General features: G+C 37.2%; 2 protein-coding genes across 3 annotated transcripts; both read left to right on the top strand.

The window, feature by feature from the left end:
- Window positions 1–34,685: 34,685 nt before the first annotated feature.
- Window positions 34,686–49,941, top strand: LOC141607738 (uncharacterized). Of its 2 annotated transcripts, none has more exons than XM_074427094.1 (23): window positions 34,686–34,890; window positions 36,703–36,989; window positions 37,503–37,571; window positions 37,654–37,791; window positions 37,917–38,034; window positions 38,728–38,810; window positions 38,996–39,091; window positions 39,847–40,015; window positions 40,644–40,786; window positions 40,901–40,987; window positions 41,074–41,259; window positions 41,944–42,111; window positions 42,638–42,758; window positions 42,849–42,918; window positions 44,545–44,632; window positions 44,715–44,835; window positions 45,181–45,374; window positions 45,497–45,605; window positions 45,928–46,083; window positions 46,994–47,096; window positions 48,283–48,456; window positions 48,881–49,026; window positions 49,633–49,941. In XM_074427094.1, the coding sequence occupies exons 2-23, from the start codon at window positions 36,747–36,749 to the stop codon at window positions 49,821–49,823; spliced, it is 2,973 nt and encodes a 990-aa protein (XP_074283195.1). In that variant the 5' UTR covers window positions 34,686–34,890; window positions 36,703–36,746; the 3' UTR covers window positions 49,824–49,941. The 2 variants fall into 2 exon arrangements, with proteins under 2 accessions (XP_074283195.1, XP_074283192.1); XM_074427091.1 differs by having other exon boundaries at window positions 34,691–34,890; window positions 36,710–36,989.
- Window positions 49,942–50,761: 820 nt separating this feature from the next.
- Window positions 50,762–51,899, top strand: LOC141607737 (deoxyuridine 5'-triphosphate nucleotidohydrolase-like). Its single transcript, XM_074427088.1, has 3 exons — window positions 50,762–51,115; window positions 51,203–51,294; window positions 51,526–51,899. The coding sequence occupies exons 1-3, from the start codon at window positions 50,826–50,828 to the stop codon at window positions 51,768–51,770; spliced, it is 627 nt and encodes a 208-aa protein (XP_074283189.1). The 5' UTR covers window positions 50,762–50,825; the 3' UTR covers window positions 51,771–51,899.
- The last annotated feature ends 20,190 nt before the right edge of the window (window positions 51,900–72,089 follow it).

The raw sequence follows: 72,089 nt of genomic DNA, 5'->3' as shown, positions 1-72,089 counted from the left end.
TGTCAAGATTGGAGCCGAAAGTACCATTGATGAGGTACAAGCTCATTATCCCGTCTCCTCTACCACTAGTCCAATTGGGAATGAATGCAAGGATAAGTCAAGTGCCTACTCGGGCGATCAAGGAAATAGAGTCAAGAAACGAGTTCAAGAGAGGGTCTTTAACAATGTCCAAACCGTGGGTATCCATGATGGTATGCATTGTGACTATTCCGTCCACTCTAGTCCGAGTTCAATTGAAGATGAGCACGAGATCAACGGCATAGGTGGTATGATCACGACATTCAAGGGAAGTGTCCATCCGAGCAAGCAAAGAGATGGTGCCAAGGGACGGGTTGAACAAGGGTTCCTTCGTCATGTTCAATTCAAAGCAGGCAAGGAAGGGTCCATGAACTCCAAGCAAGGGACTAAATTCAGAATAAGGGATCAAGTTTGGGCCCGTTTATGCAAGTTAGGAGTCCTTGAAAAAGGGGATAAGCTCATGCCAAGAGAAGAAGGTCCGTTCAAGGTCATTGGTCAAGTTGGGTATGACAAGTACAAGGTCGATTTATTGGGGACTCATGCCACATTCCATGTTAGAAAATTAGGTCATTACTATGAAGAGTTTAGTGATGGCAATGTCGAGGACTTGAGGACAAGTCCTTTTCAAGAGGAGGAGTTTGAAGCAAAACGAGTCACATTACGCATGTTTGTACCCGGTTTTGGTCCTTTGGCCGGAATAGGGTCCAATTCGAAATTCCTCTAAGAACATGGGGCAATTTATGGCCAAGAAATATTCTATGATGAGTTGGGAGTACTTTTGTCTAGGAGCTTATGTCTTGGGAAGGTGATAATCATAGAGAAAGGTAAGGAACAAAACCGGTGGCCCTATGGTTACACGGTTTGCAATGGCAAGTACAAGGGTCACTTTCAAGTCCCTTTCAACCTTCCTAATCTAACCAAGACATCCACAAGGCTTCTTTTGTTGCTCTACTACTCTTGCATAAGCATGGCCGGACCATTTGAAGCTTCCAAGGAGTCCAAATAATCATTGTCCTCATTAGTTTACTTTTCTTGTTTTCTTTTAGATTTTCAACTTGTGTAAGAACTTGTGTAAGGCTTGAGGGCCACCTTTTGTACCGGTTTTCTAGGGTCTTTTTGGACCGTTAGATGATAGGTAAGATGGATGGTAAGGATTACTTGGCTTGGCCTATAAAAACAAGGCTTTCCTCATGCATTTGTCAGATTTGATGAATTAAGATTAAGAGTGAAAATTTTGTTTTTCTCCAAACATTCTTTGCTTAGTGCAAGAAGACCCTCTATTGCTTAGTGCTTAGAGTTGAGTGACTCCATTGCTTAGTGCTTGGATCCCTCTTAGGCTTAATTTAGTGTCTTAGTGCTTAGATTAAGTCATATCCCAAGTCACTCAATTCTAATCATTCTTGCAATCCTCCATTCCCTCGTGTTAATTCGTGATTTCGAACAGTCCAGCAGAGTGTTCAAAATCGTGTCTCAAAGTTTCTGTCCAATTTTTAGTCTTTTTATTAAACTTAAACAGTCTGAAACACTGTCCAATTCGAGTCATATTTAATCAAAACCCGAGTCTTGAGCATTTTACTTCAGACTGGCATCGCACTAAGGTTAGATGCTGCTATTCACAATAGCTTAGCATTAACCTTTGCTTTGAGCCAATTCTTTAACCAAACTAAATTCTTTCTTGAACCTCATCCTAATCTTAACTATTAAGATATATACATCCCTCTTAGAGCGCCCACTCACTTCTAAAAAACTTTATGAAGTGAATGTGGTAATTGGTTAATCATGATTTCAAACAACTCATATTACCAATTCGTTCCAACACTTTTACATGCTCAAACAGTTTAAGTATGTGAAAACATTTATCTTATGAGCAATAAGATTGTAGCATCTTTGTTGTAAATAAAATGATATTGCAAAATCAAAAAACTTTTGACTAAGAAAATATCCCGTTTATACTCTTCACAAGAGACCCTTACAACGAACAATATGAGGATCAAAAGAATTGCAAATTTTTGTCATTAGCTATGGTGGTAAAACGGAGAAAAGTTGAATAATCGAAAATTTAAGTTACCGTATACTCTTAGAAAACTATTTTCATGCATAACGGATTATCGATTCTATAGATTGAGGAGCAAATTGAATACTAGCCATTGCGTGATATAAAATAGTAAAAACGGAGTAATTGGGAAATTTAACATTCATCGTAAATAAATACTTGAAAAACAATTTTATCAAGTTTGAATACGCATTTATATAATAATCTCTCACCTAAATTATATAAATGATCTCGAGATCCGTCTCTAAATAAACCTCGGCCCGCTGACGCCAGACATACGAGATCTAAATAAATTCGGTGAGTCAACCCTTTGACTGATTCTACATTTAGAACTCTCGGTCGACAAATTTCTAGTAAATCCATATCCTAGACCCGGAACACAAAACTGGGCCCAGTGACGCCAGACATACCAATCTTGCAATGTCCAACCAACTTTTACGTGTAATAACATTTATTATCCTACTTACCCGACGTAAAAAGGGAACACCACGGTGAGTCGTACCTGCCCCCTAATGAAGAAGGGATTCATAGGTGTTACTAATTGGAAGGGCTAGTCTCAATATTTAAACAATGTGAGAGATCTTGTCAATTTATTATCAATTCCCTTTAAGTGAACAAAAATGGCGAATTCTCGATAATTTTAATTGACAACAGTCGTAAAACGAAAAAAAATGCATGTAATGGCGATTTGGAATGAATGCATATAAAAATGTAAAAACAAATCCTAGTATGGCCTCCTAATCTAGTTAATCTAATTAACTATTACAACTTTGGAAACCAAATCCTTGGTCCCTTGAACTTCATTGGAACGCCTTCCCATCTAGCTTGGTATTTTGGAAACTCCAATCTTCATCGGACATCTTTTCTTAAAGGTACCGTCTTTAGGACCCCGCTGGTATTCGAAATAAATAGTTATAAGTATAAAAAGAATTACATAACAATTCCTATTATACATTTATAAAATAAAAATAAAATAAATCTATTAATATTACAAAATAACGATACGAGATCGCAAATAATTATAAACCAAATCGGTATTCCCTTACATTACGGGAAATACCGATTTCTAACTAAGGCCATACTAGACAAATTACATTAATAAATTACATAAAATTAAATGACATTCATCTAAAATATTCAGAATATAAATTATATTTAAACATGCCCTAAAATGCCAAATCGCCCTAAAAACCATCGGTTTGATATTAAGCTCGTAATTTTGGTTAATTAAGCGATTTTTAACCATTAAAAATCTCAAATTAGTATTTAAATCAAATTTAAGCACAAGATAACATCTCAACCTATTTTGAGACTCAAAAATTAGTCTTCACTAATTTCTTGATGATTTCATAACCTTTTATGAAAAATTGTTAATTAAAACTTATTTAATCATAACTTTTATGAAATAAATCCAAATAAATAAACAAAATTATGAAAATTGTAAAAATAAAAAAAAAATTATACTGGAACATTTCCAGGAACTCAAAATTTCAAAAATTTTGTCTAAAAATTTATTTTGTATCAAATACACAATTTTAAACACGATTTTCGCGACTTTTACGATATAATTATAAATTAAACATAAAAATCGGAACAATTATCAAATGAAAATTTTTAATATTCTGGAACATTTTCCAAAACCTGAAAATGTAGAAAATTTTATCAAAAAATTTCGATTAAAATTTGAGAAAATTATGGTTACATATGATCGATTTTATGGCATAAAAACCAATAAACATGCAAAAATTAATCAAATTAATTTTCTAAGTTTAAATCCAATGTATAATATATGCAAGTAACCTTAGATAAATTTCTCATGCCAAAAATTACATTTTAACAATTTTTAACCAATATAATCACATTTTATCGATATTTAACTATTAAAAAATCAATAATCATGCAAAATTAATCAAATTAATCCATGCATGTGAGAATATATTAAAATTTCCTGGCTAAAAATAACATGTGCAAATGCTTTTAGTTAACTATTAACCAATTTTATGCATATAAAGACGGTCTTAAGACGGAAAAATCTATTAATTAGCAATAAAATTCCATAATTAACCAAATTTGACCAAAACCATTTTTAGGTCAGAATGTATACATGCAACAAAAATTTTCGTGCCAAACAATTTTTTACACAAAAATTACGTTTTTATAAAGTCATATTATAACTCGATAAAATGGTCGAAAATCGACATGCATGCAACGACTGAGCTCTGATACCACTTGAAGGTACTAGACCCCTAATTAGACTTTCTAATTAGTAACTAAATTATATGTTAATTTAGTTTAAACATAATCTAGTTACATGCATGCAATTATAATGGCATAAAAATGAGTAAAAGTAAGAATTTTCCTTACATTGCTTAAAAGAAAATTATGGGCACAACAAAGGACTCTTCCTTTGTTATTCTTGAGCAAAATATGAATGGAAGATCCTCCTTCTTCCTAGTACTCATAGTAGAGCACCTCCTATGGTGGCACCCAAGACTTGTCCCAATACTACTAATATTACTTGACTAGAGAATACTAGTAGAATACCCTTAATAATATTTATGTATTATTACACTACTACAGATACAGGTTATAACAACGGGTAAAAACCGTTGTAAAAACAAAAAGCGGGCGTTGTTCAAGCGGCCGTTGTAAAAGGTATTTACAACGGTTGGGTTATTTACTAAAACCGTTGTGGAAACTATTCACAACGGTTAAAAGCCGTTGTTGTTGCGAGTAAGTCGTTGTGGAAAGTTTGACAAACTTTTAGTGGGAAAGATATAACAACGGTTATAATATAAAAAACCGTTGTTGTATCTTTCCCACCAAAATTGTGAAGACTTTTAACAACGGGTATACGGAAAATAACCGTTGTTGAAATTGTTAGTAACAACGGTTCTTCTTTTAAAACCTGTTGTTGAATATTATGCGCGGGTATTTGTGAAAGGTATTTACAACGGTTCTTCTTTTAAACCTGTTGTTGAATATTATGTGCGGGTATTTGTGAATGGTATTTACAACGGTTTTTGTTTAAGTAACCGTTTTATTACATTTTCCTAATTTTTTTTAAAATTAAATTTGTTTCACGCCATTCAAAATCCTGCATATATCAGAAGCAGCATATATCAGCAGCTGGGTTCATCAAAACTCAATAGATACAATTCATCTTTCAGATTAATTCATACTAACAACAGCAGCATCATACTTACAATTTACAATAACAGCGGCATCATAATTCATACTAACAACAATTTACAAAGATCATTCCCTAACTTCAACAAAAAATTTACTAAACTGATCTGATCTAAGCTCTAAGCTAAGTATCATGCATTTAGTCTTCATTGCAATGATCTAAGACGTATTTTTCCAACATGTCCCTTACCTCGTCTATTTGCTGCTTTTTGAACTCAGGTAATAAATGTTGCGCGTTGATTACATACTGCGGAAAAAAACAAAGACATACAAGACATTATTGTAACAACATACATCATTATGAAAATATCAGCTCTAATTTAAAAAAAGTAATAAACACATTATGAAATTACTAACCTTTTCTGGAATAAGGATATATCTTCGCATGATAACCTCCAACATGAACCGACAAACGTAGTATCCACATTGTATGCTATCCGGCTGGCGAGGGACCTATATTATTACATAAAAAATGAAGAGACGAGAAGGCCCACATCAGAATCTTGCACTTTAGGTATTGTATTTGCGCACGTATTATTATTAAAGACAGATTTTTGCACTTAAGGTATTGTATTTGAGCACGTACCCCTGTTATCGTAATAAAAGTAGGGCCATCATCAGAATCTTTCGTGGGTTGATCCTCGTTAGCTCTTTTCTTCTCAAAGGCCCTTTTTTTATTAAAAAAAAAAAAAAAAAGAGGCAGAAACTCTTATTTTTGGGGCAAAAATGAGCGTTTTGCTATAAATAAAAATTGAAACTTAATGTTATTAAAAATAAATTCGTATTATAAACTTACTTAATAATCAAGCCCTTAAAGGTCTCGCTTGGTTCTTTATGCAAAGAGTCCAACCAAAAAACTTTCTTCTTGCTCGGCATGATAGCTGCTAGCACCCAATGACTCCTACATATATCAAGAGACATCAACATTATTAACAAGTACATATATTAGTTATGAAAATGCAATTGTAGGGGGAAACGTAATGCTAATGATGTATTACCCGATTTCATTATAAGGGGCAAAAACCAGCTTTTTGGTTGGCGCCAATTGCCGAGCAATATAATCTACCCGATCTTCGAACGAAAACAACGTGATATGCATAGATAAAATATAGGGGGCACAGGAATCCGTATTGATCACATGGAATCTTGTTCTCGGGGATCACTCTCAATTTCAATATCCTACATTATTACGGTATTAATTCCGGTATTTAAAACACTATCTAGTCAGAATATTAGAATATGAAATGATTTATAAAGAAACTTACTTCATCCAAACAAATAGGTGTTGGACATCAATCTCGTCAAGGCCAGACCAAATGGCTAGCAGCTCCCAAGACAGAATTGCTTCGCGCTCAACCCCTAAAATATTCTCCTCGAGCGGAATAATTATCAATTGCTCGTTTGCTATGCGATGGCTAGCCTCGGAATACAGTTTCCTCATCATCATCGTTCTTACTTTTAGCATGAATTCTTTCTCAGAAAATTTAGTAGAGTTTATACTCCTAACATCTTTCAGTGCGGGGAAATAATGCTTCTCTCTTTTTGTGCTACTACCACCAGCCTATACATGTAGATAATTAAAATAATAAAAAATCTAAAGGTAACATATCCTAGCTAGCTAGTTGGAGTAATAAAAATAAAAGAGTACTTAACTAAATACCTCATCAACCTGCTCTTTCAATGATGTCCCCTACACAAAATTTCCATACTTTTTAGAAATACAGAAAAAATATAAATAAAGGGAGGTTTTTCCAAAAATGGAGAAGTTAATTAAATACCTCATCAAGTTGTTGTTTCGACGAGGTAGTTGGCATGTCTGGGGACTTAGGCTTATCCGGCTTCTCCATCTTTTTTGTTCCCTACACAAATTTTCCATTCTTTTTAAAAATACAGAAAAAATATAAATAAAGGGAGGTTTTTAAAAAAAATGGAAAAGTTAATTAAATACCTCATCAAGTTGTTGTTTCAACGAGGTAGTTGGCATGTCTGGGGACTTAGGCTTATCCGGCTTATCCGGCTTTTTTGTTCCCTACAAAAAAAAATTACATATAAAACATTTAACATGTAAAAACATTTAACATATAAAAATTTAACATATTAAGGTATTTTTTCTAACCCCAACTACTTTCAGTTGAGGCGGAGACGAACGAGGCAGGAAGATGTGAGATTCAGGCCATTGAATGAAACTTCCAACCGCATCTTCCAGAATGGTAATGTCATCACGAACTGGGACGGGCAGTTGAAAGTTTTCATGGCCTTCAAAGACTTGAGTTATCTCCACTTTTCTATGATTCGGCAAAAGTTTTTCGCCATGAACCAATAAAGTTTCCGCTGATTTGGTGGGCAAGTCTACGAGACCCCGGCCAACACGCACAAGTGGTTTCTCGGAATTAGGGTCAGTAAGAATAAATACCCTCCTGTTTACGGCTTGAAGAATACACATACATTATATATTATATACCAAAATTTAATAGAATTCATATAAATTTAACTAATTAAAGACTTCATGCATACATTGCCGAAAACTGTGAACTGGTTTGAAGGGGATGTATGCTGCTGTTTTCCATCAGTCGTCTTCTCAAGTTGCATCCCCTGATTATTGTCAGCTGGGGCGGATAACTCAAGTTGCATCTCCTTTTCAGACTCATTTACCTAATAAAATTAACCAATGTCACGATGTCAGAAGTTATAGAATAGAGCTAGCAGGGAACACACCCCCTGATCTTACCCAAAAAAAAAAAAGAAAAATAAGGAAGTCATATATTTACCTTATCGGCTTTAGTTGTTACAACTTCAGAAGCATTAGGTACCTGATCTTTCTGAATCTCGTTGACCGATACTTCATTCTCATGTATTGCCAAGGTAGTAGTGTTCTCGGCCTCTTGACCAATCTGTTGTACCTTACCCCCTTTAATGACATCCTCCATCATCTTCAATTCTTCTTCGGAAGGCTTGCCTCCAGAATTCATCTTTAGTATCACGGATGCCAATAACTGAACCTGCGTGCCAAGAATTTAATGTTTCAGCAATTTGTTTAAAACAATAACATGTGAACTTAAATGAAAATAATAGAATAAATGGTACCATGTCAGCCTTAGCCTTCCTTTTCTTCTTTTTCGGGGTAGTTGTCCCATAATATTTCGTGACTCCAACATGTAACGGGACGCCCCTCAATCGACCTGGATGTTCAGGTCGGCCGATCGCTCTAGCAAGAACGTCATCACGACCATTGGGAGTGAATTTCCCTTCTTCTACCTCCTTCAATACCTTCTCCTATAATATATTTAATAAACTTCAAATTATATTTGTGACTAAAATAATAAAAGTTAGTAATGAACTCGTCTTGATAAAATAATGCTTACTATGTTGGCCAACACTTCCTGATCATATTTGTCACACGGTCGGGATGCTTTAGGCGTGTGCTCTTCTTTATAAGTTACGTGCCGATTCAAGTCGGTCACTCCCTTTGCCGCCTACACATTAACATGGTAACAGTTATATACATATAAATGTGTATCAAGTCTAAGTGTGATTAAAAAAATCAAATAAACAGGGGGATAATTAAGTGCTACTTACGAGGTTGTCTTCTATCAATCTGTAACCGCCTCGAGAACCATACCATTTCCCTTTCTTGCATGAAATGTTAGCACGATTTCTTTTGTTAACGGCCTTCAAATTATATAAAAGCGCAAGTACATGAAATAATAAAAAGATTATAGAGAACTCATTAATTAAAAAAATGATAGGTAAATCATTAAAAGGCGAGGATACTTAACCTCAAACTTCTCACTAGCTCTCATCGCTTTGAAAAGATCCCATTGTTCCTGAATGATGGTGGGACACTTGTTTGACGGTGGGCTCTTACGCATCTCCCCCGTCTTCTTGTCCACATACAACCAATCCCTACCAACGTCACACTTCCACTGCCTTAAGGCACCCCCTGCCTTATGTATTAAATACTTATCATAGCATTCGGCAATATCAAAGGCTTCCTTTATACGATCCAACAATAATTGCGCCAATTTTGGATTCAAATTCCTAATTTCATCTAAATGGATAGGCACAAACCGTCTTGTGCAACATCCAATCCAAGTGGATAAATGCCCCGCATTTGGACCAGTAGGGAAACCCTTCGAGTTCCATGTTATTTTAAGCGGTTGTTTAGCCGCTATAGCTGCAAGGGCTGTAGGGCACTTCGTAGCACCCCTCTCACCAGGCTTATTATCCCCATCGGGCTTATTATTCTTTTGACTTCTTTTCCGTTTTTCACCCATGATAATCTTAAAACCCTAAATATGAATGAAATAGGAAATGAACAACGACATGCAGAGTATTATCTAAAACCCTAAAGAGGAATGAAAATTAATTAAAACAACAGTTTGAGCTTCTAAAATCCTAAAACCCTAATAAGAGGAATGAAGTTGATGATGCGGGATGATAAAGATAACAAGAAGATGAAAAACAAACAGATGAAAAACAAAAAAGATGATCTTAAAACCCTAATGACGAAACACAAAAGTGAACATACCTGATGATGATGATGATGATGATGATGATGATGATGATAAAGAGAACGAGCAGGATGATAAGGGAAGGCAACAGAATCTGGGCGTCGGAAACTGGGCGACGGCCGGCAACAAGAATGTAGAAAGCGGGGAAGAGAGAATAAACTCAGGATACCAACGGTTGAACTGATGTTGTATGCTGTATACCTGTATGTGTTTGTAAATTAGTTTTTTATTAAGACAAACTATTGACAACGGGTTCTAAAAATAAATCCGTTGTGATATGTTAACAATAACGGGTCAATAAAAGTCAACCGTTGTCATAACTTTATTACAACGGTTAACATATACCCGTTGTAATATATTTTCACCCAATTTGCGCCAAAATGAAATATTGTTGGAGCTTGTGTCCTCCACAAATTAGTGTGATAACATTTGTAAATCTCTTACAGGTTCACAAGGGTATACTTCGTATTTTATCAGTTGATTAACGATTACCTAATAACGGCTGGCTTGCTAGAAAGTTTGACGTTATTATCATACAGATGGCGGTGATCAACTGGTCCCTAAAGGTCACACCTAAAGGATGTGTTTGAGAGATGTGGTTATGGAAATGTAATCACATTGATGCCTTATATGACTAAACAGTTAGTCAATGTGTTGATGAGACAATTATTTAATGAAGATTAAATAATATTAGTTGAGACGAATTAACTGTCAATTCGTAAATTGAATATAATAAGTTATATTTAATTAATGTATATAATGTTAAGCTTGGACGAATTAATATGTTAATTCGTAATTAAATGTAATCGGTTATATTTAATCAACAAGATGAATGTGTCATAGTGGTAATAGTAAGGGTACTCAAACCAAGAGGTTATGGGATTGATCCTCACTAGATCACAATTTATAAATAATACATTTTATACATTTTGTATACTACCAAAATAAGAAGATTTAATCTCCTTATTTTTGGTAGGTAAATAAAAACCGAAAATAAGAGAAAGAGATCTCTTATTTCGGTTAGGGTAGCCGAAAATAGGAAAAGAAATATCTCCCCCTTATTCTCACTTAATTTCGGATATAATAAGTGAGAAGGAGATCATTTCTAAAACCTAATTTTTCAGCATCTCTCTCATCTATCTTCACACTCAAAAACCCTAAATATTTTACAGAAAATTGGGGATCTCATTCTAGCAATTTGAGGGGTATTTCTCGGAGCATCTTGGGTGCAACTAATAGGTGAATATCATTGCGATATTGTTTTTAGGCCGAATTAGCAAGGACCAAAGGTTGATTTCTTCATTCTCTATTTTTGTTTATGTAATTTAATTTTATGACTAGCATTCATCATCTTATAATTCGTTATAATCCTTAAAATTAAAGGGATGCATACAGATAGATCCCACAAGTGGTATCAGAGCCAAGGCCACGAATTTTAATTTTGATGATTTTCATAAAATTGGATGTAAACAATTTTAGGGTTTCCGAAAAAAAAAATAATCGGCTGAAACATTTTTTTTTTTTTGCCGTGAAGAATTTTTTTTACAGCCGTATGTTGTGTGTTTTTTTTCTTGTTTTTGATGATTAGTTCCATTTAGATTTATTCATATTATTGTTTTAATAGGTTAAGATAATAATATAATGAATTTGTAGATGTTTGATTTAATGAGAATTAAATTGTAATGTAAATGGAATAGTTTTGTTAATGATACAAAAATTTGTTTTTTGCTATACAGTTTTTGTCATATTCGGTTAATCATGTTTTATTAATTCATGTGCTAATCTTGTTAATAGCAACAATAAACGATTATTGTTCATCAATATCATGTTTTAGCAATTAGAGCATCATGCCGAATTGATAAAAAAAATTTTGGGGTTGTTTTAATTTTTTCCAGCCGAGACACAAAAAAAAATTAGGGTTTATGTTTTTTTGTTGTTTCGTTTTTTTCAGCCGAGAAAAAAAAAAATAGTTTCTGTTACTGTTCACAGTAGGCAGAATTTTTTTTTTTTAAAAAAAAAAAGGTTTTGTTTCGGTTTTTACAGAAAAAAACCGTGAAGAAAGAGAAAAAAAAACGCGGGCTGTTTTTTTTTCAGTTTTGCCGACACAAGAAATAAAAAAAGGGTTTTGTTTGGTTTGTTTTGTCCAAGAATGATTATACATTAAATTTACAATGTATGATAAATTATTGTGAAGCGGTTCATAATTAATTGATACCTAATTATTTTAAAGCAGTTTAAAATATTGATGGATTAAATTCATATTACAAGTTTAATATGAATTAAGATTGAAATTAATGTGATTAATTGAGGAATTGTCACTTAATTTGATAATTTAAATAGGTGGTTTAGATAAAATTAATCTACATAATTAAAGAATTATGTCTTGTATGTTTAATTTGTTTTTAGTTGATGCATTTTATTTTTGTTGAATGAATCGTTGAATGAATTTATTTACGTATTTTTTTGCAATCGGTTGTAATTTGTAATACTTAGTGTGGCCTTAGTCAAATTATGTTTTCGTAATGAAGGAAACATAATTTTTATGTAATTATGAGATCTCGAATCTCCTTTTTTTCTTTAGTTTTTGGGTTTTGAAATTAGAATGTAATAAATAGGTTTATTATGTAAATTTATTTATTGTAAATTTATTTATTGTAATTTTCAAAGAAGACTAAAGATGGAGATTGGAGCTCACTCCCACTACATGGATCAAGATGGAACATCAAGACAAGCTTCTCAGGTCCATGGATGGATTCCAAATTTGTATTTAATGTTCATTTTGATAGGATAGGCCACACTAGGACTTTATTATAGTTTTTACGTTTTTCATTCCTATTGCTTTTCATTCACATGCTAGTTTATGCATAATTTTTCCGCCTAAAACCAAACCACCTACTACTAAAATGCATGAAAATTGACACATATAGGTTGTATGTTAGTTTTCATAGACATACAGATATCACATGTTTATTAAGCCATCACCTTTGTTTATTCATTCACGCATGCTAGATATTAGTTCACTTAAAATGAATTAAAATAAAGTTGATGGGAACTTCCTCTAAAACGGAAATTGAGATTAGTCTTTATAAGGGCAAACAACTATGAATCCCTTCTTCGTCGGTAGGCATAATATGACCCCTTCTACGTTGGGTAAGTAGTTTGTGTTGACTTAGTTTATCTCAACATTATAGTCCGAAGAGTTTCTCGTGATTATGATGGACTAAAGATAGAATTTACAGAAATTTATCGACCAAGAATTCTAACGGTAGAATTAGCTAAAAGGTTAGCTTATCAATTTATAGATAATTGAGTCTTGGGATCATTTATATAATTCTTGAGGAAGGTCAATTGTATAAATGTTTTGAGTCTTCGCGTTATGACACCAGTTCATTAGACTTAAAATAAAATCGATGCACATGCTTATTATTTATTCTTCTTTTCGCAGTGTAGAACACGTTTATATTACTATTAGAACAAATGGCTGGAAATAACGAAATCCCAATGCCTAGTGCCACACTTGGACGCGAGTCCTGGCTGAAAGTTTTTATGGACAACATGAATCAGTACACGCGACTGAAGAATGATGGGTCCAACTTTGCGGACTGGGAGGCCGCACTACGGAATGCTGTCATTGCTGACGGTAAGCTCAAGTACTTAACTGAGCCAATACCAGTAAACCCAGGCCCCAATGGAGGAGTTAACGAGTCACTTGGTTATAGTGATTTCGTTATGGAAGAGGGTGCGATAAAGAACGTACTCATCTTTGCAATGGAAACCAATTTGCAGAGACGCTTCATTGCCCAAGGTGCGAACAAGATTTTCACCACGCTCACTAACGAGTTCTCAAAAGCATCGAGGATCGTTACTTATGAGCATACCTATCGCTTCTTTGATGCGAAACTCCAAAAGGGCCAATCAGTTAGCCCACACATTCTTAACATGATTGAGAATGTCGAGAAGTTGGAGGCACTTGATTGCAAAATCAGTGAGAGCATTGTCATTGACCGAATGCTTCATTCTCTTCACGATGGTTTTGCCCTTTTCAGGGCGAACTACTACATGAATGACTTGAAAAAGAGTCTTCATGAGCTACACTCCCTTCTCGTACAGACCGAGAAGGATATGAAATTGAGTGGGAGCATGAAGCAGGATGTTCTCACGATTTCCAACAAGGGTAAAGGTGAGGGCAAAGCTCCAGGCGACCTAGCTGTAGGTAAGCCAAAATTCAAGAAGCCAGGAAACTGTAAGAGTGGGCCCGGTGAGACTAGTGGCTCACAAGGCAAGGCAAAGAGCAAGGGCGGTGACATTGAGTGCCACCATTGTCACAACACTGGACATTGGAGGAGGAACTGTCCCGTCTACCGTGAGGACATCAAAGCAGGCCGCGTCGTTCCTGTTGGTATGTCATCTTATATTCATACGATTGAGATTAACCATGCAAGTTTCGGAACTTGGGTACTTGATACTGGTTGTGGTTCTCATCTGTGTAATCATTTGAAGGGCCTAAGAAACATCACACCTCTCGGAAAGGGTGATCTGGACCTGCGAGTCGGGAATGGAGCTAGAGTTGCTGCTGTCTCGAAGGGAACATATGTAATCCAACTCCCTAGTGGTTTTGAGTTATTTTTAAATAACTGTTACTATGTACCCAGTTTGTCTAAGAACATTATTTCAGTTTCCGTACTTGATAAAGACGGATTTTCATTTTTAATAAAGGATAATAGCTGTATTTTCTCTTTCAATGAAATGATTTGTGGCAACGCGGTTTCCATGAATGGAATTTACATCTTAGATCAAACCACGGAATTATTACACATGAATAATAAGAAATTAAAGGTTGGTGATAAAGATCAAACCTATCTATGGCATTGTCGAATGGGACACATAAATGAGAAACGCGTGAAGAAACTCGTCGATAATGGGACTATTCCCGCATTCGATTTTTCTACATATGGCACGTGTGAATCATGTATCATAGGCAAAATGACTCCAATTTCCTTCAAAGGTGTTGGAATGCGCGCTAGTGACCTATTAGGACTCATACATACTGATGTTTGTGGACCTATGTCAATTACCGCTAGAGATGGCTATAGATATTTTATCACTTTCACGGACGATTTGAGTAGATACGGATATGTCTACTTAATGAAGCATAAAAGTGAGTCCTTTGAGAAATTCAAGGAATACCAGAACAGGGTTGAAAACCAACTGGGTAGAAAGGTTAAAGCACTCCGTTCAGAACGGGGTGGTGAATATCTTTCAAATGAGTTTGATCAACACCTTAAAGACTGTGGAATCGTTTTGCAGTTAACTCCACCTGGAACACCTCAATTAAATGGTGTATCCGAACGGAGAAATCGAACCTTACTTGATATGGTTCGATCCATGATGAGTCACACGGTAGTGCCTGATTCATTATGGGGTTTTGCTCTTTGTCACTGCTCTTATACTTAACCGAAGTCCGACTAAAGCTGTCGACAAGACTCCATATGAAATGTGGAAGGGAACGGTCCCTAACTTGTCCTTTATTCGGGTTTGGGGCTGCGAGGCTTATGTCAAGTGGAGACACGAGGATAAGCTCGGCCCGCGATCGGTCAAGACATACTTTATAGGTTATCCAAAAGGAACGTTTGGTCATTACTTCTATTCGCCTACCAAACATCGAGTTTTTGTTGTGGCTAGTGCGACGTTCTTAGAGAAAGAATTTCTCGAGAACAAGACGAGTAATAGAACCTTCGAGCTGTCGGAGATTCCAGAACCAACAACCGAGGAACAGATGGAGGAAGTTGTTCCTCCAATCGATGACACGATTAATATTCCGAGGAACCTAGGAGGTCGGGTAGAGTCTCTCATCCTCCGGACAGATACATTGGTATGGTCGAGGAGAATGACGTTTTACTCCTAGAGAGTAATGAACCCGCTACCTATAAAGGTGCTATGGCATGTTCTGACTCAAAGCTATGGCTCGAAGCCATGCAATCCGAGATGGACTCCATTTATGAGAATGACGTATGGGATCTAGTTGATTTACCTAATAAGGTAAAACCTCTACGGTGCAAATGGCTTTACAAAATAAAGCGTTCTATAGACGCGCAACCAGATACCTATAAGGCACGACTAGTGGCAAAAGGTTTCACTCAAGTGCACGGATTGCATTATGATGAAATTTTTGCACCTATAGTCATGTTACGTTCCATTCGGATAATCTTAGCGATTGCCGCTTTTCATGATTATGAAATTTGGCAAATGGATGTGAAAACCGCCTTTTTAAACGGTTATTTGGAGAAAGAGTTGTACATGGTGCAACCCGAAGGTTTCATAGATCCTGAACATCCTAAGAAAGTATGCAAGCTTAAGCGTTCCATTTATGGACTTAAGTAAGCTTCTCGGAGTTGGAATCATCGTTTCGACCAGGTGATAAAAGAGTATGGTTTCACACGATCGGTCGGAGAACCATGCTTATATATCAAGTCGAGTGGGAGCAAGATTGTATTCTTGATATTGTATGTCGATGACATACTCCTGACTGGGAATGACATTCCTCTCCTATCTTCGGTTAAGAATGGTTGAAGAACCATTTCCAGATGAAAGATCTGGGTGAGGCACAACACATATTGGGAATCCGTATCTACCGAGATAGATCACGACGGACGTTATCACTTAGTCAGGAGTCTTATTTGGATAAGATTCTTGAGAAGTTCAGCATGACCAACTCCAATAAGGGGAACCTTCCAATGACGTCTGGGATACAGTTGAGCAAGTCTCAGTCACCCACGACGCCTGAAGGGATTGAGTGCATGAGTCGTGTTCCTTATGCATCTGCAATAGAATCAATCATGTATGACATGATATGCACACGTCCAGACGTGGCATATGCATTGAGTATGACGAGTCGGTACCAAAATAATCCATGTACCTACGGAGAACTAAGGATAGGGTATTTACTTATGGAGGCGATACTAAGCTATGCGCAATCGGTTACGCAGATGCTAGCTTCCAAACGGATCGAGATGATTCAAAATCTCAGTCCGGGTTCGTCTTCACTCTTAATGGTGCTGAGGTCAGCTGGAAGAGTTCCAGACAGAGTGTTGTAGCAGATTCTACTACTGAATCGTTGAATTATGATAAGCATGTAGGGCACGCTATTTCCATGGGAATTAAACGTGTTCCTGAGTTGTAGTAGTTGATTATGGATTTGATACATTATCTTTTTCATATACTATTTATAATTTCATCGTTTTATTATAATATTTTGTCTTTCATGTGGATTGTACTGACAACATTGAACGCCACAAAGTGAACTGAATTACATTATATTTGTTTTGGTCCGTAATTGCCTACAAGAGCTGATAACTCTGGCTATTACATTGTGCAGTCGATTGATGGTGGGTTCAACGAGCCATAAGTCAAACGGTTGACTGATCGATCACAGATGCGAGATTATAACGATACCTCGTAGGACAAATTTTTGTGACAACGTAATGGAGTCCTAAATGTTTAAAAACATTCGGTGCCAGGTTGTGGATAGGACATCCATTGTGTTCCTAGAGTCGATTCTTTTGACTATCGTCTGTCTCTTGAGATTAAGGCAGTTTTTGGGTGACTTTGGTTTCTTTCTCACGGTGATCCGCCGAATGGAGGCTAAGTAGATTTTTTCGGGTCATTTCACACGTGCTTACATCTGCAAGATTCGAGTTGAGGAAAATATCCAACCCTTATCGGGTATAGTTATTTCTCAGGGCCACTCGAGGAGTTAGAATCGAAATGCATGGCCATGCTCGAATGATGATTCGTTTATCGGTTAAGTTACTCTCTAGTCGGGGAAACCACTCTTGATACAGATCACTTGTAAAATACGACCTTTGTGAATACGGATTTTGCAAATTATTTTACATTGAGTGGGAGAAATTTTAGGATATGAGAATCGGTTATCGCACATACACTTGTGAGGACAAGTGGGAGTTTGTTGGAGCTTGTGTCCTCCGCAAATTAGTGTGAAAACATTTGTAAATCTCTTACAGGTTCACAAGGGTATACTTCGTATTTTATCAGTTGATTAACGATTACCTAATAACGGTTGGCTTGCTAGAAAGTTTGACGTTATTATCATACAGATGGCGGTGATCAACTGGTCCCTAAAGGTCACACCTAAAGGATGTGTTTGAGAGATGTGGTTATGGAAATGTAATCACATTGATGCCTTATATGACTAAACAGTTAGTCAATGTGTTGATGAGACAATTATTTAATGAAGATTAAATAATATTAGTTGAGACGAATTAACTGTCAATTCGTAAATTTGAATATATAATAAGTTATATTTAATTAATGTATATAATGTTAAGCTTGGACGAATTAATATGTTAATTCGTAATTAAATGTAATCGGTTATATTTAATCAACAAGATGAATGTGTCATAGTGGTAATAGTAAGGGTACTCAAACCAAGAGGTTATGGGATTGATCCTCACTAGATGACAATTTATAAATAATACATTGTATACATTTTGTATACTACCAAAATAAGAAGATTTAATCTCCTTATTTTTGGTAGGTAAATAAAAACCGAAAATAAAAGAAAGAGATCTCTTATTTCGGTTAGGGTAGCCGAAAATAGGAAAAGAAATATCTCCCCCTTATTCTCACTTAAATTCGGATATAATAAGTGAGAAGGAGATCATTTCTAGAACCTAATTTTTCAGCATCTCTCTCATCTATCTTCATACTCAAAATCCCTAAATATTTTTACAGGAAATTGGGGATCTCATTCTAGCAATTTGAGGGATATTTCTCGGAGCATCTTGGGTGCAACTAATAGGCGAATATCATTGCTATATTGTTCTTAGGCCGAATTAGCAAGGACCAAAGATTGATTTCTTCATTCTCTATTTTTGTTTATGTAATTTAATTTTATGACTAGCATTCAAATATGTCTAAAAAAGAAATGACAACGGGTAGAAGTACTACACCCGTTGTTGAAAGTAATAACAACGGGTATAAGTAATACAACCGTTGTCACTTCCTATCTCATTTTTTTTATCTAATACGACCAATAACAACGGTTCCTGTGTTATAACCCGTTGTTGAAAGTAATAACAACGGGTAATGTCAATATAACCGTTGTTATTGTTTAACACTTTTTTTTTTTAAATTACTATAATTTCATTACAGTCCAAACCTGTAACAATACAGCAGCATAACAACTGTAACAGCAGAAGCACTATATACTGCAACTGTAATACTCCGTATTTATAAGTCTTGGGGTACTCTATCGAGTAGCCCTTACTCTGTCGAGTAAGGGTAAGTTGCGAAATAAAATAGTTTCTGACCTGTTGGGTACTCGATCGAGTAGCTGGGGTACTCGATCGAGTAAGGGGGTACTCGATCGAGTACCTTGGGTACTCGATCGAGTGTCCGGTTTTACGGGGAGTTTTCTCGGGTTTTGTTAATTATGCGATTAAGGTATTTAAACATAGTCGTCATTGTTTTAAATCACTTTTACAAAACCTAAAACCCTGTTTAAGAGAGAAAGCAACCAGTTCATCTTCCTAATCGCATTCTTAGCAATTCCCGGAGTTCAGACGGTCGGTTCTTGTCGTTATTCGTGTTGTTGAGTTCCTTGCGTCGAGGGTAAGCTTTTAATATAATTTTTATAATGTTTTGTTAAGTTTGGTTAAACCCTAATTTAGAGATTGGGGGTTTTGTGTGTAGTATGTGATGTGTAGCCTCTATGTGTTATATGATAGGAGGAGGATTCGTAGAAGAGGCTTTTTGACTCAGCTGTTGATACCGTCTGTCTGTTGTGCTTTTCAGGTAGGATTTCCTACTCAGTATTAGTCCCATAATGGGATATTGGTGATGTGCTGTATTTGGTTGTTTGATATGATGATTATACTGTGTTTGTGGTTGTGATTGTTGTTGATGGTTCTCGAGATGCGTTCTCGGCTGAGTGGGGTCACTTGCGGGAGTGACTTCACGCCCTAGTTTCGCCCTTCGTGGAACCCGCCACGGAAGGGGATGTGCACATTAATGGGACAGGGTTATCGCTCGGTATGATGAGCGGGGCTTAGGTGGGAACGGCTGCGGTCCCCCACTGGCAGGGCTGGTCCAGTGGACAGTCAGTATTGAGATGATGGGAATTGGTTGGTGGTGTGTGTGTGACAGTTCAGCTGTCTGTTTATCTTATTATTGTTGTCTATATTGATTGTGTGATTAGTACTGACCCCGGTGTTGTTTTGTAAACCTGCGGTGATCCATTCGGGGATGGTGAGCAGATATTGAGCAGGTATTGAGATGAGTACTGGGATAGCTGGGATGCCACGACATGTTGATAGGAGTCTTCCGCTGTAGCCTTTAGTTTATTTACATTTCAGTTAGACAGTCAGTTTGAATAATGTATCGTACTTTGGTTTGGTTTTGAGGATTGTATTTATTCATTAAACTATTTATAATAAACGTTGTTTCTTTATTGTTGTTTGATTATCATTGCCTCGGGTAACCGAGATGGTAATGTCTTCATACCTGAGTGGTCCTGGTAAGGCACTTGGAGTATGGGGGTGTTACAAATGGTATCAGAGCGACGATCCTGAAACCTGTAACCAATGAACTTAATGAACATAGGGAGTCAATTAAAATGAACCCGGGGTAAAAGTTGTAGGAGCTAGTGCAAAGGCTTGGGAGACGTCCTAAAGTCGCAGGGGTCGCCCTACAACTTTGAACCGGTCACATGGGGGAAGTGTTTGTCGAGTTGTATGTGTGTTTGGGTAACTTGTTTACAAATGTGATGGAATGTGTTGATTGTTGGATGTTCGAAGTTGGAAGTTGAGAAGGTGAAAGAAAAGTGATGATATATAGAAACTGTTGATGAAATGATAACATGTTGAATGTTTTACAACGTGGCAATTAATAGCATGATGAAATGATCTCGTAGATATAGAAAAGATGTGTAGCATGATTGTTATGATATAATATGTGATTTATAAAGTTTAACATGTTAGCATATGACGTAACATGCGGGTAGCTCTTACGAATTAGTGTTACTCGATCGAGTGGGACTGACTCGATCGGGTGGGTTTTTGGCGATTTTGAGTCCAGAATCGAGTTTTGGGGCACTCGATCGAGTAACTAGGGGTACTCGATCGAGTAACTAGGGGTACTCGATCGAGTAGCCTAGATACTCGATCGAGTAGGTAAGAGATCAGAAGGTTTGTTTGGGTCTGAAGTTTGGGTACTCGATCGAGTACGTGGGGCACTCGATCGAGTAGCCCGTTACTCGATCGAGTGGGTTTGGGAACTCGATCGAGTAGGTTCTGGGGGTCGCGTCTTCGTGTTTTGAAGTTTAGTACGTATGTTCATATCTACCCCTTTTCTTATATATGTATAGTTTCAAGATGCCACCCAAGAGAACTGCTTTGTACGCGAGAGCTGAGCTTATGACCGTGGATGACATCGTTAAGATGTTAGAGCACCAGGATGCTCTTACTGAGACCCTAAAGAAAGTGAATGAGGACAAGAATAAGGATAAGGAGAAGGAGGTTGATCATTCAAAAATTAGCCTTTACATTGCGAGGTTTAACCCGAAGGAATACAAGGGGGTTAGGGAGCCTAATCTGCTTGATAGTTGGCTGAGAGAGATGGAGAACATCTTAGACTTGGTTCATTGTCCGGATGAGATGAGAGTGGAACAGTCTGCGTTCTATCCGAGGGAGGAGGCAGGCAAGTGGTGGGATTCGGTGAAGGTGAGTGCTAAGGAGATATACACCAACCAAGGCTTACCTGCTATACCTTGGGAGGAGTTTCGTAGGGGTCGTGAGGAAGGAGTTAACCGGAGCATGTAAGGAGTAAGTTGAAGGAAGAGTTTGATAAGTTTAAGATGACCATTTGAGATGTCGGTGAGCCGAGTACTACTGACAGTTCAATGAGAAGTCCAGGTATCGAGGATATGGGTTTGAGTGAGGAGAACCCGGCATTGAGGTTTGAAAGAGGGTTGACTACCACGATTATGGATAAGTTACCCGTGGGGATCCTTACTGATGTTAAGGAAGCTTATGAGAGGGTGGGAGAGCGGAGAGGTTGGTGGAGATGGCTCGGGAGAGGTCAGGTGGTGAGAAGAGGAAGTCTGAGAGTGAGGGTGGTGGCCAATCGAACCACAAGAAAGGCAACCACAATCAGTCTAAGGGATTTTCGTCTGAGTCTGGGTTTAGTGCTGGGGCTTCCTTTGGGCGTGGCCGTGGGAGTGCGAGTAATAGTTGGGGAGTGACCTGCTTTGGTTGTGGTGGTGTAGGCCACAAGAGACATGAGTGCACGAGTGCACCGGGATCTTTTCAGAGACCTGCACAGAGCTTCGCGAGCAACAAATGACCGGCTGGATCATGGCCAAACCGGGAAGTCGAGTTACCAGAGTGGAGGCAACCGCAACGGCGGTAATTCTTATCGAAAAAACACCGACGAACAACAACAACAATCAAGGGTCGGGTGCTAAGCCGACCGCATCGGCCCGATCTTGTCCGGGAGGTGGGCGGAAGACCGATGGCAAGTTATTCATGATGGAGAAGAAAGCAGCTGAGGAAGATGCGCATGTTATCACCGGTACATTCCTTGTTAATGGTGTTCCTACCTTTGTTTTGTTTCATTCGGGGGCTTCTCAGTCGTTTGTGTCTTCGAGTCATGTTAAACAGTTGGGTTTGAGAGTATATGAGTCTGTTAGTGAGCAAGTTTTCATACCTTCGGGTGAGTCTGTATCGTGTGGGAGGTTGTTTAGGGATGTATCTTTGATAGTTGGGCAAGTTGATTTCCCTGTAGACTTGCTAGAGTTTCCTTTTAACGGTTTTGAGATGATAGTTGGGATGGATTGGTTAGGAAAGTATAAAGCTAAGATAGACTGTCATCAAAAGAAAGTGTCCTTAAGAGGTCCAAAGGGTGTTAGTGTGTCTTACCGTGGGTTTCTAGTCAAACCCAAAGTTAAGTTGATTGCAGCTGTTACCTTGAAGTCTTATCTGAGGAAGGGATGTCCTTTGATCCTGTGCCATGTGAGAGATGACCGGATAGAGATTCCGACAGTTGATGAGATACCGGTGGTGGGAGAGTTTGCGAGATGTTTTTCGAGAGGAGATTAGGGGTTGCCACCGAAGAGGGAGATAGACTTCACCGTTGAGTTGAAGCCGGGGACGGGGCCAATCTCTAAGGCACCGTACCGTATGGGTCCTAAGGAGATGGAGGAGCTTAGGAAGCAGTTGGATGATTTGATAGAGAAGGGATACATTAGACCAAGTGTATCGCATTGGGGAGCACCAGTTCTTTTCGTGAAGAAGAAAGATGGGAGCTTGAGGTTGTGCATAGATTACAGGGAGTTGAACCGTGTGACGATAAAGAACAAGTATCCTTTGCCAAGGATAGATGACCTGTTTGATCAGTTGAGCGGTGCAACAGTCTTTTCTAAGATTGACTTGAGGTCGGGGTACCATCAGGTGAAGATTAGAGAGGTGGACATACCAAAGACGACTTTCACGTCAAGGTATGGTCATTATGAGTATGTGGTGATGCCGTTTGGGTTGTCTAATGCGCCGGCAGTGTTTATGGATTTGATGAACAGAATCTTCAGACAGTTCTTGGACCAGTTTGTAGTAGTGTTTATCGATGATATCTTAGTCTACTCTAAGACTAAGGAGGAGCATGAGGAGCATCTGAGGATCGTGTTGCAGACTTTGAGGGATCATGAGTTGTATGCTAAGCTGTCCAAGTGTGAGTTCTGGTTAGAGAAAGTTGCTTTTCTGGGGCATGTGATCTCTAAAGATGGGGTAGTTGTGGATCCGGCGAAGATCGAGGGTGACAAAGTGGGAAGCAGAAGAATGTTCTTTGAGGTTAGGAGTTTCTTGGGTTTAGTGGATACTACAGACGGTTCGTGAAAGATTTCTCCAAGATAGCTAGACCGATGACAGCGTTGATGAGGAAAGAGAACGGGTTTCGTTGGGATGAGAGTTGTGAGACGGCGTTCCAAACATTAAAGGAGCGTTTGACCACAGCTCCTGTCCTCGCATTACCTGAAGGGAGCGAGAATTTCGAGGTTTATACGGATGCTTCGAAGAATGGGCTGGGATGTGTGTTGATGCAGAATGGTAAAGTGATTGCCTATGCTTCTAGACAGTTGAAGCCTTATGAGGAGAACTACCCTACTCATGATCTGGAGTTGGGTGCAGTGGTGTTTGCTCTCAAGATTTGGAGACATTACCTTTATGGAGCAATCTTTAAGGTATTTTTCTGATCACAAGAGTCTCAAGTACATCTTCACGCAGAAGGAGTTGAACATGAGACAGAGGAGGTGGATGGAGTTGATTGGCGACTACGACATGGAAATCATCTACCATGAAGGGAAGGCCAATGTTTGTTACCGATGCTTTGAGTAGGAAGAGTGTACATTCCTTGTGTACTGCTCTATCTTTGATGAGGTGAGGATGAGGTAGCTAGCTTTGGGATACATATGATGCGAAAGGAGATGCCATGGGTGATATGACAAAGACATCCGGAGTTTTATGATGATATTCGGGATAAGCGGGCTTTGGATCCTAAGATAGTGGAGTGGAGAGCTGGAGTAGAGAAAGGGACAAAGTGTCTCGGTTTTCTATTCATACAGATGGTAGTTTGAGGTTTGATGGTAGGTGGTGTGTTCCTAACGATGAGGAGTTGAAAAAGACGATCATGACAGAGGCGCATTGCACACCATATTCAGTTCATCCAGGTGGAGACAAGTTATACAAGGATTTGAAGAAAACGTTTTGGTGGCCTGGGATGAAGAAAGAGACAGTGAGTTTGTGTCCGTTGTTTGACATGCCGAGAGAGTTAAAGGGGAACAGAGAAGACCACAAGGTAAGATTCGGTCTTTAGAGGTGCCTGAGTGGAAGTGGGAATCCATTTCCATGGATTTCATTGTGGGTTTGCCTAAGAGTCAACAAGGTAACAACATGATTTGGGTGATAGTGGATCGTCGACCAAGTCATCTCACTTTGTTCCAATGAAAGATACATGGACTAAGGCACAATTGGCTATGGCCTATCGAAAGAACGTGCTTAAGTTACATGGAGTCCCTAAGGACATAGTGTCTGACAGAGATGCGAGGTTTATATCGAGGTTTTGGAAAGAGTTGCAGGAATCGTTGGGAACAACTTTGAAGATGAGTACAGCATTTCATCCTGCGACAGACAGGCGGATCGAGAGAACAATCAAGACTCTTGAGGATATGTTGCGAGCTTGTGTGATGGATTTGGTGGTAGCTGGGAGCAGAGGTTGGACTTGATAGAGTTTTCTTACAACAACAGCTATCACACCAGTATTGGTATGGCACCGTTTGAGGCTTTGTATGGGAGGAGATGTAGGAGTCCAATCTGTTGGGACGACAAAGGATCTTTGAGGCGAGTGGTTTTAGGACCAGAGATGGTGCATGAGATGGTGGAACAGATTAAGATGATCAGGGAACGGATGAGAGCAGCCCAGGATCGACAAAAGAGTTATGCAGACCTACATCGTCGGGACATAGAGTTTCAAGTTGGGGACAAGGTTCTTCTGAAAGTGTCTCCGATGCGTGGAGTTATGAGATTTGGGAATAAAGGCAAGCTAAGTCAGAAGTTTATAGGGCCTTATGAGATCTTAGAGCGAGTTGGGGAAGTTGCTTATCGTTTGGCTTTACCAGCTGCGTTGGAGAGAGTGCATAATGTGTTTCATGTGTCGCAGCTGCGGAAGTATGTGAGTGACCCGTCACATGTGTTGGAGGCAGAGAGCTTAGAGCTAGATGAGTCTTTATCATACCTTGAGGTGCCTAAGCAGATTCTAGACCGAAAGGTTAGAAAGACTAGGAGTGGTGAGACAGTTTTGCTTAAGATCCTTTGGTCTAACCACAAGACCGAGGAAGCTACATGGGAGCCAGAGGAAGCTATGAAAGAGCGTTACCCTTTCCTTTTTGATCAGGTATGTATGGTTACGAGGACGTAACCTTGTTTCTTTTAGGGGGGTAGGAGATGATCGCGAGCAGTTTTAAGAGTTTTATACCCCGTTTATATGTTGTGTCGGTATGTTTGTCGGGATGAGTTAGGGTAGTATCATGTTTTATGTTGAATTTTGTTTGACCTTCGAGTCGGTAAGCTTATGGGAGTACCTTTGTTTAGTGGTGGTTTGAACTTCGGGGACGAAGTTCCTTTTAAGGAGGGAAGACTGTAATACTCCGTATTTATAAGTCTTGGGGTACTCTATCGAGTAGCCCTTACTCTGTCGAGTAAGGGTAAGTTGCGAAATAAAATAGTTTCTGACCTGTTGGGTACTCGATCGAGTAGCTGGGGTACTCGATCGAGTGTCCGGTTTTACGGGGAGTTTTCTCGGGTTTTGTTAATTATGCGATTAAGGTATTTAAACATAGTCGTCATTGTTTTAAATCACTTTTACAAAACCTAAAACCCTGTTTAAGAGAGAAAGCAACCAGTTCATCTTCCTAATCGCATTCTTAGCAATTCCCGGAGTTCAGACGGTCGGTTCTTGTCGTTATTCGTGTTGTTGAGTTCCTTGCGTCGAGGGTAAGCTTTTAATATAATTTTTATAATGTTTTGTTAAGTTTGGTTAAACCCTAATTTAGAGATTGGGGGTTTTGTGTGTAGTATGTGATGTGTAGCCTCTATGTGTTATATGATAGGAGGAGGATTCGTAGAAGAGGCTTTTGACTCAAATTTGTTGATACCGTCATGCATTTGTGCTTTTCGGGTAGGATTTCCTACTCGGTATTAGTCCCATAATGGGATATTGGTGATGTTCTGTATTTGGTTGTTTGATATGATGATTATCTTGTGTTTGTGGTTGTGATTGTTGTTGATGGTTCTCGAGATGCGTTCTCGGTTGAGTGGGGTCACTTGCGGGAGTGACTTCACGCCCTAGTTTCGCCCTTCGTGGAACCCGCCACGGAAGGGGATGTGCACATTAATGGGACGGGGTTATCGCTCGGTATGATGAGCGGGGCTTAGGTGGGAACGGCTGCGGTCCCCACTGGTTGGGTGGTCCGGTGGACGATCGATATTGAGATGATGGGAATTGGTTGGTGGTGTGTGTGCGTGTGTGTGATTCAGGTCTGTCTGTTTATCTTATTATTGTTGTCTATATTGATTGTGTGATTAGTATCGACCCGGTGTTGTTTTGTAAACTGCGGTGATCCATTCGGGGATGGTGAGCAGATATTGAGCAGGTATTGAGATGAGTAGTCTTTGGGATATTTGGGATGCCACGACATGTTGATAGGAGTCTTCCATTTGTAGCCTTTAGTTTATTTACATTTTGATTAGACAGTCAGTTTGAATAATGTATCGTACTTTGGTTTGGTTTTGAGGATTGTATTTATTCATTAAACTATTTATAATAAACGTTGTTTCTTTATTGTTGTTTGATTATCATTGCCTCGGGTAACCGAGATGGTAATGTCTTCATACCTGAGTGGTCCTGGTAAGGCACTTGGAGTATGGGGGTGTTACAGCAACATTAATCACCAATTTCAACAACAGCATCCACATCTAATAATAAGATCAAGAAAATAAGACAACACCACCAGAATGCATACTGCATATCTACAGGATTTACCATGCCATGCAAATTTGGGAATCTTTAACAATGACCATTGCTTCTATTGGCTTTTTAAAGCTACCAAAAGTTAAAGACAACATATATACACTTCAGCAACACATCTCAAACTTGCTATAAATTCAAAAAAGAAGCATCCCATTAGCTCCCCACAACTCACAAATAAACCATCAAATTGGGATATTTATAGGCATTCAAATGTAAAAAATTGAATAAAGTAGACAAGCACATGGTTTAAGTATCTTTTGTCAACTAATTGACAAAAATTATAGTGTATAACACTCTACTCAACCGGCCCATGTGACTCTTTTTGTGTCCATTTTGACTTTCGACATTTGTCCCACAAATGCTTATAAGACTTATATTTAATTATCTTATATAATTAAATATTAATTTGATCATTTAACACTTAAATAATACAAATTAGTGAATAATATCCACTTAACTTTTACGTGGCAATATACCCAATTTAGCTAAATTTACAACTTATTGTAAATATAATTAGCTAATCACCTCCGCCTCAAAATACATGTATATACACCATATTAATATATTAAATTAACTATTAATTACTATATTCCTTCTCCCATTTATTAATCAATTATCATATGATTGAATAAAAAATTCCTTTCACCCGAGTTCTTAACTCGTCATCAAAATATAATTCACTTGACTTATAAAAGTCAATACACATAAGGGACTAATTAATTATATCTCATAAATAATTAGTCTATCTATTAGGGTTACGTCCTATAGGTGTGACTGTAAGGGATCAGCTGACCACCGCCGTCATACGACAGTAACGCCAAATCCTAGTTGGCCAATCGTTACCGATGTACGATGATCAGCTGACAAATAAAATATTATTTCCTTGATATTCTTTTTACGAGATTTATTATGTAGACGCACTATTGAGGAGGACACTACTCCAACAATACGAACATATAAATTAAACATAACAAGCTACACTATATCCACTTTATATCTTCACTCCATTTCCATATACTCCGCATCATAATACTTCACCTTTTATAAGCATACATACATTCACTATGCGCACACAAATACATAGACCACACATACACATAACGAACCCCTTGACACACCCCGTAGTGACCGGTTCGAAGTTGTGAGGGTAACATTGTGGTTTTAGGACGTCTCTCAAAGCTTTGCGGTAGCTCCAAACAATCCTACCCGGGTTTATTTTATTAGACGCTCTATGTTCATTTTGTTCATTGGTTTTAGGATCCAAAATCGTCGCTCTGATACCACTTTGTAACACACTATACACCAAGGCGCCTTATCAAGACCACCTTAGCATATCAAGGTGCTACCATCTCGGTTGCCCGAGATAAAATTTATCAAATAGACCATCAAATATAATTTATTAAGAGTACAAAACTGTTTAATCAAAATACAACTCAAAGTTAAACCAAAACTATAACAAATCCAAAACAACCAAAAGAACTAAAGTTCAAGTGACAGTGAAAGCTAGCTAAACGAACGATGATGACACGACACCATCAATGACTCGCAAGCTACATCCACAGCCATTACCTTCTAAACCAACTGTTCATCATCCCCGAATGGATCACCACAGTTTTTTAAACAATAAACGGAGTCAGTCAACTGCATAACCAAAATAAGAAATCATAGATGCACAAACCAATACACAATTCAATTCAAACTGTAGTAACCATCCTCCAAACTCCAATAGTACCAGTAACCGACTACACACCGAAGCGTGTAGCCCTGCCAGGTTCCCATCGCAACGGGAAACCCACATCGCTAGTGGGGGACCGCAGCCTTGCCCACTTAAGGCCCGATCATCGTAACGAGTGAACCCAGATCATTAATATGCACATCCCCCTTATGACGGGAGCCACAAGAGGCGAACATGGGGTTAGAACCATCTCCCGAACATGGTCCCATAACAACAATACAAATCAAAATTTCAACTCAACCAATCTCAATCCAACGCAGCATATTAATCAATCAATCACAAACAATCTCAAATCAATTACGTAATCAACTGGGTAGGGAAACCCTACCTTATCGTAATCCGTTATATCGTAGCCAATCATACAAATGCACAACGAGTAACACATCGTCACCTACAACAACGATAATCAACAACACATACGATGACCAAACACCTTAAACCCCCAAATTAACCCAATCTAGGGTTTGCATAACCCCTAATGACAACCACAAACTGATTAAGAAAACGTTAGATACTTACCAACGGAATCGATACGGAAAACGAGATACAAGGACTCACGATCGATCAACCCTTGCTTGGAGATGATGAAGATGATTAGAGAATGTGTACGTCGTTTAGGTTTAAAGTGAAAAAGTGATTTAGAAAACTGACGAAAGCCTTTTATGCTCTCTAATCATTTTAATCAAGACCGCGGAAAACTAACCCGTCAGATCGGGTACTCGGTACTCGGCTGAGTGCGACCTACTCGGCCGAGTTCCTCACAACTTGGCCGAGTGCACTCAAAACAGTAGCCTAATTAAAAGCACTCGACAACTTACTTGACCGAGTATGGACTACTCGACCAAGTAAGCTAGGACCAGAAAACCGTAGTATCATATAACCTATGATAACCTCTAAGCTATGAGACCCAGACATAAAATATGTGATTCATCTAAAGTGAATCTATCTAAATTATAATTAATTTAACTCGAGACTCATTTTCCATATTAGTTATGGTTCCCAAAAAAAATTATTATTTAAGAATTACATAGTCCTCACAAATGTTAAAAAGTAGGATAATTCCAATGAATCAAAGGTAGTAACATTCGTAAGTGTTAGTGAGTTGGAAAATCATGAAAATGGTGTTATTTGACAAATTAGAATTGTCTGAATTTCGTATGGTAAGGAGTAAAGTTGGTTATTGATACTCACCGAGTGAACTACTTAAAAACAAATATATGTATTCATTTATTTACCCTTTATTATTTATGAGAAGTATTAGTCAAAAGTAAACAAATTATTAAAACTGATAAAATATATACTGTAACTATATAAATAAATAATAAATGAAGGTATAAATTCAACAATTTTAACCAAAACTAAAATTAAAAAAAATCTAAAAAATTAAAAGTTGACGGATAATAATTCATAAATTAAATAAGGGTTTTTCTACATGGTACCCTTGTATTTCTTTGAATTCTACGTGGTAACCCTCACTTTTCAAAAAATCAATGGTACCCCTAAACTTAATGAAAACATCTTAAAATACTCAAAATCCTCTAATCCGCCTCTTTTACTGCTCGTTTGGTTCATATAGAAAATGAAATCCTGTGGTAGTTTGAAACTCACCGGATTTCAATTCTCATATGCAATTCACATGAAATGGCAAAAACGTGCGTATTTGGTTGTCTTGGACAAGTTTTTTTTTCCCATGAATTAAATTCTCATGGTTTGTTTGGTTGAGTAATTCACCTGATTTTAATTTTTTTTTCTTGAAGAAACCTAACTCGAGTTTACACTATATAACTCAAATCAGCTTTGGCAAAGCAAACAATACTCGGCGAAAAATCCTCCGACCAAGACCGCCGACCTATAGTCCATGGATCTAAATGTGCAAGTTCGTGAGCAACTCTATTTAAACTTCTAAGACCAAAAGAAAAACTACAGGACTCAAACAGCACACAAAGCGAATATATATTCTCATAGATAAGATAAATGTCACTTCTTCCTCTCTTGCCATTCTTAATATCCGTCACCACATTTAAGCAATCGCTTTACACTAGCACCCTCTTATTTCCACGTCGAACAACAGCTTCCAATCCGACCAAAATTGCTATTGTTTCCGCTTCCTTTGCCTCCATAGATCGCCTGTCTCGGACAACCTCACACCATTCGATCGCTCCCTCCTCGTTTCGACAAACTGCCCCCTAACTAACACTTATCCCCTCCATAATACCAACGTCAACATTAATATTCCTCACCCCAGACCCAGGCAGAATCCACCACTCATCAGCCACGCAAACGCTAGCATCCTCACTACTCATCCCAACTCTCGCCGTCTCATCCCTCATTTCAGGCATGAGCTTTCTCGTCCGCTTTACTATCCAATCCTCCCTTCACTCTCCATCCTAAAAATCAGCCTTATTACGACGCTCCCAAATCGCCCAACGGCCAATCATGAACTTAGCACACTCCCAAGCACCTATCCTATTAATCATCATCTCCACCCATTCTCTCACCCGTCCTCCACCTCCATACGGCCCCACCGCCACACCCAGTTCATCTCACACACACTCGATCCACCCACAATCCCGCACTACATGAAGACAACTCTCCACATAAGAATGACATTTCAGACAGCCGTCATCAATCTCACGCACTCTTTTTACAATGTTTCTCTTAGTCGTAATTGTTTCATTACAAAATTGTCAAAAAAACACTTTTATTCGTGGAATAAACGGTGTCATCCAGATCTTTTTCCATAAACACTACTCACTACCCATATTCGACTGACCAGCTACATCCTCACTATCGGACATTAACAAATGGTAAGTCGTCCTGACCGTGTATTCTCCATTCTTATCCGGATCCCATCACCATGAATCCCTACGCGGAGAAGAACTTAGTTGTATATTTAGAACCCTCTCACTCTCAAAAGGCAAGAGCACTGACTCCACCAATTCCGTATCCCAAGCATTCTCATTTTTTCTAATAAAATCACTAACTCTCAACTCCTCATTCAAACCCCTTGGTGAAATAATTTGCCGAGTTTGCGTACCAGGAACCCATGGATCGCTCCAAACTCGAGTTTCCTTACCATCCCCAATCCTCTTACAAATGCCCAGGTCTAACACATGTCGAGCTTCCCAAATGCTTCGCCAAGTGAAACTTGGATTCACGCCAATTGCCGACTCAAGAAAGCTTGTATTAGGGAAATACTTACCTTTCAAAAGACGAACCATCCGGCTGTCCGAGTTAGTCAAAAGCCGCCACCCCTCTTTCTCAAGTAAAGCAAGATTAAACTTTTCAAAATCACGGAATCCAAGCCCTCCACGATCCTTCGGTCAGCACAATTTGCTCCACGCCACCTAAGGAATTTTCCGCTTACCATTCTTCACACTCCACCAGAAACTCAACACCAAAGACCGCATCTCATCACAAAAGGTAACTGGCGGAAGCTTAAACACACTCATGGCATATGTGGGAATTGATTGGGCAACAACCTTTATCAATACTTCTTTCCCGCCTTACTAAGTAAAAGCCCCCGCCATCCTTGCAATTTCTTACTTAAGTTATCACGCACTATTGATGTAAGCACCTCTTCGAATGACTCACCACAGTTGGTAGCCCAAGATACTTTTTCTGAACCTCCAGAGCCCGTACTCCTAAGCACCCAAGAACTGATTGTCTAAGAGTTGATCTAGTACCCTTACTGAACGAGACAGTAGTCTTATCAAAATTTATCATCTGACCTGAAGCAAGCTCATATTGTCGCAAAATCTCCTTTATGGTAGTAGCCTCTGCGACATTAGCTTTTACAAAGAACACACTGTCATCAGCAAACAGTAAGTGGGATATGCTTAGAACTGTCGGAGCTACTCTAATTCCGTGCAAAGACCCATTTTCCACCGCGCTTCTCATAAGACTCGAGAGTACCTCCGCACATAATATAAACAAATAAGGGGATAACGGATCACCTTGACGCAAACCTCATTCTGGGACAAACGAATTAGTCGATTTCCCATTTATTAGCACAAAATAGCTAAATATCCCTCTATAATATTATTAACCATTTAACATCTAATTTTTCAAAGGGTAAATGAGTAAATTTGACGGACATAAGATGGAGAACTTTTCAATTACCTAGAGGGGCTAGGTAAATTAAACTCTTAGAGTTGGAAACTCTCAGGAGTTCTGAATTCCCCCATCTTGCAATATTTTGGGTAACCAAATGAGTTTCAAAAAACTCAATTCATGGTATTTTAGAACTCCCATTAATTGAGTTTCATGGTATTTTAGAACTCCCATTAATTGAGTGGGCAACCAAACAAGTTTACTGTTTCAAAAAACTCAATTCATGGTATTTTAGAACTCCCATTAATTGAGTTTCATGGTATTTTAGAACTTCCATTAATTGAGTGGGCAACCAAACAAGTTTACTGTTTGTGTATTTTTGATTGATTTTTTTGCAATAATTTGTTATGCCATATAAATAGCGTTTACTCAATCGTAAACATATTTTCTTTACAAATTTTAATTGTTTAAAAACTTAACTAGTGTAAAACCCGTGCATAAATGCACGGTTTTTTTAGTTCGGTATGTTAGAGAGCTTAACAAATAAAGATGATAAATTTAAAGCGAAATTAAATATTTACACACTATGGATATATAAGAGATATTAAGTTAAAGTGGAAGAATATATATTCATGGTTAAGTTTGGATGTAGTATTAGAAGCTAAAACTCTTTGTGAATATCTTTATAAACAATGCCAATTAAAATTACGTAAAACATTTAGCAGAGAAATATGAATTTTCATATTTATAAAATTTAGATTAAATATATTACAAAACGATCTATACAAAATATTATTAATTACGGAGTAGCGATTTGCTGTACTGCAATCATGTTTCATATGTAGACTAATAAATGATATAATATTAACATCATATAAATCAGATGTAAGACTCAACTTTTAAAATAATAACAAATTGACAATAAATAGAGCCCAACTCCTTACTAAAATAGTTGAGCGGGAAAACTTAGAGTAAGACTTATTCTTTTAGTTCAGGGAGATGAGAAAAAAAATGAACTTGAAAATTAATCAAGAGAATTGAGTGAAATCATGAAATGTGTATTATATTGTTTTAACACAAAATTATTGATTTCAATTTATACATTTTATCAAATAATTTTCTTGAATTTTTTTGTTGTGAAACTAATAATTTTTTTATAATTTTTTTTTATACAGGGTAATTATATGTTAAGTCATCCTCTAATATATAATAATAACATTAATAAAAAATTTAGGAATTTAGAATTTTTAGATTTATAAAAGTTTTGTTTTATTTTAATTAAATGATTATAATTCAGATTTAGAAAAGATTATATAATAATTAAAATATTATATAAAAAGAAAAAAAAGTAATGAAAGAAAGACTTGTTTCCATATTTAGCGAGATTTTCTTGAAGGGAAATTTTTTTGAAAATTTTTATTCTCTTAATATATATAGGAGAACTTTAGTAATTTAAAAAGAACATTTTACTAAATTTAGGGTACAATCAATATTTTTAAAGACCTTTAAAATATCACATAAAATTAGAAAAAACACCGGTAGTTATTAATAAACTAAAACGAATAAAATAATAAAAAATGGGGGACAAAAATGAATTCACTACCAGTGACAACTCCATTGTCCGCTTCAGTTTCTCCTCCTCCATTGTCATCGCACATACTCCATCATCATCATCATCATCAACAACAACAACAACAACAACTTCATAATCTACCATCATCATCATCTTCATATTTCAGGTTTGATTTCTGATTTAGGTATATTTGATTGGATAATATGTCAACCTTTTGAATTTTATCAGGTTGATCTCTTCACAGTTAGTTCGCTTGTTCAATTGAATATGCATTTGAGCTGATTTTGTACTTCATTTGTTCTATAAAATCAGGTTTACAAGTGTTAATTTGATTTTATCTGGCATTATGTTTTGTTTTGGTTAGCTCCACACTCGAGTTTATATCAAAATCTAAGCAAGTCAAGTTCAAATTTTAAGTTAATTGCAAGTTCTTGTCTAAAGCGGTCTTACACAAAATGATCGTAAAATAGGTTAATGTATGAAGTACTCCCTCTGTCATTTGTTTATCTTTGGTTTTGGCATAAAAACCAAGGAGGGTTGCTATTGAGTGACAAGTGGACAAAGGTTATGTGCATGATCAAATTACCCTTAAAATATATTCCCAGTATAGAAAGGTAAACAAATGAATGAGACACCAGTAAATGGAATAGGTAAACAAATGACCGGAACGGAGGGAGTAACTAACTTTCATTTAAATGAGTCCAGATGTTTGTATGAAATGGATCCATTTTGCACAATGATTGTGTGAGGGCGTGGCGCTGTCTTAGGTCACAATTTTTTTTAGTAGTCAAAGTTTTCTCATTGTAAAAAGAGAGACAATTAAAGGGATAAACTAAGTAAATGGTAGTGTTTATGTGAAAACTGCTCGTATTCTTAGTTTAAAAAAGCGCGCCTAAGGTGCGGCTCGGATGAGGCACTAGCCAAAATGCCTGGGTGCATTTTAGGTGCGCCTTTTAGACAAGGCTCACCTAGCAAGGGTTACTAGTACGCACTTTCCATATCTTTTCCCGTTATTTCTCACTTTACTCGTTGATATGTTAGCCAACTTTAAAACTCCTAAAAAGGCTATTGTTGCCCAAGATTTTATAAGGAATTATAAATTTGTTATCAAAAATAGGGCGCCTCGCGTCAAAAAAGCGTGTGCCATGTTGGCGTTAGGGGAGTGTGAAAAGAGTTCCCATTGTGACTTGTAAATGTCTAACATTGATAAAACAATAACAAAGTTTGCTACTTAACCAATTTGGTATGGAGCCTTTGTTGGCCATACGCCATGTTCTTTTAAACTGAAACTCTCGAACCAAACTGAATTTAAGAACTGAAGTAAACTTATATGGCCTGAAGTTAACTGAACTGAACTGAAATTAAGTCCAAAAGAACGGGGCCTGTCTCCTTCTTGTGGGTGTGGCTGAGCTCGTTTGATGTGTAATTTCTCAGCAATTTAGTTTATGAAGCTTTTGGATGTCTGCCTGTATGGGGTTCTTTTCTCTATTTAGTCTGTTATACAGCGTATAAGTTTTATTGTGTCATGAAATCAGAAATTTCAGAATTGCTTATGGGTGGGGTTTGAATAATTTGGGTTCTAGGGCCTATCACATAGTGCAAGAATTAGAATTGTTTGGCATGGAACAAGACAGTTAAAGTAGGATGGTGGGGGATGTTTAGATACTAAGGTGATACATCTGAGTGATCTAGATCATCCATACGATGAACAATCTCTATTATTTATGGAGTACTATAATGTGTGATGCTAGCGGGTGACTTTTAAGGATTGGTTGGCCCTTATTTCACACATTAAGTATTCCTACAGGGCTACAGGCACTTAGCTTTTAGGCTGTTAATCTGTTGCAGAGTAAAAACAGTGGGTGCTGATAGACCACGTCTCTATTGATGGTCTGGTTGAAATTTCTGTTGAATGAAAGGTTAAAGATTATGAGATCATATAGCGGAGATATGCTTGAGTTGAAAAATTTGGTTTTAGTTTTCAGGATCAAGAGCATTAGAAGCAAAAGGCGCGCGCGTAGAATGGCATCCCTTGATTCTATGGGAGTGGGTGAGGATGTCTGTTCAGGGACTATGATTTATGAACCGATCATGGAAGATGGTGTCTATCGATTTGACTGCTCATCTGATGACAGAAACTCTGCCTTTCCTAGCATTTCATTTTTAAATCCTTCTGTTAGGGACACCCCTCTCATGATTGAAAAAGTTCCATCATTTATCCCTACTTTTGAGAGCACTCAAGGCCAGCAGATTGTTCAGCTTGAGGTTCACATTCCTTCACGAGCTTCATGTTTACATTAATAAAAGGAATATTTTTCTTTTAAATTTAAGATATTTTGACGTTTGTTGTGGACTTGTGGTCTGTAAATAAAAGGAATAACATTAGACATTCAAGTAGTTTTCACATCTCTTGTGCCTTTTCCTTGTGAATGAAAACAATTTTGGAGGCTATCAAACACATTTCAGTATCATCATAACTTTCTAAAGCTTTTTTTGTTTGTTGATCACTTATTGCTCTCCCTGGTTACTAATGCTACAATACTTCATTACTTCTCTTTTGCTACATGTGTGTCGGACACTCAAACATACCGACATGACACGATACGACCCATCAACACTTCATTTTGGCCAAAACATGAAAACTTGATCACAAAATAGCCGTGTCTGACACTCAATGCCGTGTTGCGTCCGACACTTACGCCTGAGCCTGATTAACATAGATTCGACTATTCGAGTCATATAAGCGTTTTAAGGCCTAACTTTATTTATGTCTTACAGCTGCCCGTTGGTACTACTTTCTACGGAACCGGAGAAGTTAGTGGACAGCTTGAGAGAACAGGAAAAAGAGTATGACGCGTCTTGCCTGTAATTCGGTATTTCAGTATGCACTAAATTATCTTGCTCTTGTGAGTCATTTTGTTTGTCATAGGTGTTCACTTGGAACACAGATGCTTGGGGCTATGGGCCTAGTACAACGTCGCTATACCAGTCCCATCCGTGGGTTTTGGCCATTTTACCAAACGGGGAAGCATTGGGTGTGCTCGCTGATACGACACGGCGCTGTGAGGTAGGATGGCTGAGTATTTTTTTCTCGCCCTTTCTTATAAGACTCGGAATTTAGGACAAAAATGGACATAGTTAATGTCTGCTTTGTTGTAACTGTTAACATTTTTTTGCTTTTGTTTTGAGCAGATTGATTTACGGAAACAGTCAACCATAAAATTTGTTTCTGCATCGCCATACCCTGCTATCACATTTGGCCCATTTGCTTCCCCAACTGATGTTCTTGTCTCTTTATCTCACGCAGTTGGTAATTGCCATGTCATTTCATTGAGCAATCATTTTCTCTTTGATTATGTAGTTGACCTTCATATTTACTTAGTTGTATTTCATTCGCAGGCGTCTTTTGCTCATTGAGTCACTCAGAGAGCTAAAATAAACATCAATGATATAATTTTGATTCCTTGTACCTAATAATTGTTCAATTTAGCTATCAAAGAAGGCATAATGTATCTAATTGAAAATGACAAACTTTAAATAATGGATGTGCAGGACTAAGTGAATTTGATGGCAAGTGAGTGGCATTATGCCTATAGTTTAGTTTGTTAGGCTTCTGACTATACTGACTTTTGAATTATTGTGAACAAACTGTTCAGTTCCTTTTAAGTTTTTACCTCTGTTCACAGAGAGAGAAGAGGAAGAGAGAGAACTTTTGATCACACAATTAACCCCGCATTGCTCATTGAGGCACTAATCTTATTTACCTTCGCGATTGTGATATTACTGATGGAGACATTGTCTCTTGAAGGTCCCGTGACTCTATTTGGGTCCGTCGGTGCTTTTTTATTCGTTGTAGCCTTATTTGTGTTTAATCTTTCTTCTTTTAGATCTCATAAATGTAGTTAAGGATACAAATCTTAATTGCACTTTTCAACTCCATAACAGTTTTTTGCTGCAGCTTGGTTGTTTTGTCTATTTGATATCTTGTTACACTGATCGCCAGGAACTGTTTTCATGCCCCCAAAGTGGGCGTTGGGCTATCATCAATGCCGATGGAGCTATGCTTCTGACAAACGAGTTCTTGAGGTTAGTTATTCACTTATTCTTCATCTTCGAAAACCGACGCCTTGTTATCTTATCGTCTTCTATACCGAACTCATACATTTAAATCCATTGTTTGTTATATGAGATCACTTAACTTAGGTAACCACTGTTGTCTTGTCCACAGACTAACTTTTGTCGGATTTATATATGTCAAATGGAAACAACAGGTTGCTAGAACCTTTCGGGAAAAAGGTATACCTTGTGATGTTATTTGGATGGATATTGACTACATGGATGGTTTCCGTTGCTTCACTTTTGACCCTGTAAGTTGACTTGATTGATGATTCGTTAATTTTAATATATCTTCTAAGTTGCACCTTTGAGGTCGTTTAACTTTTATCTGGTAAGCTTAGTATGCTTTTTGTTGAGTATGATAATCATCATTATTGGTGGAGTAATGCTGCAATGGCGAGAGCTGAGGCATTGAAAAGCAAGATATAGACTGGAGGCCGAGTCATGCCATTTGCGAAAGTAATAGAATCTTGCTTAAGATGCTCTGGCTATACTTAGTCATGAAGATTAGTCTAGTCGCTAACTTTTCATTTCAACTCTCTTTGAGTAAGGTAATGTTCTCATTTCAACTCTCTCCGAGTTTAAGAAAGCCGGTCCCAAAGGAAATGACTTTAATAGATGTGAACAGAACAAACTGAATTTATAAAAATTGAAGTTACTATATTACACTAATGTCGTCAGATTTTAAATGTGAAAATGAAAATTCAAAGCCCAGCTCCTTGTTCCCAAGGTCTTTTATCGGGGGTAATTTATAAGAAAAAGCAGTATATTTGTTCACTTTTTGGAAATTTCAGTTTTCTATCTGGGTCTTATTCATGTTTGATACTCCGTAGTATTGTAATGTAATTATCCGAAGCTTGTGTAGTCTCTCACCAGTTTGTGCTGGACTGCTAGATGCTTTGACCACTTTCAAGTTTGGTTTGGCTTATCCCCTGGGAGCTTCATTATTTATTAAAAAATATCTCTGGCTTAACATAAAATCTTCTTGTCTAAAAAACTTGTACAGGAGCGTTTTCCAGACCCACAATCTCTGGTGAATGATCTTCATCTAAGTGGTTTTAAGGCTATTTGGATGCTTGACCCAGGAATCAAACAAGAAAAAGGTTATTTTGTTTACGACAGTGGATCTGAAAATGACATCTGGGTTCAAACTGCTGACGGCAGACCTTTTGTTGGTAAGGTTTCACCTTTGTGTGTAAATAGCTCCTGAAATTTTCATCATCTAGATGTCAAGAAACCATCTCAACCAAGCTGATGGTTGGAGTTCCAAGATCGGTTTTATATTCTAACATGCCCCTTCACACGAATGCCCTTTGGGCTTGAAGTGCGGATGCAACTGTAGGCCGCCTCCCCATACCTGGTTCGAACCCGTGACCTTTTGGTCATACTGGCTCTGATACCATGTCAAAAAACCATCTCAACCAAAAGCTTTATATTCTAACACTAGAAGCTTTTGATCACCAACTTTTTAAAATGAATTTTTAATGAATGTGCAAAAAACGGCATTTCTGAACCCAATGAGGGTCCTGATGAGTGATGATCATGGCTGTCCATGAACCCACAAGTTGCTTAGTCTATCCCTTGAGCGTGGTTGTTTGATTGTTTCCATTCTAGAAATCATAGTAAACAGAATAAACTGCCCACAATAATTCAGATACTGAAAGCCCAAGTTCAGGGTTATTATGGTGCCATGCCTATTTCTAGCTGTTTGAATACTTACAAAAGTTACATAGCTCAATATGAAACTTCGTCCTTGATATTGAGGAGCTCAGTCGGCGTATTCATATGTATGCTCAATATTAGGTGATGTTTGGCCGGGGCCATGTGTTTTCCCTGATTATACGCGATCAAATGCTCGATCATGGTGGGCAAATTTGGTTAAGGACTTCCTATCTAATGGCGTTGATGGTATATGGAATGATATGAATGAACCAGCGGTCTTTAAGGTAACGTCTCCTGTTTTTTTCTCTTGCACTCAGCACATGCCACTCTTTTGGTTGCTTCTTTCCTCTTTTAAATTGGTAAATTGGATATATCTTTGTGTTTGTTGGCCTGTCCAGGTAGTGTCAAAAACAATGCCTGAGAGCAATATTCATGCTGGTGATCATGAGTTAGGGGGCTGCCAAAATCATTCTTTCTACCACAATGTATGTTTTTTTTCCTCTTCTGTCTAACCCTCGCCACATAGATGACACAAAATAACCTGTTCTTGACGTACTCTATCTCATTTTAGGTGTATGGAATGCTAATGGCAAGATCAACATATGAAGGCATGAAGGGAGCCAATAAAAATAAACGTCCATTTGTTCTTACTCGAGCTGGGTTTATGGGAAGCCAAAGGTATGCTGCAACATGGACAGGTGACAACCTTTCAACTTGGGAACATCTTCACATGAGTGCATCAATGGTACTTCAACTGGTAAGGACCTCTAAATAAGTTCCGTTCCTGTTATTTTCATATGTTTTTATTCCTTTATCAAGGATGGAACATGTGGCACATTCAAAATATTTGTATTTCGCCCCTTGTTTCTTTTTGTAGACGGACGCCAACTCTATTATATCTTTTCTGCACGGGCTTCACCCCCTTGGTGTCTCTTAATTAATATTATAATCTTACGTATAAAAAAAAATACATATGTTTTTTGAATTTTCAGTACTTCAGTTATATAAACTGTTAAATAATTGGAGATGCCATCAGTTCTGTGAAATCACACTGGGTACAACTGAATAGTTTATGCAACTAACAGAAAATGGCCAACATGAAGTAACGGTGCCAACTATTGCAGTGGTGGTGGTCATAACTATATGTTGGCCATTTTCTACATGTTTCATTTTATTTTGGAAAAAAAAAAAAAAATACCCTCATCAGTCATCATTGTCCATCCTTCCTCTCATGTGCACCTTTGTCACTTGAATTTCATACCCCCTTTTCATTTGAATTTTAGCACCCATCTGAACCTTTCCCTCCCTTATCCTGATCTCGAGATAGGGTGGACTGAGGATATTTATGCAATAAGAAAGACAGTTATAATTTGCTCTAAAATTTGTCAGAAAAGTTATGGGGTGGCTTACACTGTTTGTTTTTTGATAACGTTGGGTACAGAGCCTTAGTGGACAGCCCCTTTCAGGCCCAGATATTGGTGGATTTGCTGGTAATGCTACACCAAAACTGTTTGGAAGGTGGATGGGTATAGGTGCCATGTTTCCATTTTGTCGTGGGCATTCCGAGACAGACACTGTTGATCACGAACCTTGGTCATTCGGCGAAGAGGTATGTCGTATGTGATAGCAGGAGCTGTATTTGCCAGCATTTTATGTTTTGTATTAAGTATTAACTACATTATATTTTTACGTTCTAATATTGAATCAACTACAAAATGTAAGAGTAAGACAAACTAATGAGGTTCACATGTTATGCTTAAGGTCTTTTATCTTTAGGTATATCTTTTTAAAGTTAGAAAAATATGTTATCGATAACTTCGATAACTGTCTGAGTGGTCTAGAGTTGCCAATTGGCCAGCTTTATCCAGTCCCCTCTGTTTCAATGATTCAGTCTTCCACTACTCCTTTATGCACAGTTAGAAGCTTTTACAATTTTACGACAATATTATCCTAAAAGGGTGCATCAAGACTAAGAGGAGAGTGGAAAAATAGCATTTAAGAAATTATTGCTTTTCTTTTGCTGAACATGAAAACTAGTGTTAAATAACTTATTTACTCAAATGAAGGGTGTTTCCCAATGTTAATATCCTTCACCTAAAAGCTATGTTAATACTAACAGTGGCTTTATTCAACAGTGTGAAGAAGTTTGCCGTCTTGCTTTGAGGCGGCGTTATCAGCTAATGCCACACATATATACTTTGTTTTACTTGGCACATACAAGGGGCACCCCAGTTGCTTCACCCACGTTCTTTGCAGGTGATGTAATTGTTAATTGTTCACTATACTGATTGAGCCTAAGATCATGTGTTTTGGCATCTTCTTACTAAAAGCAGGTTGTGTTAACAGATCCAAAAGATCTACGTCTACTGACAGCTGAAAATTCCTTTCTGCTGGGACCACTTCTGATACAAGCAAGGTTCCTAACTAACTCTCTCGAGTGTGTTGTTATTATACAATCTTGACATAGTATATTTTAGTGTATATGTGATTGTGATGTTCGAAGAATATTATTGTCTCCTTCTACCTGTGATGTACTTTAAAGTCTGCCTTTCTTGAATCACCATACCTGGACACCTAATGTAAATACAAAATGGAGGATGAAACAATTACATTGTTTCTCAAGTTTTGTTTTCTCGATATAGTACGCTGGGAGTTAAACTTAACCATCGTTTAAATCAACATTTTTTTTTTACTTTGTGGCTGTAATATGTCTGGCTAGTCTAGAAAGCAACCAAAAGCTACCCCTGTATTCATGTTATATAGTCAAATATGTGACGCTTCATCTGGGCTTAAGTTTAGTTTGGATTAATGCCCAACTCCCACCTGTTCGATATCCCGTTCTAAATTCATACCTTTTGTATGTTTTATGGAGGATTAATGCCCACATTCACACCTAGGATTACTTGAATCTGTCCGAAACCAATTGAAAGAACAACATTTTACCGACATCAATATAACTATATTCAACAATGCGAGTATTAAAACATAAAAGTAATATCAGCGACTCAGCGAGGGTAAGAATATGCCTAATAATATTATTTGTAGTAGTAGTGAAAGTAACGATAGTAACAACGGGGGCTGTGAATGTGCCTAATAATAAGTTGATAAATTTTATCTTAGTCATAACTTACAACGTGTATTACAAATGGTAAATGGAATGAAAAGGCACCTCAACATTAAAAAGGTAAACTTAGCCACTTAGGTATGCCGAAAATGAGGTCGGAACAGCAAAACTACATATAATAATTAGATACACCATGCAACATCCCCTTATCCACTAAAAGAATAGGTGGATCTAGGGATTTTCCCGCTCAAATCACTATTCTACAAATTGGCCCTAATACTTATTGGATATTCTATATAAATATTGAGCTTTACATATATTTTGCAACTTACTTTTATGTGTCAATCTTTGTAGAAAAATGTATTCTACCAATTATTTTGGACTATCATAGAAATTAATTAATTTTTACCTCTTAATACTAATCACTAATAATTGTATATTATAATATTAAATTTAAAGTTTAATTGCTAAATGTTAATTTCTCTACTTTTTTACAATCTAAAAATACCGTGTATTTGCACGGGATCTAAACTAGTTAATTTACAAATTTAATAAATAGATTTAATTTCTAAAAATTAAAAACAATCCCGTGAATTTTCACAGGTGTTACACAAGTCTTCTTAACATTTCTCCAAAACTTTTTACAAAAAGCCAGTTTTGGCCAAAATAAGAGACCTTTTTCGACGAGTTTCCATCATGTATGGTCTTTCCGTCCTTACAAAAGTCAGTTTTGGGCAAAAATATAGATCTTTCATGACTTATATTTGTAAAAATGTTATATATTCGTCAAAGCTGGTTTTTAGTTGGAGGTTTGGGGGCAATGTCTAAGAAAGTGTGTTGAAAAAAATGTAACAAAGATAGGAGTTGCAAAAAAGTGCTTAGAAAAGGTACGGAGTATTAATTATCTTTAAATCTTCTTATTTTTGGCACTGTCACGAGGCTCTAATTCCTAACTTGCATAATTGCTTACATGTGCAGTACGTTGCAAAATTGTGGAATACATCAGATACCACATCTGCTTCCTAAAGGCATCTGGTTAAGCTTTGATTTTGATGATTCACATCCGGTAGTGACTGACATTACCTCTTATGTGCTGCAGAGTTGCTTCCTTATGCTAATTATGATTGTTTTCATCTATTTTATGATAGGACTTGCCTGCACTGTATCTACAAGGAGGGTCTATAATTCCCATGGCTCTTCCTCATCAACATGTTGGGGAAGCAAATCCAGCAGATGATGTAATTCTTCTTGTGGCATTAGACGAGCATGGTAAGTTATTGACATGAGCACTTCACCTTAAATACGAAAGCTCTAACTCACTCTTTTTTTCCTGAAGCTCTTGAGCTCAAACATTAAGCATGTGTAATAACTTTAAGCCTTTCCATAAAACTGCTATGTAATTTTTATCATCAGCTGCAAAATAATATGGAGTATGTAAGGGTACTATGGAATTTAACAAGTACAGCCACCGTCCAAGTTCCATGTATAGTCAAATTTTGTGTAGATGGTCTTTATTTTGCATGCATAGTGGAGGGTTGGGGGTAGTATACTTAACACATCCTTTTGGAGCTGTTGTTACCAACAGATGTATGACAGGCTTCTACAAAATTGCAGGGAGAGCTGAAGGTGTAAACTTTGAAGATGATGGCGACGGCTATGAATTCACTAAAGGGAATTATTTGTTAACAAATTACATTGCTCAACTCCACTCTTCCACTGTGACCATAAAAGTTTCTAAGACAGAAGGATCGTGGAAGAGGCCAAAGCGGCGTTTACATGTTCAGTTGTTGCTCGGTGGGGGTGCAAAGGTACATAGACTTGCTGGAATCGTGACAGTATCACAATTTGTGCCTGCAATTGCCATTTAAAAAATTTTGAAATCCTTCCCCTATAACATTGTTGATTCTCATTAGTCATTACCCTTCTGCAGATTGACTCGTGGGGAATGGATGGGGAAGATGTTCTAATAACAATGCCATCTGAACATGAGGTTTCTCAGCTGATATCCCAAAGTCAGAAGCAGTATTTTACTAGAATAGGTAACTTTGCAGATATGATTCTGTGACTAGGCATGGACTAAATGGTTCACAGTCATTCAAAATGTTTGCTTTAGCCACTTTTTTCCTTTTAACTGCTGCCCTCGCGTTTGCCACTTTTGTTGTCGTCTCTTATCTTAAGTTCACTTTTAAAAGTTAGAAATAGGAGTTGTTGAGTTTCTGAAAGTATGGCAACCTGACTGTCTAGACAGATGGTTGTTTATTTTATTATTTTTGTTGCACGATCTTCTCTCTTAAAATCCACGAGCTATCGAGCTGCTTCATGATTTATTTTGAGCTTACATTGGACAAATGTTCACTTCAGAAACTGCCAAAAGTATTCCAGAAGCTGAAGAGACCCCAGGAAAGAAGGGCACTGAACTTTCAAAGACTCCAATTGAATTAAAAAGTGGTGATTGGTGTCTTAAAGTGGTTCCTTGGATTGGTGGTAGAATTATAGCAATGGAGCATCAACCTACAGGTATGACTTGTGCTCTGTGCGGAAACTGCCCCTACAGTATTATGCAAGCATTCAACTCTAGTATGGTGGGCATCAACAGTACTCACTAAAACTCTTATTTAAAATCGACATGCCTTCTAATCTAGCAAATGAATTGTCTGTTATCTGCTAAATATATTCATGACATTGTGAGATGATGAGAGATTCTATGAGGATCATGCTTTCTTTATAATTTCATCAGCAGTTTGGTGATATACGTTTCTCTCAGTTGTCTGATAAAGAAAGTTTAGTGGCGTCTAATTGTCTCTGACCCACGTCCGAGATATACGGGCTTGCTTTATATGGTTTCACTCAGCTTTTGTTAACCAAATAACAACAACAACAACAACAACAACAACAACAACAACAACAACAACAACAACAACAACAACAACAACAACAACATCAGAGCCTTAATCCCAAAATGATTTGGGGTCGGCTGACATGAATCATCCTTTAGAACCGTCCATGAGTGAACGCACACCTCAAGAATGCGAAAAAATAGAAAAGAAAAAGTGAAAAAAAACGGGAGTGAAACATAATACAAAAGCCAGGTAAACTTATAGGTTTTAAAATCGAAGTCCGGATTTCTTTTATAAAAACTTAGAATTTAAATCGGGAATAAAGATTAAAACGATTTTGAGAACCGAAAGTGAACCAAGTATTTATATATAAGAAAGTTGTTGGTAAAAAGTTGTAATAAATCCGAAAAGAACAAATAAATTTTAAAAATTAAATAAAAACATTAAATATATCAAATAACGTCAAATACTAAAAAACCACATGTATCAATACAATAGAGTTTTCGTCCAATGTAAATGTCTAATTCCATGATTTAGATGTACTTCTGCTGTACATTTTTCAATACAGATTCACCTTGTTATTGTATCAGGAATACAATGGCTTCATAGCAGGGTTGAGATTAATGGCTATGAGGAGTACACTGGTGTAGAGTACAGATCTCCTGGATGTACCGAGGAATATGCTGTCATAGAGTGAGTGTTATTGTTATTGTTGAATGCTGATATGTTCTTATGAATTTAAAGTTACGGTACTTGTACTTTCATATGGTATATTTCTTCTTTCTTATTATTCTGTCCATCCTCATAAACTACATTTGTGATCTGTGTGGGCATGAGCTAGAATCATGTGTTACATGCTGGTTGCTTTAAATGCACAAAAGTAACATTAGTTATGTAATGTGCCTTACAAAGCAGATCAAGATGCCCTGGCATTTTTATAACCATACGAACATCACAGACAGCTAATATTCTGCAAATCTTTTAGTGTACAATATATTACACAACATTATTATAGTTGCTGATAAATTACTTGCCAAAAAAATGACATGCCTCCAAATTTGCATGAATTTGCAACTACAAAATAAGATTAACTCCCTCATAAAGTTGTGCGTATTTTTATCATTAATGTCTTTAACAAATAGTAGTATATTCGATGTTGGATGTATGCAACATTTTCCCCAACACCGAGAGCATGACATTCAATCTGGGCCGGAACGCCGCATCCCGCCCAAGTTATAAAGGTCTTGAAGGTTAGGTGACTGTATTTTGAGGCCTTATTGGCCGCATCCGGATGGTGCAAATGATATAAAGGCAAAGCATCGGATTTCAAGATAAAGTCTCAAACCATAATTTAATACCGTGACAGAGAAGATGCATCACAATACTAAAATTCTATCGGGAATTGTGTAGACCAAATTTAGATGTTCATTCTGTGAAAAGGGAAGTGCAAAGTATATTTACATTTTTGCTAGACCCTCAAAATCAAAGAACTTGCTTAGCATCTCATTATGTGTCATTTCATTGTTGATAGAGCTTCGTCTTGTATCTTGGTAATTTTTGTGTATTAATCATAGCCTAGCATTCAACCACCCATATATATGCTGATATGCCACTGGCGAGTTTGACTGAAGAGGAATGCATTGGAGTTCTGCATTATGCATTTATGTCTCCTATCAAGTATGCTATCGAAGCAGGGATCTGTTTTTTTGTGTTAGATGAATACTGGAGTAACAAGAATACTATGGTCATGGACTCGTGATAGGAGTTATGGCATGTGGTCTACAATTTCTGTGCAGGCATATACACTTATACAGCTTATATCTGCATCATTATATTTTCTACTTATTGATTATGCCATTTTTTTATCTTCATCTTGTAGGCGAGATCTTCAGCAAGCTGGAGAAGAAGAAGCTCTCAAACTGGAAGCAGATGTTGGTGGTGGAATAGTTCTGGAGAGAGATATTTCAATTCCTAGGGGTGAACAGAAGGTCGTGCGAATACAATCCAGCATCGTAGGCCGCAGCGTTGGTGCTGGCTCAGGAGGATTTTCAAGGTTTGTGAAATTGTGATGAGACAATGTTTCTATTTTTCTCAAATTTATACTTGGCTAAGAATTATTTGACTAGCAATCAGATTGTATATTCACTTGTACTCGTACAAACTCTACAATTTAATGCTTAAACCCCCTTCCTCTAAAATAATAGCAAGTATAATTTACAGCCCAAACTCAGGCACAAACTATCTGTAGCTCCGAGCTACTTACGTCACTTCACCGACCTATGCTGCCTTGGACTGTGTCACAGGAATCGTCTTTGATTTAGTTAAAGATAGTATTAGTGTGTGAATGATTTCCAACCAACTTAAAAATTATTCCAATAAGTCTCTTGCAAATAGTTTCTTGTGAAAATTGTATCCCTGATACCCCTTTTCCTATTTGTTCTCATCATTATAGTCTGATGATAATGACATATTTGCAGGCTTGTGTGCTTACGTGTTCACCCCACTTTTTCCCTCCTGCATCCTATGGAATCACTTGTAACATTCACAACAATTGATGGATCCAAACATGAGATCCGTCCTGATGCTGGTGAACAGTCTTATGAGGGCGACCAACTACCAAATGGTAAGTACTTCTTATGTAGTTAGTCTCGGCCAATAGTTTACGTTTCCTTTTTAGACATGTTTTGTGTAATGAAGAGTGGTTATGAGAGTACCTAGTCCACTTGTTACGTAAAAAAACAAACCAAAAGCAAACTTAGTTATCTGCAGCTGTAGCTGCAGCCTGCAGAGGGAGTACTACAGAGGGCTCTTATCTGTTGTTTAAATAGCTATGAAAATCATGGCTACCTTAACCTTCTGAACTTTCTTCAAAACTTGCAGTTCTGCCAAACTTGTTTACATGGAAAACTTTCTAGAAAACACTTCCTATATTACCCCTTTTCTACTTTGATGGTCCTTTTTGATCATTAGTTCTCTCCAAATATATGTGAAGGTACAATGTTCAAAATTTTCGCATTTGATTTATTAAAACTACTTTTTTTTTTTACCTTCTTAATAAGGTCGAAATTATTGTATGTAAATTAATGCTCAAAGTTGAGTACCAGAGTCAAAACGGTAATGTATAGTGTGGATGTGGACGGAGTAATTATTACTTGGCAGTTTGCTGGGCCAAGGTTTCAACTCCTAAGAGTTTCTTAACAGTGTTTCCTTATCCTTTGTGAATTTTCAGGGGAATGGATGCTTGTCGATAAATGTCTAGGTGTAAGCCTTGTTAATCGATTTGATGTCAAAGAGGTTTACAAGTGTGTGATCCATTGGGGAACCGGGACTGTGAATTTAGAGCTATGGTCCGAGCAAAGGCCTGTTTCTAAGCAATCACCTTTAACCATATCTCACGAGTACGAGGTGCAAATGATTTAGTATCCGAAGATGTTTTGTGAGATGGCCAGAGTGCACAATGCATGTTGATTACTTTGTGGCAATGTATTAGAATACGCTCCATGTTTTTAGTCTGATTCGAGTTGGAAAATATGCATGTGTGTAAATGAGTGTGTAAAAATAAGGAAACACCATGCATTTGGTCTGTGTAGGAACTAGGTAGTACTGTACTAGTGGGGTGGACTCAATTTTACATTTTATTTGGACAATTGGACGCATGCTTGTAATACACAAATTAACCTCATTCAATATTAAATAAAAAAAATGCAACACTTTATAGGTGGATGTGGCTTGAATATCGTCTCATTTAAGACTGTTTTATGGGTCTTTAGTGTGGAACAAATCCAACACACTACGTTAATGGGAAGATTTGGTTCCGTTTCACAATAATGACTTGTGTAAGAATAACTATTTCCTTCGTCCCGATCATTTGTTTACCTATTCTATTTTGGGTGTTTTAGTCAATTGTTTAACTTTCTACTTTGTAAATGTTTTTGATGAACAATTTGATATACTACACCCAATTTTGTCTACTTGTCATCAAATAATTGACCTCTCCTCTTTCCTTGGTCGACACTAAAGGTAAACAAATGACTAAGACGAAAGAGAGTAAATAACAAGTAAAAACTACTATGAGACATGGTTGTCCCGTACTAAAACTTTCTTAAATAAATTGAACTGGACTCATATAAGGTGGAATGGATTTATAAACTTGGGTGTTACATGGGTATGAGATTCCAAAGGTTTGGAATGGAGTTAAAATTCATTGAGGGGTGTTTGGTTAGTAAGAGTATCTAACTTCATTCCAAAACCTTCCAACCAAATACTAGAATGAGTTGAATACTGAATCCATTTCAAAAGCTCAACCCAACACCCAGTCCGTTTCCATAACCGTAAAACCCACCACTTAAGTTGATAGCGATCATCAACATTACATAACAAAGTCCAAAGTGGCAAACACAAACCACAACTCCACACAAAAAAATGGCGGGAAACTTTAGCGCCAAAATGCTACAAATCCCACCCAAAATTCTCTCCCTATTTAACCCTCCCACACGTCTACTAAACACCCACACGCACAATCTCCGCTTCAATCCCATAAAAATGGCAGAAACTAATGGCCAAACCCACAACACTGACATCCAAGAACCCTGTGCTAAACTCCAAAAACTTGACCAGCACCAAAATGGTTTCCTCAAGGTTAAGAAGCTCTCTGACAAGGCTGTCTTACCGTCCCGCGGTTCGCCTCTCGCTGCCGGTTACGATCTTTCTAGGTATCCTTCCATCTATCTTGCTTCTTTCCATGTCTAAAATGGGTTTTAGGAATTTTGATTGTCATGTATTTGTGTTTGGTTTATCAGTGCTGTTGAAACAAAGGTGCCTGCTAGAGGCAAAGCATTGGTCCCTACTGATTTAAGCATTGCGATTCCTCAAGGAACCTACGCTCGTGTCGGTACGTCTCCGTTTCATTTTATTTATTGCCATAGTCAGTCGCGGAGTTGGGATTTGTGGTGAGGAGGGGAAATTGCTTAATAGAATTAAGTTTTTGATGGTTAATTTGTCGAACACCTGGTGTGCATTGTATAAATCTAGGTAAAGCAGCTCTTTTTATCCGATACATGTGTACCCATTTGATTTCATTGAGAAATATTGTAATTTTGATGCTAAATGATTATATTTGCAGCGCCGAGATCTGGGTTGGCATGGAAGCATTCAATTGATGTAGGAGCAGGTGTGATTGATGCAGATTACAGGGGACCAGTAGGGGTGATTCTGTTCAACCATTCGGATGTCGATTTTGAAGTGAAAGAGGGTGATCGTATTGCCCAGCTGATCATTGAGCAGATTGTAACTCCTGATGTATTTGAGGTCGAGGATTTGGACTCTACTGTTCGAGGTGCTGGTGGGTTCGGTTCAACCGGTGTTTAATTAGTCATCTTAGGGCTCTAGTAATCTGTTGGTTAGGGTAATGTAGTAGTAACTTAACTTGGGTGTGTTTTGGTTTGTTGTGCACATTTTGATGCAACTATTAAATGAAATGGAATTATGTTACTTTGATCTACTTAGCTATAATAATGTTGTATCTGCGCATACAGAGTACTAGCGTACTACCTCTAATCGAGACCAGACTACTCGCTTTTCAAAATTCTCTTCACATACTCCTATTTGTCGGATAGAAGTTACCTCAGTACTTTTCACATACGGAGTAAGTTATATCAATGGTTGATTACTTTAGTACTTCGTATGTTCCCTTCGGGGGAAGATCATCGGTCTAAAGGTGGTTAGTCGCACTTACCGAATTGGAGAACAACCAAGTGCGTAACATGTGTGAAGTGTACTGTTTGATAGTTGTGTATTGCAACAGGTTACATACAGCGTTCATGCTTTGTTTCGAGTTTTATTAAGTGGTGTTATGTAGCGCAAGTGCGTAACATGTAATGTTTATAACAAATGGAAAATCTTCCTCTACTAATTCATTAGTTCTTACTGATGCAACTATTGCTGCTGTCAATTGGTAGTAGAGCCTTAATTACACAGTTCCACTGATTTATAAGATACTCTGGCTTTGAACATTGAGCGGATGTTAAATGCGGAACTCTGCTATTTCATTCATGTGGGTGAATAAAGTATTAGTGATAAGATACTCCGGCTTTGAACATTGAGCAATCTGACGCGTTTAGGTTAAGTAATCTCGTGTTGGTTCAGTAGTTGGTCAAAAATAACAAGTGAGAATAATATGGCTGTATTTTTTAAAATGTTTAATATACATACACTCATACACCTTAATATTTATTTATGCTAATACGTTTTCAATAATCTTTGTATAAACCGTAACATACAAGTACTATTGTAAAATCAAGTGATCTTTTATCTAAATAACTTTCATCAATCACCACTTTTCCATGGTAAGAGCATCATAGTTTTTGTAACTTGTAATATGGTTCTAGTGTTTTACAATGTTTAATTTATTCAATAACCGTTTTACAGAAGATTTATTCATACTTTATTCGGACTGAATAAATATTATTCTTTTAGAAATTTAGATGAAATTTATCTACTATATTCTTCTTCCATTACAGGCCTTTTGTTTAGAAAACCATTCATTTATTACTATTAACAAATAAGTGTCTTTTATATAACAAAATAAAATAAAATAGACTCACGGTCGGTATAAAACCATTTGTACGATAATTATTGCAAAATAAAGTAACGGAACCTCAAGAGTCAAGACACCATAATTGACTCGCATCAAATTTGAGAATACCAAAATTGAAATTTTCATAATACATTTATGACATACGTGTAGATGATGCACATAATGCACAAACGTATGTATGGTGGTCAGTATCTTTAACTTGACTAATACTGGTTGAAACAAGACTCCAAAATGACCCTTTTACATGCATTTCTGGACCCATAATTATTAATAATAATAAATACGTAGGAAAACACGATCACCTAATTTATACGAACCCCTGCCATACCACCTATTAATGAGACCCCATTCAAATTAAATGCTGAAAGTTTCCCTTAATTCTGAACCGACATCATCGACATGCTTTTACGATTATTAGCCATCGTGCTATTACTATCGGATTTTATCTAGCCCATTTCGGTAGGGGTGTTCAGAATAAGCCGAACCGCAATAACTTAACCGAAAAACCGTGCATTTTTAAGATTCAGTGAATCGAAGCATTTCGACAAAGCGATTCGGTGAACCGAACCGTTTCACAAAAAAGTAAGCAAAAAATTAAAATATTATATAAAAAAATTGTTCGTTCGTTTAATTTTCTTAGTGTTTCCAAATTCAAAATTTGTTAAATTGATTAATACTAAAGTTTACCTAATTCACTTTATTGTTGAGTATAATATATAATGAAAATTTAATTAAACTACTAGATAAAATTAACGAATACTAAAAATAAAAATATATGTAGAACGATTATAAGTTAACCGGTAACCGAACTGCAAATAACCGTTTAAAGTGGTTAACCGAACTGTTTATAACCGTTAGAAACGGTGCGGTTTAGGTTCGGTGTTTTGCCAAACCGAACCGTGTGCGAACGGAATTAAATATGCGGTTCGGTAACCGAACCGCGAATGAACACCCCTACATTTCAGCTAATCAGGTCTTAGGTGAATAGTCTTGACTATGGGGTCATTTGGTAGATGCGGGAATTGTAAGATCACATGAAATACAATATCATGGGAAGTAATCTCCCTCATCTAATTCATGGGAATTTTCCAAAAGTGTTTGGTTGTCAATATGGGAATTCACTTCCATGGGGGTGTTGGTAAACAACTTCCCACATTTTTATAAGAAGTTAATTCCATGGGAAGTGCGACTTCCTCCATTTTTACAAAAAAATGGCAACCAAACAACTCCACTTTTTGTAATTCATGGGAAGTTCAACGTTTCGTAATTCATGAGAAGTTTATACTTAGGACTAACAGTATACAACAACAATTCAGCAAGTATATATCAGAGTGTAATCAACAGTTGAATCTGCAAATAAATCGTAGGAACGAAAGAGTAATAGTGCATCGGAATTAAAGAGTAAATAGACAAACGAAATGATGTTTTTAAACCTGGTTCGGCCACTACTCCGCAGCCTACATCCAGCGTTATTTAATGAATACTTTAGAAATTAATTCTAACAACTAAACCTCGTACAATAAAAAAACACACCAACCTAGCCCGGTTGCATTTGTTTAAAGCTACTCTACAATAAGACTTTTTCTCAAAGCTACTTCGCCCCAAGACATCGCTTTGGGCTACTCCGTCAAAAGATTTCAATGCTTAAAGCTACTCCGCAATAAGACTTTCATTGCTTAGAACTACTCTATTCTAAGACGTTGGGTTCTATCTCGGCTTTGTTACAAGACTCACGAATCTCAATAAGTTCACACAATTGAACGAAGGAGATTACGTTTAAGTACTAATACAAGATCATCGAATAAAATAAATGTAACACCCCCGTTTAACCAAGAACCTTAGCAAGACATTCCTGGTTAAAAGAGACTGTTACCATCCCGGTTTTCCGAGATAGTGAATATCAAAATGAAACAATACAAAGGTACTTTTAAATAAAAGTTACATCACTTATTAAACCGGTCTCAAACTAGACATTACAAGTCTCAAAACCAATTGATAAAAGCAAATAGTTTACAACTGAATGTAATGAAATAACTAATGTCAATGACTAAATAAAGGTGCTAGCTAGACTCTAGTCAACTTCGCAACTCACGTCCAAACCCCAAGCACAACAACAACATCAGCTACTAATCGGTACCTGTTAACTTGACTAGTCCCCATTCAATCGGAAATCATTGAATGGATCATAACATGCCACCACAATTAAAGAAGATGACAATTGACACAGAACACAATAAATGTCAATCAACGATTGAGTAGGAATAGTCTAAACAACAGAATTTAAACAATGGCAATAACTAGCAGCAACAGTAATAATAATAACAATAATAATAATGATAATGAGTGAGAATAAAACGATATAACAACAACAGCCGGTATAACACCCCCATACACCAAGGTGCCTTACCAAGACCACCTAATGTATGAGAACGCTACCATCTCGGTTACCCGAGGTAAAGTATATCAAATAGACCATCAAAGAACGTACTTTAAGTAAATAGTTAAAGTGATACATTCAAAACCAAACTGATTAAATAAGGTACAAGTGTTCCAAACTAAAAACCAACTGAATAAATAAAAGTATCTCGACACAACTGCGGAAGACTACTAGCTGACTCGTGGTGACTCATCCCCAGCTGATCCTCGCGCATCCAAGTCCTACCTACTCAACAACTGCTCACCATCTCTGATAAGTCCATTTTATATAGACTTTATCTCCTTGTTTTAGCTCTAATATATATAATTATTGCACTAACCTTAGTGATTTTATGAGCTAATATTGTATTCTAGTTGTCTTTGCATGGTTTGTCACATATTGTAGGAACTTGAGCTTTTAGGAGCTTATTTCTAATAAATTTGCAAGAGCTAGTATACAAGTCTCAGTATGGAGCATGAGTTGGACCAACCTTGAAGTGTTACATGGATTTGCATGCATAAAGATATGGATTAAAATGAGAAATGCAAAATGAAGTCTTATGCAAAGTCAAGCCCAAGATTTGAAGTCCAACTAAGGTGGAAGCTTAGGATGCTAGAGTGCATTGGATGCCAAGCTTAAAGATCATTATCAGACGCTTAATAGGGCATTTATCGCTAAGCATTGGATTCCATAAGCATTAACTAGAGGAATTAAGGTGAACGAGCTGGAAAGCCACGACCCCGATCGGGGTTACCCTGCCTTAAGTGCATACGTTTCATCCCTAGCTCCCTATAAATAGAGAGCTAGGTCCGACCTAATAGGCATCTTATTTTTCACCATACAATCTCATATTTATTGTATTCTTAAGAATACAAAAATTCTCTCATAGTTTTCATTTTAGTTTTAATTTGTTAAGCATTTGGTTATTGTTAAACATTTGGTTCTTATATTCAAGCTTTTGGTTCTCATTTGCTCTTCTTTGCAAGTTCCTTAATTGTTCAAGTTCCATTTTCTTATTCGGTAATTCTAATCCTAGTTTATTTAGTTTACATTTCTATTTTAGTTATCACATAGTTTTATCATTAGTATTTTAATTCCATCATATAGTTTATTCTCATATTTCATAATTCATCTTTTAGTCTATATCATTTCTATAATCATGTTTAGCATTTCATACATCATAGTTTATAGTTTACATTTCAATATGAGTAGCTAAATTTCCTTAGTCTAGGGACTAGGGAAGCCATGCAATAACTAATATATGTAAAATGTTAAAATAGGTTGATATAATATTATCTAATTGTTTCTATCACATGTTTGTATCGTCACGATTAATCTTTATTTAATGGTCATATTCATCGTTTAAGTTTGTTAATTCATTTTATAAGTCGAGAGGCACGGAATCGGATTAGACTAAGCATGTGTAGTAGGACGACCTAGTCATAAACGAGAGTTTCTCTAGGACCCGGTATATAGTTGACACTAATATCGAGAGGTGGGTGTCTTTAAGCCTAAACAATTGACAATGTTATTAATTCCGAGTTTAACAGGAACAAATATATTTACAATTGCATGTGTGACCCGACTCCCCTAGACTCCTTTAATTATATAGTTTACATCGTTTTATTTGCTAGTTAACAAACCAACCAACAAACCAAACCAATCGTAATCGACCTTGATAGAAGTCTACTCATAGCATTTCATAGCGCAATTCCTGTCTCCTTGTGTTCGACCCCTATTACTACATTAATTTGTGTCTAGGGAATTTATCTTTGATTAGGTGTGCGACATAGCCTATCAAATTTTGGCGGGAGACGGTTTTGTTTGTTATTAGTTGTTGAATTTTATCTTGTTTTTATTTTGTCCCAGGGAACACTTGTTCCTTGGGATCGTGCTTTCTCACGGTTTTCTTGTAGTTTTAGTGTCTTTTTCAGGTGGTAAAACTATCTCAAAGGGATCCTCATATCCGTCCAATGGCTGTATTTCCTTTCCTACAACAACAAAACCAACCCTTTCATGATTATTTGTCCCAACTTGATGAATACGTTAATCATATTGCTTCTCTTGGATTCATTTACAATGGATATGAATTGGGTCAGGTTGTGCTTGACGGAATGGATTCCGAGTCCCGTGATTTGACTGTTTACATGAGTTGTGGGAGTCTTTACTACAAGAGTGCGGAGGAGCTTTGGGTTTTCCTAAAGTTCATGGCCGACCAATGTCTGGAAGTAGCTCACCAAGAAGAATTGAGGCGTGCAATGCTTCTTCAAGATCATTTGGAGCAACAAGCGTCTGAGGCTCGTATCATAAAAATACTCGAAGACATGCTCACAGAAATGCGAGAAGGAAATGAGCGATTTATCTAAACTTCTACTCTCCTACCTTCCCAATGTGAGTCTTTTGCCCCTAATAATTTAGAATTATTGGAAGACGATGATGATGGTCAAAATTTTTCTTTTGAAATTCCCCTTAACATCACTCCAATTGACCACTTAGAGACTCATATTAATGACATTGACCTTGTAGTAGATGACACCCATGACATGGATGTTGTTGGGCCCGATTTTAATGACACGGGTGGGGTTTCACCCGAGCCTTTGGAAACCTTTGAGAATCCTTTCACGGAGGACGTAGTTGACCCAATTGTGGTTGATGTGGGACTTCGTGATGAGCCTATCGAGGATAAGTGGGAAGAATTAACCATTTCCAATGAGACCCACCTCCTTGATTCTTCATGCCACCAATTTGAGACCATAAATGATGATAATTTATGCACTAACGATTTATTTCATGGTCTTAAGCATGACGCTCCATCTCTTACTGACGAGTGGAGTAATACGGTGGTTGTTTTTGAAGCCTCTTCTACGCATTTTGATAAGATTTTTCATTCTTATCCTTTGATCTTTTATGCGTTAATCTTATCAATTGCATATATCTGCTTTTGTATTGCCCATTCACAGGTATATGATCGGCTTCTAAGGGCTTTGACTAATTTTTTAAGGATGATGAAGACCGCAACATTCGAAAAATAGGAGTCTAGCAAGACTTAAAATTTGCGCTTCTTGGGAGGCAACCCAAGCTTTTATTTGTTATTTGTTTTAAATTTTTCGCAAATTTAATGTTTTCGTAGATTTAGAAATAAAATTACTAGAATTGACGGTGTTTATTTTTGTGATTTGAAGGTGAACAATGAAAAAAAGGAGTCTCGATGAGGTTATGCACGCTTCCCCATGCACGAAACCCCGTTCGGGGTCATAGCTTTCAACAACGGAGGAGCTAAAATAAATACGGAGGAAAAGTCAAACCGGCTAGACTTGGCCAACCCTGATCAAGGTGGGCTGGCCCCGATCGGGGACGCAAATTTTTCAGGAAAAAAATTTTTATAAAATTGTCAAATCACTTGCAAACATCATTCCTTCATCAAACTTTCAATTTTTAGCCCTTTTCTTGAATTATTGGTGAATGGAAGAGTCCCCCGTATATGTTCTAGCTTGGGGGGAGGCTAGCTCGTCTAGTAAGTGTTCTTTACTTTGCATTTTAGTTTATTTTCTCCCAACCCATTAAATATGACCCCTTGTCCTTCTTGTTTATGTGCTTTGAGCCATTTTTATGGTTTAGTTGGGTGATTTACATGTTGGCACATTGAGGACAATGTTGTGTTTAGCTTGGGGGAGATTGCATTTGCATTGTAGTGTAGGTTGCATTTAGAAAAATCTGAAAATTTTGAGAAAATTGTGTGTTTTTGCTTGCTTATAGCCTACTTTTGTCACAAAATTATGCTTATGCCCTCTTGCTTATCCTAATAATAACTTATAGCTAATGATTTATTCTTATTTGATGGATAATTGCTATATGGGGATGTCTTGACATAGTAGGTGGAGATGGAAAATGAACCGAATAGGCTTGATCTTGAGTATTGGCAAGCTACAAAATTGGTAAGGTAGAACCTCCTTAGACCGATGCATCCATATCCGGTCTCTCTTAGGTGAGTGTAGGTCTCCTTATGGTTTGCGTTTCATCAAAACGCACAAGTATGGTCTTGATTTCATCTCTTTATAAGCATGCATTCATTTGTTGTTAGCATTTTGGAGCCATTCACATGATTAAATTTGCCTTTTTGACCCCTTCACAAAATTTATCCCTAGCTACATATAAAAATTGCCTACCTTGTTGAGCTAGTAGCTTTGATTAGTTGTGTTTGGGTGCTCATTTGGGATTTATTCTATCTTGAAATATCATTGTGAGCTTGGTCTTAATGCTCTTGAGGAAAAGAAGTGAGAAAAGAAAAAGAATTGGAAAAATGAAAGAAAAGAAAACTGAAAAAATGATGGAAATGAATTGAAAAAGAAAAGATGAGAAAGAAAGAAAAAAAAAGGCATGAAATGGAAAAAGAGAAGAATGGTTTGTATTTTGAAAGAGAAGAAGAAGTTGGTGTAAGAAGCTCTCATGTCTTATTCATATATTTTGGAGAGCATTCTTATGATTTGTATTGGAATTTTTGGGAATAGTTTTGGGAATTGAGCATCCTTGCATATGGTTGTTACTAGCTTGAATTAGATCCACATACCATAAATCATTTGTTCCCCTTTGTTACCCATTACTTATTTGCCTTCTTCTTACCCTTGGCTTCATTTACATGCTTGCATTTGAATATTTTTGGCTTATAGTTTTGAAATAATTTCCATATTAGATTGCGGGCACATTCTCATGAGTCGAGGATAGGTGAGTATTTTCACACAAAAGGTCCTTTCACATACAAACGAGTTTGAGTGCATCGTGAGAGTCCATTAGTCAAAAGATCATGCAAGAGCTTAAGATTCGTTCAAAGTTTTCCATGCTACGCCGTCATGTAAATCTCATTCATGTTTTTGCATTATTCCTTTAGCCGATGTTGTTTCGGGTTTTGAATCATTATCCTTAGCTTGTTTAGGATATTGCAATTGATGGGATATGGTTCTTGCTTAGGGACAAGCAAGAGTTAAGCTTGGGGGAGTTTGATAAGTCCATTTTATATAGACTTTATCTCCTTGTTTTAGCTCTAACATATATGATTATTGCACTAACTTTAGTGATTTTATGAGCTAATATTGTATTCTAGTTGTCTTTGCATGGTTTGTCACATTTTGTAGGAACTTGAGCTTTTATGAGCTTATTTCTAACAAATTTGTAAGAGCTAGTATAAAAGTCTAAGTACGGAGCATGAGTTGGACCAACCTTGAAGTGTTACATGGATTTGCATGCATAAAGATATGGATTAAAATGAGAAATGCAAAATGAAGTCTTATGCAAAGTCAAGCCCAAGATTTAAAGTCCAACTTAGGTGGAAGCTTAGGATGTTAGAGTGCATTGGATGCCAAGCTTAAAGATCATTATCAGACGGTTAATAGGGCATTTATCGCTAAGCATTAGATTCCATAAGCATTAACTAGAGTAATTAAGGTGAACGAGCTGGAAAGCCACGACCCCGATCGGGGCTGGCAACCCCGATCGGGGTTACCCTGCCTTAAGTGCATACGTTTCTTCCCTAGCTCCCTATAAATAGAGAGCTAGGTCCGACCTAATAGGCATCTTATTTTTCACCATACAATCTCATATTTCTTGTATTCTTAAGCACATAAAAATTCTCTCATAGTTTTTATTTTAGTTTTAATTTGTTAAACATTTGGTTATTGTTAAACATTTGGTTCTTATATTCAAGCTTTTGGTTCTCATTTGTTCTTCTTTGCAAGTTCCTTGTTCAAGTTCCATTTTCTTATTCGGTAATTCTAATTCTAGTTTATTTAGTTTACATTTCTATTTTAGTTATCACATAGTTTTATCATTAGTATTTTAATTCCATCACATAGTTTATTCTCATATTTCATAATTCATCTTTTAGTCTATATCATTTCTATAAACATGTTTAGCATTTCATACATCATAGTTTATAGTTTACATTTCAATATGAGTAGCTAAATTTCCTTAGTCTAGGGACTAGGGAGGCCATGCAATAACTAATATATGCAAAATGTTAAAATAGGTTGATATAATATTGTCTAATTATTTCTATTACATGTTTGTATCGTCAAGATTAATCTTTGTTTAGTGGTCATATTCATCGATTAAGTTTGTTAATTCGTTTTATAAGTCGAGAGGCACGGAATCGGACTAGACTAAGCATGTGTAGTAGGACGACCTAGTCATAAATGAGAGTTTCTCTAGGACCCGGTCTATAGTTGACACTAATATCTAGAGGTGGGTGTCTTTAAGCCTAAACAATTGACAATGTTATTAATTCCGAGTTTAACATGAACAAATATATTTACAATTGCATGTGTGACCTGACTCCCCTAGACTCTTTTAATTATATAGTTTACATCGTTTTATTTGCTAGTTAACAAACCAACCAACAAACCAAACCAATCATAATCGACCTTCATAGAAGTCTACTCATAGCATTTCAAAGCGCAATTCCCATCTCCTTGTGTTCGACTCCTATTACTATATTAATTTGTGTCTAGGGAATTTATCTTTGATTAGGTGTGCGACATAGCCTATTAAATTTTGGCGGGAGACGGTTTTGTTTGTTATTAGTTGTTGAATTTTATCTTGTTTTTATTTTGTCCCGGGGAACACTTGTTCCTTGGGATCGTGCTTTCTCATGGTTTTCTTGTAGTTTTAGTGTCTTTTTCAGGTGGTAAAACTATCTCAAGGGGATCCTCATATCCGTGCAATGGCTGTATTTCCTTTCCTACAACAACAAAACCAACCCTTTCATGACTATTTGTCTCAACTTGATGAATACGTTAATCATATTGCTTCTTTTGGATTCATTTACAATGGATATGAATTGGGTCAGGTTGTGCTTGACGAAATGGATTCCGAGTCCCGTGATTTAGCTCTTTACATGAGTTGTGGGAGTCTTTACTACAAGAGTGCGGAGGAGCTTTGGGTTTTCCTAAGGTTCATGGCCGACCAATGTCTGGAAGTAGCTCACCAAGAAGAATTGAGGCGTGCATTGCTTCTTCAAGATCATTTGGAGCAACAAGCGTCTGAGGTTTGTATCATAAAAATACTCGAAGACATGCTCAAAGAAATGCGAGAAGGAAATGAGCGATTTATCGAAACTTCTACTCTCCTACCTTCCCAATGTGAGTTTTTTGCCCCTAATAATTTAGAATTATTGGTAGACGATGATGATGGTCAAAATTTTTCTTTTGAAATTCCCCTTAACATCACTCCAATTGACCACTTAGAGACTCATATTAATGACATTGACCTTGTAGTAGATGACACCCATGACATGGATGTTGTTGGGCCCGATTTTAATGACACGGGTGGGGTTTCACCCGAGCCTTTGGAAACCTTCGAGAATCCTTTCACGGAGGACGTAGTTGACCCAATTGTGGTTGATGTGGGACTTCGTGATGAGCCCATCGAGGATAAGTGGGAAGAATCAACCATTTTCAATGAGACCCACCTCCTTGATTCTTCATGCCACCAATTTGAGACCATAAATGATGATAATTTGTGCACTAACGATTTATTTCATGGTTTTAAGCATGACGCTCCATCTCTTACTGACGAGTGGAGTAATACGGTTGATACGTGCATTTTATATAGTCCTTTTAGGCCTTTTTATGCACGTATTTCTATGCTATTATCATAGTTTTATGCTACGAAATGCCCCGAATATGCTACTTTGGTTTGTTTTGTTCTATTTGCAGGAATGAACCAGAAGGTAGTGAAATCAAGCCTTTTACTGTCCGTTTTGCATGCATTTGAAGGAAGAGTGAATTTGGAGTGGAAATGTAGCTGTCTCGGGATGCGTGAAGCCGTTTCGGGAGCTAAAAAGACAAGTCAAAGCTGAACTAACGAACAAGTAGCTGCTGGAGTCATATTTCACTCGATTGAATGCTTATTTGATCAATCGAATGACTTTGGATGGTTGAAGACCTCGATCGAACACTTTCCTTGGTCGATCGAATAATTTCATTTTAGGGTTTACTCGATCGAGTAGTAATTTTACTCGATCGATTGGTTTGAGCTTAATTCTGCTCGATCGAGCAGTTCTAAATCACTCGATCGAGTGGTTTTCTATGGGCTCGGGCCTTTTTAGCTTTAATTTGTTTTTAGGTCAAATAAAATCGTCTTTTCCTATAAATAGGAAGACGACAGAACAGATTAGGGGCACAACATACACTACTTTTCTTACATTTCTTCTTTGGATACTTTGTTCTTTTTTTTTTTAGGATCTTTTCCGTAATTTTCTCTTTCCCTTTTCTCTTTTATTTAATGTTCGTTATTTCTCTTCCCTTTATTTTCTGTTCTTTCCTTTATCATGTCTAGTTAATTTTTCTCTGTTAGGATTAGGGGATTCAGTGGTCCGATGTTAATTGCTAATTAGTTCATAGATTTGTCGTTGTTGTTATGTCTATGTTGTTAATCACTGCTTATAATTGTATCTAGCTATTTGAATCGATGCATTTAGCCTTTTTAACCTTGGTAAGCCTTGACCTGGACCGGAAGGTTGGAAGGGGTGAGACCTGCAGTGAACAGAAAAATGCTTTAGTGAGGGCGGAAGCTAAGCTAATAGTATTTTAAGGCGAATTGAGACCGGAAGGAGATATTCGTTACCCCTTAGACCGACACATCGACTAATCTGTGACCTTAGCTGTAATTAACTGACGTTCGTTGACAACCCGACATCCTAGTTTTCTCTCTTTCTTATTAATTTCTCTTATCATTAATTCTCTTCCCTTAATCTTGTTTAGTTTAGTTTTATACATTTCAAACCCTCAATTGTGACCTTAGACAGACCGAATAGACACGTAGATAGTGACCGCCTCCCTGTGGAAATCGACCCTACTTACCGCTGACTTCTGTTATTTGTACTTAGGTATTTATTTTTGGTACTTAAACGACAGGTATCAAATTTTGGCGCCGTTGCCGGGGAGGCAACTACTTTATTTGTTTGTTTAATTTTGTCTGTCTTTAGCCTCAAGGGATTTATCCCTTGAGGCCGTTCTAATCTTTTCATTTAGTGCTGTTTTGATAGGCCCCACAGGTCCTACCTAGACAGTTCTAGGTAAAAGATCGTCAAAGGGAAGGCTTGAGTACCTTTGATCCGTCATCTATGTTCCATTATATGGCACAGCAGGTGATTTACTGCGGGAGATGTGGTGCTGCTGGGCACAATGCAGCTATTTGCATGGCAGAAAACGACGAGGTCTACGCGTTCAAGCACCGTATACGAGCTAGTCAACCTTCTGTAGTTGTGCCGCCACATCTACCTTATCAACGAGGCTATCAAAAGCCTCTATTTGTCTGGCCACCGCAACAACAAGCTCCTCCTCCTGATAAACGGAAAGAAGAGATTGCTGAGGTGAAATCTTTAGTGAAGGCACTTGCACTCCAAGTGCAAGAACATGATAGACACACTTGTGCGCGAATTGATGAGCTCGAGTCAGAGATAGCTCAGTTAGCTGCTTCTGATGATTGGGATGACTCGGATTACGAAGTTCTATCAGATAATGAAGCCTTACACGAAGATTTATGCACTGATCAGCAAGAATCACTCGATCGAATGGATTATATTGGTCGATCGAGTGAAATTACTGAAGAAATGTTTGATCGAACAGTTTATACCACTCGATCGAACAGCTGCTTAGAGGAAGTACTCGATCGAGCTTTTTCATGTACTCGATCGAGTGATTATCAAGAGGAAAGCTTTCGATCGAGTAATAATTCCACTCGATCGACTGATTTGGCCAGAGAGAGCAATGCAACGTCATCTTGGTTCGTTTTGGATGACAATTTTGACGAAGACAATGGTTACGGTGAATCTCCCCTTTTCAAAGCCGAGCTGGATGCGCTTGAGGCCGCGATTTATGGGACGGAATCCACAGAGGAGGGTGACGAGAAGACAGCTGAGTCGGTAATTGCTCCGAGCACGAAAGAGGTAATATCTTCCTTTGTTAATGATTCCATCATTGAGAGCAACCCAACCGAGGTAGTTAACGATAATTATATTATTGTTGGTTTGAATAGTACAATGCCTCATTTGACTCATGCTTCGTATTTCAATACTATACCCCCTCCCAGTTGGTTAGATAATTTAACAGTTTTTCACCGCTCTTGTCATCATAAATTTGTTAATCTGGAACGATACTCTAAATTATTGATAATTGCTCCCGAGCTCCTTTATTTTGTTGACAAATTTAGGAGCTGTCATAGGAAATTTGTTAGACTCAAACGTTTATACATTTTATTTTCCTATGCTTCTGTTCTACTATGGTGCTACTTACAGTTTTGTGTAGCACATGCGCAGCTATTTGATCGGTTGATGCGCGCTTTGAGCTGTTTTGACCAGGTTTAATTAGAGAGGCTCGTTGAACAAAAGAAGGTCGAGCTGGGACCTGTCTGAAACTAGCGCTATCCGGGAGGCAACCCGGAGAGATTTTTATTTTTAGTTGATTGTTTTTCAAACATTTCATTATTAGTTGTGTGTAATAAATGGTTTTCATACCATAGACTATATCAGTTATACTTGTTTTGTTAGTTTTGCGGGCTGTTTTTTTGCGTCTTTGCAGGAATATATTGAGGATGGCTCGATCGAGTGCTTTTTGTACTCGATCGAACCATTTTGCTGCTGCTTCTACTCGATCGAGTATATATTCTTCTCGATCGAGTGCCTGCCAAAGAGAAGCTTTCGATTGAGTGCCCTATCTTGTCGATCGAGCGGTTTTAGATGCCCAGTTCACTCGATCGAGTAATCTACTCTCTCGATCGAGTGTTTTTGCTTGGATTAGCTTCCTGTGACGATGCTCTGGGCTGTTTGCGACCTCCCACGTTGCTAGCTGGTTTGGGGAGGTCTTTTATTCGTGTATTCTTGTAAGTTTTTCCGCGCTTCACTCTCTTTCTCTTTTAGTTTGCATTTCCTTTCCATGTTTTGGTACAATGAAGGCATTGTACGGTTTGGTTTGGGGAGGTTATGCATCCATATCTGTGTCTGCATTTATGTTTTTATTGCATTTATGTTATCACGTTTAATTTCTGTATGCATTGCTTGTTTATTTCCATAAAATTCAAAAATCCATAAAAATTATTTTTTTTTTTGAAAATTCAAAAAAATTCACGTGTACTTTTGCATATAGGTCGAGTCGGAACGGTAGATTTCAATGATGATATTGCACTATGATTTGTCACTTTGCTTAAGCCTTGCATTAAACTGTTATCTTTTAGCTTTGTCTTTGGCATATCTACGAGTTAATGTTAAAATTTAGCTGAACGAATAGACTTGACCTGACATATTGGCAACCTACTTACAATTTCTGAGATTTAGAGCCATATAACTAGTGACATCCATGACCAGTTTGCATAGGAATTGAGAGTAGTACTCCTTGCATAACATGTTTATCACTTTTGCACTTTTATGAAATTCGATTTCTTGTCGATTGCATACATTCGGGTTTGTGGTCGGTGTCACATGCAGGGAGGTGCTTACAATTTCCCTTTCTTTCATTTTCACCCACTTAGCTCTACATTAGCCAAAAATAGCCTTTTGACCCATTAGCTACACCCAAATTTAGCCTGCCAGTCAAGCTAGTTTAGTGTGACTTTTGTGGTATATCTATCCTTGCTGCGAGTTTGGCTCATATTCATTGTGCGGAGTTGGTAGAAAAAGAAAGAATGTGGAAAAGAAAAAAAGAAAGAATGTGGAAAAGAAAAAAAAAGACATGGAAAAGAAAAAGATGGAGCGTGTGAGAAAGGAAAAAAAAAGAAAAAAAAAGAAAATGAAAAAAATGTGAAAACACACGTGATGCAGGGAAAACATAAGGAAGAAAAATCAGAAAGGTTGAAAAATTATTGAGCTTATTTGATTAGGAGACCGACTGTGCTTATTTTTATCTTGTGACGGTCTCACTCCTCCATTCTATTCATATATTTTTGAGGAGATAGTGTATTGGATGTTGTTATTAGGTTTTGTTTAGGTACTAGCTTGGCCGCCTATACCTCCACATTTCAATAAATGTATTGCCTTTTCTTACCCATTGCTTCACTTTACCATAATTTTTGTAAGCCCTCGGCTGTGACAGGACCTTGTTTGGTTGGAATGTGTGTATGGTAGCTAGAATTGTCTATCATATCAGTTGCATGCATGTCTATATGGGTCGTAGTTTAGGTGAGCGACTATATTTCTTTCTCTCTTACATTCATATGTTCACCCTTTGCTTCATGAGAGAAGAATGACCCGTGAGAGTCCATTATTAAAGGTCTTGCAAGGTCGACGGTTCAGCTATTTTATAAACACCCTATAACTCGTTTGCATTTGACTGTTTGCTATAAGTGTTAGTTTGCTTGCATTAAATCGGTTTAAGTGAGCATTTGTAGCTAGCTCTGAGTTATCTTTTCTGTTCCATTAGTTGCGTTTAGTTTACTCGAGGACGAGTAAAGGTTTGGTTTGGGGAGATTTGATACGTGCATTTTATATAGTCCTTTTAGGCCTTTTTATGCACGTATTTCTATGCTATTATCGTAGTTTTATGCTACGAAATGCCCCGAATATGCTACTTTGGTTTGTTTTATTATATTTGCAGGAATGAACCAGAAGGTAGTGAAATCAAGCCTTTTACCGTCCGTTTTGCATGCATTTGAAGGAAGAGTGAATTTGGAGCGGAAATGTAGCTGTCTCGGGATGCGTGAAGCCGTTTCGGGAGCTAAAAAGACAAGTCAAAGCTGAACTAACGAACAAGTAGCTGCTGGAGTCATATTTCACTCGATCGAATGCTTATTTGATCGATCGAATGACTTTGGATGGTTGAAGACCTCGATCGAACACTTTCCTTGATCGATCGAATAATTTCATTTTAGGGTTTACTCGATCGAGTAGTAATTTTACTCGATCGATTTGAGCTTAATTCTGCTCGATCGAGTAGTTCTAAATCACTCGATCGAGTGGTTTTCTATGGGCTCGGGCCTTTTTAGCTTTAATTTGTTTTTAGGTCAAATAAAATCGTCTTTTCCTATAAATAGGAAGACGACAGAACAGATTAGGGGCACGACATACACTACTTTTTTGTTTACGTTTACGGATACTTTGTTCTTTTCTTTTTCAGGATCTTTTCTCTGTAATTTTCTCTTTCCCTTTTCTCTTTTATTTAATGTTCGTTATTTCTCTTCCCTTTATTTTCTGTTCTTTCCTTTATCATGTCTAGCTAATTTTTCCCTGCTAGGATTAGGGGATTCAATGGACCGATGTTAATTGCTAATTAGTTCATAGATTTGTCGTTGTTGTTATGTCTATGTTGTTAATCACTGCTTATAATTGTATCTAGCTATTTGAATCGATGCATTTAGCCTTTTTAACCTTGGTAAGGCTTGACCTGGACCGGAAGGTTGGAAGGGGTGAGACCTGCAGTGAACAATAAAATGCTTTAGTAAGGGCGGAAGCTAAGCTAATAGTATTTTAGGGCGAATTGAGACCGTAAGGAGATATTCGTTACCCCTTAGACCGACACATCGACTAATCTGTGACCTTAGCTGTAATTAACTGACGTTCGTTGACAACCCGACATCCTAGTTTTCTCTCTTTCTTATTAGTTTCTCTTATCATTAATTCTCTTCCCTTAATCTTGTTTAGTTTAGTTTTATACATTTTAAACGCTCAATTGTGACCTTAGACAGACCGAATAGACAAGTAGATAGTGACCGCCTCCCTGTGGAGATCGACCTTACTTACCGCTGACTTCTGTTAGTTGTACTTAGGTATTTATTTTTGGTACTTAAACGACAGGAAGCCTCTTCTACGCATTTGGATAAGATTTTTCATCCTTATCCTTTGATCTTTTATGCGTTAATCTTATCAATTGCGGATATCTGCTTTTGTATTGCCCATGCACAGGTATATGATCAGCTTCTTAGGGCTTTGACTTATTTTTTTAGGATGATGAAGACTGCAACGTTCGAAAAATAGGAGTCTAACCAGACTTAAAATTTGCGCTTATTGGGAGGCAACCCAAGCTTTTATTTGTTTTTTGTTTTAAATTTTTCGCAATTTTAATATTTTCATAGATTTAGAAATAAAATTACTAGACTTGACGGTGTTTATTTTTGTGATTTGTAGGTGAACAATGAAAAAAAACGAGTCTCGATGAGGTTATGCACGCTTCCCCATGCACGAAACCCCGTTCGGGGTCGTAGCATTCAACAACGGAGGAGCTAAAAGAAATACGGAGGAAAAGTTAAACCCGGCTAGACTTGGTCAACACTGATCTGGGTGGGCTGGCCCCAATAGGGGACGCAACTTTTTCCTGAAAAAAAAAAAAAAAATTTGAAAATTGCCAAATCACTTGCAAACATCATTCCTTCATCAAACTTTTAATTTTTGGCCCTTTTCTTATATTATTGGTGAATGGAAGAGTCCCCCGTATACGTTCTAGCTTGGGGGGAGGTTAGCTCATCTAGTAAGTGTTCTTTACTGTGCATTTTAGTTTATTTTCTCGCAACCCATTAAATATGACCCCTTGTCCTTCTTGTTTATGTGCTTTGAGCCATTTTTATGATTTAGTTGGGTGATTTACATGTTGGCACATTGAGGACAAAGTTGTGTTTAGCTTGGGGGAGATTGCATTTGCATTGTAGTGTAGTTTGCATTTAGGAAAATCTGAAAATTTTGGGAAAATTGTGTATTTTTGCTTGCTTATAGCCTACTTTTGTCAAAATATTGTGCTTATGCCCTCTTGCTTATCCTAATAATAGCTTATAACTAATGATTTATTCTTATTTGATGGATAATTGCTATATGGGGATCTCTTAACATAGTAGGTTGGAGATGGAAAATGAACCGAATAGGCTTGATCTCGACTATTGGCAAGCTACAAAATTGGTAAGATAGAACCTCTTTAGACCGATGCATCCATATCCGGTCTCTCTTAGGTGAGTGTAGGTCTCCTTATGGTGTGCGTTTCATCAAAACGCACAAGTATGGTCTTGATTTCATCTCTTATAAGCATGCATTCATTTGTTGTTAGCATTTTGGAGCCATTCACATGATTAAATTTGCCTTTTTGACCCTTCAGAAAATTTATCCCTAGCTACATATAAAAATTGTCTACCTTGTTGAGCTAGTAACTTTGATTATTTGTGTTTGGGTGCTCATTTGGTATTTATTCTATCTTGAAATATCATTGTGAACTTGGTCTTAATGCTCTTGAAGAAAAGAAGTGAGAAAAGAAAAAGAATTGGAAAAATGAAAGAAAAGAAAAATGAAAAAAATGAAAAAATGATGGAAATGAATTGAAAAAGAAAAGATGAGAAAGAAAGAAAAAAAAGGCATGAAATGGAAAAAGAGAAGAATGGCTTGTATTTTGAAAGTGAAGAAGAAGTTGGTGTAAGAAGCTCTCATGTCTTATTCATATATTTTAGAGAGCATTCTTATGATTTGTATTGGAATTTTTGGGAATAGTTTTGGGAATTGAGCATCATTGCATATGGTTGTTACTAGCTTGAATTAGCTCCACATACCATAAAGCATTTGTTCCCCTTTGTTCCCCATTACTTATTTGCCTTCTTCTTACCCTTGGCTTCATTTACATGCTTGCATTTGAATGTTTTTGGCTTATAGTTTTGAAATAATTACCATATTAGATTGCGGGCACATTCTCATGAGTCGAGGATATGTGAGTATTTTCACACAAAATGTTCTTTCACATACAAACGAGTTTGAGTGCATCGTGAGAGTCCATTAGTCAAAAGATCATGCAAGAGCTTAAAGGTTCATTCAAAGTTTTCCATGCTACGCCGTCATGTAAATCTCATTCATGTTATTGCATTATTCCTTTAGCCGATGTTGTTTCGGGTTTTGAATCATTATGCTTAGTTTGTTTAGGATATTGCAATTGATGGGATATGGTTTCTTGCTTAGGGACAAGCAAGAGTTTAGCTTGGTGGAGTTTGATAAGTCCATTTTATATAGACTTTATCTCCTTGTTTTAGCTCTAATGTATATGATTATTACACTAACCTTAGTGATTTTATGAGCTAATATTGTATTCTAGTTGTCTTTGCATGGTTTGTCACATTTTGTAGGAACTTGAGCTTTTAGGAGCTTATTTCTAACAAATTTGTAAGAGCTAGTATACAAGTCTAAGTATGGAGCATGAGTTGGACCAACCTTGAAGTGTTACATGGATTTGCATGCATAAAGATATGGATTAAAATGAGAAATGCAAAATGAAATCTTATGCAAAGTCAAGCCCAAGATTTGAAGTCCAACTAAGGTGGAAGCTTAGGATGCTAGAGTGCATTGGATGCCAAGCTTAAAGATTATTATCGGACGCTTAATAGGGCATTTATCGCTAAGAATTGGATTCCATAAGCATTAACTAGAGGAATTAAGGTGAACGAGCTGGAAAGCCACGACCCCGATCGGGGCTGGCAACCCCGATCGGGGTTACCCTGCCTTAAGTGCATACGTTTCATCCCTAGCTCCCTATAAATATAGAGCTAGGTCCGACCTAATAGGCATCTTATTTTTCACCATACAATCTCATATTTCTTGTATTCTTAAGCTCACAAAAATTCTCTCATAGTTTTCATTTTAGCTTTAATTTGGTAAGCATTTGGTTATTGTTAAACATTTGGTTCTTATATTCAAGCTTTTGGTTCTCATTTGTTCTTTTTTGCAAGTTCCTTG

The sequence above is a fragment of the Silene latifolia genome, chromosome 1, assembly GCF_048544455.1.
Source record: "Silene latifolia isolate original U9 population chromosome 1, ASM4854445v1, whole genome shotgun sequence".
Lineage (NCBI taxonomy): Eukaryota > Viridiplantae > Streptophyta > Magnoliopsida > Caryophyllales > Caryophyllaceae > Silene > Silene latifolia.
The sequence above is the reverse complement of the archived record's forward strand: the minus strand, read 5'-3'. Positions and strand labels throughout refer to the sequence as shown.

Bases quoted from the DNA above. Each gene is read 5' to 3' on its own strand.
- LOC141607738 (XM_074427091.1), top strand. From the start codon at position 34,742: ATGAATTCACTACCAGTGACAACTCCATTGTCCGCTTCAGTTTCTCCT. The intron at 40,787-40,900 runs GTAACGTCTCCT...TGGCCTGTCCAG, and splicing joins ATGAACCAGCGGTCTTTAAG to GTAGTGTCAAAAACAATGCC. The intron at 40,988-41,073 runs GTATGTTTTTTT...ATCTCATTTTAG, and splicing joins ATCATTCTTTCTACCACAAT to GTGTATGGAATGCTAATGGC.
- LOC141607737 (XM_074427088.1), top strand. From the start codon at position 50,826: ATGGCGGGAAACTTTAGCGCCAAAATGCTACAAATCCCACCCAAAATT. The intron at 51,116-51,202 runs GTATCCTTCCAT...TTGGTTTATCAG, and splicing joins GCCGGTTACGATCTTTCTAG to TGCTGTTGAAACAAAGGTGC. The intron at 51,295-51,525 runs GTACGTCTCCGT...TTATATTTGCAG, and splicing joins AGGAACCTACGCTCGTGTCG to CGCCGAGATCTGGGTTGGCA.